Genomic DNA, 72,089 nt, shown 5'->3' with positions numbered 1-72,089 from the left:
GTCTGCTGGAGCTCTTCCTCTGGGGAGTTGTTACCGCTTAAGGGGTAGTTTCGGTTTCCGTCATGGGATGCTCTGCCCGTGGGGTCTTTTGCCTGAGTTAAGACTGCAAAGAAGAGCTTAAGGAAAAATGTGGGACCCAGGTCAGTGGGTGGGTCCAAGCAACATAGCCGTAAAAGTCAGGTCTTGGGGTCTGGCTGGTGACAATGTGACACTGAACCCTCAGACAGAAACAAATAGACAAAAGCCACTACTTCCTCACTCCCCCCACCCCAGTTATTATTTTCTCACCCTCTGAATGTCACTACTATATTTTTGCCAGTATTTCAGGGTATGTGTGTGTTTTTAGATCTTCTTAGTAATAGCTAGTCTGACCGTAAGTGGCAGAGCAGTGCAATGCAGAAAGGGTGTGGGTCTGGGTTTGGATTCCTGCTCTACCATTATTCTTTGTGCAACATTTTTAGGCTTTCTGTGAGTCATTATTTAACCTTTCTAAGCTCAGTTTCTTGCCTATAAAATGGGGATGATAAAACTTAATTTGGGGGGGGTCATTTCCAATTCTTGGAAAATGGTCAGCACAGTGTGGGCCCATGGTGAATCTTCAGTAACTGTTAACCACCACCACCACCACCACCATCATTATTACTCAAAGGAGCACATCTGTTCTCTGGTCCTGCTGGTGTGTGAAGACCGTACATAACCTTCACCTTCAAACATTAAGCAACTTGGGTTCATCGATTCATTCAATAACGATTGCGTGCTTACTCTGGGAGCAAGCTAGACCAGAGCTCTGTCCTTAAGGAACTTGCCTTTTTAGTGTGATTGGTGCATTTGCCAATTTCTCTCTGGGTGGAATGATCAGGCGATGGTACTTGCTCTTTCCCAGAGACCTGCTCCTTCAAAGTGCTCGCTGCTTGTTGCTCGATTCCTGATAGATCCGATTAATAACGGCTTGAGGTTTTCTAAGCTTCTCCTTAATAGTATGTTCTTCTCCTCCGTATGCAATGTGTTATTTATGCGGGGCACTGGAAGTGCGTGTTCATCACCAGACTTCTTTGCATATGTTTTTACAAAAGCATGAAGCTGTTCGATTTCCGTGGAATGAAACGGAAAGCCTTGTTTTCATGCTCCACTGTGTTTAGTCTCAAAATGGCATTGTAGCTTGGGCGCCTGGGTGGCTCAGTTGGTTAAGCGACTGCCTTCGGCTCAGGTCATGATCCTGCAGCCCCGGGATCGAGTCCCACATTGGGGTCCCTGCTCGGCGGGGAGTCTGCTCCTCCCTCTGACCCTCTTCCCTCTCGTGCTATCTCTCATTCTCTCTCTCTCAAATAAATAAATTAAAAAAATGGCATTGCAGCTTGGTAGGGTCTATAGAACTAATTTGCAGAATTTACCACACAAAACACATTTAGGACTTAAGTAATTTTTATTGCCATAAAAGGTGACTTCCCCAAATGACTAAATATCATCGTTCTTTCTAGCCTTGGAGTGGGCTTTGCATGAGATTTCCAGTACGTTGCTTTCATCAGTGAGGCTGATGCTTTGAAGAATTGGTCTAAGGTGGGATATTTGATATCTTGTCTTGATCAAACTCATCATACTCAAATTTCCTTCTTTTTTTTTTTTTAAGATTTTTATTTATTTATTGAGAGAAAGAGAGAGAGAATGGTAGAGAGAGAGCATGAGAGGGAAGAGGGTCAGAGGGAGAAGCAGACTCCCTGCTGAGCAGGGAGCCCGATGCGGGACTCGATCCCGGGACTCCAGGATCATGACCTGAGCCGAAGGCAGTTGCTTAACCAACTGAGCCACCCAGGCGCCCTCAAATTTCCTTCTTAAATATCCTGTTTTTCACCAGTGAAATCCATTTTTAGTTTTAAGGGTAATTTTTAAAGCCTACTTGAAGAAGAAATGACATGAATATACATTAGCTATTCAGGCGCTCGTGTCTAATGGCTATAGTAGGATCGTGCCTCGATGAGCAGTATGACATGGAAACGAGTTACTGCAGGACTGACGCGTGAATGATAAAGAGCACAGTTGCCCTGTGGTCACCAATGTATTCCCACTTGGAATTATAACACGTTTGGATATAACTCCGTGGATATTGTTGCCTGAGTTTTAAACATAGTTAAAACATAGTTTTGAAATTTTATTTTTCACAGAGTAATGTGTAGCCAAATTGTGTTTATGGAGAGACTTATAGATGTGTATCAAGCACTGGCGGTGTCCTGCTCATGTCCCTTCAGCCCATTCCAGAGATCTGTAGCTTCCGTGGACTTTCCATACCCGATGGCAACCTCTCCCCTCTAGCACCTGTATTTCTGTGTCTTAGAACTTTCTCTGGCTGTCCTCTCCAGAAGCTGTAGCCCCTATGAGCAACATACAACCAGTAAGGAACTAGAGTTGGTGAATAAATCCCCCAACTCATTCCTTGGACAATCCTCAAGGTGTGTTCACAGAGTCTCTCGAGGGGTACAGTGGGATTGATCACCAATTGCCCAAAGTGCTAACCTGCTCATTAACATACCTTCACTGGCTTTTTCCCCTTCCTATTTTACTTCTCCCATGCCCTCACCATGCTTCTCCGGATTATGTCCCTCTAAAATGACTTGCATCCAAATCATTGACATGGGACTGCTTTGAGGGGAGCCCACAGTTAGACGCTGTGCACATTAAATGAGGTAAAGTGATTCCCACCTAACTGATAAGGGTGTGCGAGGCACAAAATGAAGTGCTGTCCAACGCAAAGTAGTTCTCCCACTTACCACACCTGGGCCACCTCTTTCCTTTTGAAGAACTGTTCTCGTCCCCAGAAGAACTGCCTCCCTGGCCATTGGTTGAAACTGGGGACCTGATCCAAGCCATGAATAACACCCCACACCATTGCAATGGTGATTGTCCATGGAGAGAATGTAACCCACATTGGAAGAACCAGAAAACTTCCCAGGATTTTTCTCACTGGTGCTAAGGGAAGAGAATCTCTTTCCTCTCAGAGCTATGAAGTCCCCAAACTGACCTCGGCCATCTCTCTCACCACACAGAGAAGCCTTTCACAGTGCAAGAGTATACAGCGAATTTTCAGAGAGAGGCAGGAGACGAGCATCAGGAGCATCTTTGTGGCATTTGAATCCCTAGGACAGTTGATCCTAAACCAGGTCCACTCTGTCCCTCCTCATAGTTCAGTCTGTGGACTTCTCTACACATCACCACGTTGGCATAAGCTAGTTAGTAACTTCATCGTTGTTCTTTTTTTTCTTTTTTTCAGATTTTATTTTTGGGGCGCCTGGGAGGCTCAGTTGGTTGAGCGGGTGCCTTCAGCTCAGGTCATGGTCTTGGGGTCCTGGGATCAAGCCCCGTGTCGGGCTCCCTGCTCAGCGGGGAGTCTGTTTCTACCTCTCCTTCTCTTTCTGCCCCTCCCCTGCTCATACTCTCTCTCTCAAAATAAATAAATAAAATCTTAAAAAAAAGTTGTTAAAAAAATAAAGATTTTCTTTATCTGTCAGAGAGAGAGAGAGCACAATCAGGGAGAGTGGCAGGCAGATGGGGGACTCGATCCCCGGGATCAAGTCCCCAGGACCCTGGGATCATCACCTGAGCCGAAGGCAGACATTCAAGCGACTGTGCCACCCAGGCGTCCCAAAACTTTCTTATTTACAACCAAAGAACCTTACTACAGATGTTTAACTCTGGGGCAGAAAGTTGGATTGGGTGTGAGAATATGGAGCAGGAGAATCACTTTTTGGATACTGTGTTTTTCAGTCCTACAATTTCCATTTGATTCTTTTTTAGTTTCCAGATTTCTCCTGAATTTCTCATCTCTTCACCCAGTATATGCATCTTTTATTATAGACTCTTTAACATATTTATCAGTTATTTTAAAGTCCTTGTCTGACTTTCAAATCATTAATGGCCATTTCCATTTTGAATTTAGAGCTATGAATTTAGAACTGATTTTTAGATTAATAATAGAAAGACATTAATTCATGTTTACACATGTTTATCTGTTCTATGCTCACTAAAGTATATTCATTAAGAATTTATCTTGTTTTGGGGTGCCTGGGTGGCTCAGTCAGTTAAGCTTTCCAGCTCAGTTCATGATCTTAGGGTCATGGGATCAAGCCGGGCATCAGGCTCCGTGCTCAGCAGGGAGTCTGCTTGAAGATTCTCTCCCTCTGCCCCTTCCCCTGCTCTCTTGCTCTTTCTCTCTCTCAAAATAAATAAATAAATCTTTAAAATAAAGTAAAGTAAAATAAAATAAAATAAAGTCCTTGTCCGCAAAGTCTAACATCTGGGTTTGAGTCTATTTCTATTGACTGACTTATGTCTTAATTATGGGTCACATTTTTCCTTTTCTTCACATATCTAGTAATTTTTTATAGTGAACATTGTGAATATGTTCTAGAGACTGGACTCTGTTATCTTCTTCTGATGAACACTTTCTTGCAATAGGCAGAGAAATTATTGGTTGGATTACATCTCTTAAAACTTGCTTTTAGGTTTTGTTGGGGTAGGTCTATTTTGGTTTTAACCTTAGTGCTAGGGTGAATGGCTTAGTCAGAGATACAGTCTTTACTCTGACTGTGGCCCTCCCACGGTTTCAACTGAAAGCTTGGGCTGTTTACCAAACTGCTATAGCTCGGCAAGACTTTCAACTCCAAATTCTGTCTTCCCTGTGATGGGCAATGGCAGAAATCTCTGTCAGCCCTCAGCTGATGTGTTCCCCTTAGAATCCTTGGGGTCTCACCTGCACATGTACAGTTCAAGGATCAGCCAAGGATTTTTTTTTTAAAGATTTTATTTATTTATTTGAGAGAGAGAATGAGAGAGAGAGAGAGAGAGAGCACATGAGAGGGGGGAGGGTCAGAGGGAGAAACAGACTCCCTGCTGAGCAGGGAGCCTGATGCGGGACTCGATCCCGGGACTCTGGGATCATGACCTGAGCCGAAGGCAGTCGCTTAACCAACTGAGCCACCCAGGCGCCCAGCCAAGGGTTTGAGAATAATTTTTACACATATCTGGGGGCTTTCCACTCTGTGACTCTCTCCTTGCCAGAATTTTCTCAAGTTTCAGTCCCTGTTGTTGCAAACTCCTCAGAATCATTAGTTCCTCAATGACCCCTACCCTGTGCAAGCTAACCGAGGCTCTCTAAGTGTGGTCCTCAGACCACAGCATTAGTATCATGTGGGAACTGGTTAAAAATGCAAAATTTGGGGCCCCACCCCAGGCCTAGTGAATCAGAAACTCTGGGGCTGGAGCTCAGCCATCTGTATTCTAACAGGCTCTGCAGAGATAATAATATACACTAAAGTTTGAGAATGATTGCCTTAGGGAAAAGCTATATGAATGTGGAGTTTCCCTTCCTTCACTGTCTGGATGCTTTCCAGTGCCATCAAGTAGTTCCTGGGTTGGTTTTTTTTTTTTGGGGTGGGGGGGTGTCCAGAATTCATAATCATTATTTGTAGAAGGGATTAGCTTTAAACAAGCTACTCTGTCAGATGGGAATTTGGACATTCACTTTTCAGTATATATTCTATACTATATACTGTTTGATTTTTTTTCTCCTAAGAATCTATGTTCTTTGTAATTTAAAAAACAAATTTAAAATACTTTTAATTGAGATTTGAATGTTTATAAAACCCTAGAAGCACCTTATAGTTTTATGGAACACAGCTGGAAAAATCTCTAGTTTAAACCATATGATTGACAGTATGGGTGGGGATTAGCTTCAACCATGCCTAGGAGTATCTATCTCCATGGCAACTGTCACCATAGTATCAGGCCTTGGACAGAGGTGGTAAATGAGCTTGTACAGGGTGGGGAGGAATGCAGTGTGGTATCTTCCTGGTCCCCATTCCAGGAAATCCCAGAGATATGCCTCTCACCTTGATAGAAGAAGCCTGCAGATAGCAGCCAGATGGACATGACCTCTTTCCTGCCCATTACCAGCATTCCAACCTGTTTTCAGGAGGAGGCTCTTCACTCCCGTGGGTCATATTCATGTCAGCTTTGGTTCATCAGGCCTCACGTGTTAACCTCACCTGCTCACATTGCTCCTCCAGGAGAACAGGGACTCCGTCTGCCTCAAGAAGGAACGGACCTTAGGCTTCTTGGTATTCCCACCCTACTGGACCTATGGGATGGAGAGGAAGTTCTTCTAAAAAATCACCCCGCCCCTTTGCCTGTACACCCACGACAGACCCACTGGGGTTTTGTCCACTAGGGAGCAGGCACTGGGCAGCGCATCCTCAACTTTAATGTGTATATGAGTTCCCTGCAGATCTCGTTAAAGTGTAAATCTTGATTTAGTGGGTGTTATGGGCTGAACAGTGATCCCTCAAAACTCATATGTTGAAGTCCTCACCCCTACTACCTTAGAATGTGACTGCATTTGGAGATAGGGTCTTTAAAGAGGTAATTAAGGTTAAATCAGGTCCTTGAGGTGGGCTCTGATCCACTTAAGAGGACTGGTCTCCTTATAAGAAGAGGGGAATATAGACAGACACACAGAGAAGACAGTAGGAGAAGATGGCTATCTACAAGCCAAGTAGAGAGGCTCCAGAGGAGACCAGCCCTGCATACACCTTGACCTTGGACTTTAAGCTTCCAGAACTGTAAGAAAATAAATTTCTGTTGTTTAAGCCACCAGTCTGTGGAACCTTATCATACATAGTAGCCCCAGCTGACTAATACAGGAGGTCTGGGGAGGGAACTGGCAGTTTGCATTTCTTTTTTTTTTTTTTTTAAGATTTTATTTATTTATTCATGAGAGACAGAGGGAGAGAGAGAGAGAGAAGCAGAGGGAGAAGCAGGCTCCCAAGGAGCAGGGAGCCCGATGCGGGACTCGATCCCGGGACCCCAGGATCATGACCTGAGCCGAAGGCAGATGCTTAACCATCTGAGCCACCCAGGCGCCCACATTTCTTTTTTTTTTTTTCTAAGATTTTATTTATTTATTTGACAGAGAGAGAGACACAGTGAGAGAGGGAACACAAGCAGGGGGAGTGGGAGAGGGAGGAGCAGGCTTCCCGCTGAGCAGGGAGCCCGACGCGGGGCTCGATCCCAGGACCCTGGGATCATGACCTGAGACACCCAGGCGCCCCATAGAGAGTTTGCATTTCTAACAAGCTCCTGGATGATGCTGACACTGCCCATCCAAGACCACACTTTTGAGCTGCAAAGACCTGGAGAATCTGGTCCCTTTCTGTTTGATGGCAATGTCAGCAACTTACCAAATCACTGAGCAGGTGGGGAAGAAGAGCGCTTTTTTCCTCAAACTCTGCCTTCCTTAAGACGGCTAAAGGCAACTGTTCTCAGCCTTTTTGATTTGCATTACTTTTGAGATATTATAAACATGAGGCACCTTTCAGGGGATGAGGTTAGATTATATAAGCAAATAAGATGGACTGGATAATAACAGTAGGTAAACTGGGGACCTCACGCCCCATCTAATGTGGGCAAACTGCCACTCGGTCTCTGAGCCAGAAGATGAGCTTAGTGTGGTCATATTTTCCAAAGTTTCAAGAGAAGCTAGAAATTTGGGTTTTTACATTAAATCTCTAAATTTTTAAACTTTTAAATGTTGGCAACTCCATCAATTTATTTTTGAAATGTGAGGCAAACGAGGCCCCTGAGGTCCTGGACATGTTCTCGATCTAGATCTTGTTTTGGGAATATACATAGGTAGAAATTCATCAAGCTGTATGATTAAGATTTGTACAATTTCCTCCTTGTAATTTATGCCACAATAAAAAATCTGCATGGGAATGATGCCTATCAACCTCAAGGTCACATGTGGGAGTGGAGGCAGGGGAGGAATGGGGTTGGTTTCTATCTGTATCTCTAGCATCATGTTTCCTTAAAGAGAGAGAACTGAACCACGTATGGGAAATTATGAATAGCTGTCTCCGTGGTGTCTAGGTTTTCTACCTTATTTTGTTCTGTAGGGTTGAAATATTTCATAATTAAAGATTTTTAATATTAAAACAAAATAACGCCTGAGAATACCAATACTGTATGGGCCAAACCAAAACCTCTGGAGGTTTCTGAACTATCCTTTCGGTCTTGCTCTGGGGCTGTATTGCTGTTTAGATAAGAATGTTCACGGGCCCGACCCCGTTGTCCTGCATGTGTCAGTAAATACCTGCATCCCCCATGCCATGTGTGGGACGTGACGTCATCCCACCCGCTCAGCGTGGCATCCTCTATGGCTTTATCAGGAGGAGCGGCATTCTTGCCCAGCCTCAGATGTAGTGAAAACACAGTTTTTGCATCCAAGTGAAGACACTGTGTTGTGCTCACCGGTGAGAGCCACCAAAGAACAGGCTTCTCTGATTTTGAAAGCAAGACAGCCTAGTGGTGAATCTCACTGGGTACCAACCTGGCTCTGCCACTTACTTGCTGTGTCCTCTTAGGCAAGTTAGTCTTGGCCTCAATTTCCTCACATGCAGCATGGGAATGATAATAGTAGCTCCCTATCAGGGTGTATGTGAAGATTTAAGTTTGCTGAGCAATGGGTGCACGACTTTCAACAACCACTAGCTATTATCAAGTACTGGACGTTAGTGTGATTTTACTTCAAATATCTTTGTTACATCATGGATTAGAGCGGAGGTCACTGCATTAAGAAATTGATATGTGACCACCAAACCTCAAAGGGAAAGTATTTTCAACTCGTAGTCACATAGCAAATGTGATCAAACACTGTCACAGACGCCGTTTGCAGAAGCAGGGGCTGGGAACCCTCACTTCCTGCCTTAAAGGAACTGACCTGTTTGTAGCCTTTGTGAAAGACCCCAAACTGCTAAATCAAAACTCAAGGGAAAACAGGATGGTGGAAGCCCCAGGCTGGTTCATTTTCTGGCTGCCTGAACCCTCGGGGCTGGGGCACCCGCCCCTCCCTGTGGATGGTGGTGTTACCAGGCAGCCTGGCTTGTTGGCATGCAGGGTTGCCGTTTGGGGCTTGTTGCTCAAGGTAATTATATTCCTCCCAGGAACAGCACCCTGCTGGCAGCTTTGTGACCCAAAAAGGGCTTTCGCAGTGACTAACAAAGCTGTAAAGGATGCACCCAGATCCAAGAAAATCCATTCCCTGAAGGAATAGGATTTCAATGACTTCTCGGTTGGTGCTTCTTTGCCTTTTAAGCCACAAGCATTAAGATTGTCTGAAATTCCAGTTATCCCACGCTGCATTCTCCGGAGAAGCTGTAAACCACGGAGTAAGTCACCTAGACAATCACAGACACTATTGGTGCCTGGAATGGAGGAGAGGAGCTCATTCCCCCCCGGGGAGGGTATGCATTTCCTGCGTGGGCCTCTCCGAGCATCTCAGGATATACGTTCTTCCAGCATTTCCGCTGTCTCCAGTTCAGAAGGCCCACAGATCTGCTGGGCTGTCTTTCCCTGCCACTGGCCTAAAACTCCTGTGGCACGCACTATGGTCTGTCTGGCAGAACCTGGGAGCTGCCCCGGCCATTTCCACTCTCCTTCACCCCGAAATCGGTTACCCACCTATTTCATTAATAGTCTCTGAATCCATCCCCCCAGCCACTGTCCCAGTTGAGGCCCCCCCCACCCTTCCCGCTTCCTGCTGCACCCACGACTCTCTGGTCTACCTGCCCTTGAGCTTGCCCTCATGCAACACTCCTCCACTCAGCTGCCAAAATGTAAATCTGATACCAACTCTCAGCTTAAAATCCTCTAATGCTGCCCCTCCCCCCACCCACACACTGTTTTCAGACTACATGTTCCCAGTATTGCCAGAATTCTGAGTTGTCAAGAAAAGCCAGAAATCTGGATTTTTATGTGAATTCCCCCTTCTGTTTTGTTTAGTTTTAGAGTTATTACATTTTCACATTAAAAACATTATAAAACATTGTAGTAAGTCTCTCACCCACTCCTGGCCCCAATTCCCTAACCAAAGAGGACACCTCTGTTACCAGTTGCTTCTGAAACCTTTCGGACACACACCCAAACATACACATACACATTCACACACACACAAAACCTTTTTCTCTAGACAGAGGGTAGCCAATTTTTTTTTTATGTTGAGAGAAAATTTTAAAACTCTGAGGGTCAAACAAGACACATTTGCATCCATGGGTTATAAATCATGTAGGCATGTGCTTATGACCCACTTGACTGAAAGGTCCCTAAAGACGGGGGTGGAGCTTTGTCTTGGCATCCCCCTCTATACCTGGCATGATGCCTTGCACACAGCTGGCACTCAATAAGTGCCCATCCATTTGCACATTTATTAAGCACCACTCTGTGCCTATTGTTGGGCTTGCCACAGATCTCCAGGTGAACTGTGACATGAGCACCCTCGGAGGAAACACGACAGCGGCGAGTTAAGTCTAGGTAAGTCTCCGGCCCTGGGGAAACCACCAGAACTCAGCTGGCTGTAGGTTTACAGCCGACCCCCTCCCATTTTCCCTGGTTACGTGAGCCTGCAACAAATGGGCAGAAAGAGCAGATCACGTCCCCCTCGCAGGCTTGCCCTGGCGGGGTTTCTGCTTGTGCTGACACCAGCATTCCCAAGTCAGCGCTCATTCCCAGGAGTGGTGATTCCCTTTTTTGCCCTGCCCCAGGTCAAGGCAAGCTGGGACGGGACGGAAACCACAGGCCCGGGCAGTTTGCTGACTCCTCCTGGGGCGCAGGGCTGGGCCGGGAGGGCTGCTGGAGTGACTAAGGCCTTTTCAAGCTTCTTCTTGTTGGGAGAAGACTCACTGCTCCCATGGTTTGGGGCCCTTCTCCTAAGTTAGGTCCTATTTGCTAGGTGGCTTGCGTGATGACCACAGGACAAGGTAATATTCTCAGCTCATGATGAGGTGAGTCCCGCTGAGGAAATGTAGCCAACTCTTACCACAGTTTCTCTCCCCCATCCTTGGAGAAGGTGATTGCCGATTATTTCTGCAGTGACGCAGGACAGGTGGTTCTCATAGGCAGCATGATTCTGTGGAGGGGTCATAAGCTATTCCCCTGGCACTGTACTGTGGCGTCCTCTCTTTCTCTCCCATTCAAGAGACCATTCTGGAATGTAAGTGGGTGGGAGCATGAATTTGTTCTAAGAGTCACCTTGAATATATTCTAATTGTAGTGTTATATGAATCTTACTGCCAAAACTCATGTAAGTGAGACTTGTCATATTCCTTTATTTCAAGTTACCTTGAGCTTGGAGACCTCACCCTCTGGGCAGGCAGGACAATAATACCGTTGGTAGCAGGTGGGGCAGGCTCTCCCTCTCCCTGGGGATGCAGGAAAATCCAGGAGGTTACACAGCCCTGGAAAATGGAGACGAGTCCACTCTTCTCCTGAGGCCAAGTCTTCTGCTGATATCCCCGGGCTGTCTCTGCAGAGGAGGAGGCTAGCATGGCTTCTGTTCCAAGCTTGGGAATCTTGGTGAAAGCTGGGAATCCTAGGCCAAGTCTCTAAGCCTCGGGAAGACACCACAAAGCCTCTCCATAGAAGACCTGTCATCCTGCCCACCTGCCTCAGGCACCGTAGGGAGCACATTCCGGTCTGCAATGCCTGGAGTCCACTAATCTCCAATCCCTCCCAGGCTCCAGGCTTCCAGAAAACATAAACCAGGTTGTCTGCACAAACAACTTCTGCATTTGGCCCCTAAACCAACTTCCCCAAGGCAAGGCTGGCTTCCTGCTCAGAAAGAAGAAATAAAATACAGGAAAAACAAACCCCTGTGCTAAGAGCTCAATATATTACCCTGCCACCTAATTTATATTAGAATAAACTGATCATTCACAGATTTGTGTCCATGACAAAACTCTGCACTCATCAGGAGGCAGCCGTGCTGCAATCAGATGGTGCCGCCATTGTTTTGTTCTAAAGTAGAGCACAAAAAAATGGAAGGATATTTTGTCCTCACCCCTGCTTTATGTCCCCCATTCACTGATTGTCCTCAGAACAAAAACATAAAAGCCCTTCTCCCTGAGGAAGCAATTTCTAGGCAAGAAGATTATCAAAAGGGTTGCTGCCCAGTGCCCCCATTAATTGTACCAAATCCGGTAGATGATGAAAATACAAGCATCACCTTATTACAATAATTATGTAATGCTGATTAAAGTGGAAGTGGTATTAAAACCATTTCTTTTCCTAAAACTATCTTCTCCATTTAATTAGCACTTTCTTAAAAACCATCTTAGTTTTCAAATTAATCTAGCTGAGGACAGTGTCCGTGAGCCAGAGCTGAAGAGCCTCTGGTCTATGAGAGGTCTGCATCGATAATATGGTGACTCGTTTCAAAAAGATTGCTGCCGGGGCGCCCGGGTGGCTGAGTCGTTAAGCGTCTGCCTTCGGCTCGGGTCATGATCCCAGGGTCCTGGGATCGAGCCCCACGTCAGGCTCCCTGCTCCGCGGGAAGCCTGCTTCTCCCTCTCCCACTCCCCCTGCTTGTGTTCCCTCTCTCGCTCTTTTCTCTGTCAAATAAATAAAATCTTTTTAAAAAAAAAAAGATTGCTGCCTTCACGTATTAGTATATGTTATATTGGGGCAGGTATGGGACCCAAGCACTTGAAGTAGCAAAATGGGAACCTTGAGGTTTGAGTTCTTCGGGATGTTTATTCCAGCTGTGCACTGACTGGGAGCTCAGCAGCAGGCCTCTGGGCTAATACCTGTAGCTGACACCACTGCAGAACATAGGTCCAGGACCATTCTCAGCCTCTTCTGCAATCAATGGTTACTTTCCAGGGCAAAGCTGCATCTGTCTCGAGGTTGCCTATAATGACAAGTGCTCAACACCACTCATACGTAAAAAAATATAAATGCAAAGGAAACCCGGAAATCATTTTTACCTCTCAGATGGTTGGTGATTAAAACCACAGATAGTACAAATTATAGATGAGCCTGTAGGCAAACAGTAGACTCATAAATCATTGACAGGAGTGTAAATGGATCAGTCTTTTCAGTGAGTAATGTGTCAATGTCTATTCGAATTCTTAAATGCCCATGCCCTCTTTCCTGGTAGTTGCACTGCTAAAAATTTACCATACAAATATACTTGCAAATGTATGGCAAGAAAGGAAAAATGTACAGGGATGTTTCCTGCAGCATTGGTGGCAACAGACACAAACCGGAAACCAGTTAAATGTTTCTCAATAGCAATATGGTTAAATACATTAAGGGACAGCCACACGAGGGAGTTTTGTGTGGTCAGGGGCCCCTGTGTAGCTTTAGGTGGTGAAGCATGCTATTCTTGATTCCAGCTCAGGGTCATGAGACAGAGCCCTGCTTTGGGCTCCGAGTTCAGCAGGGAGTCTGCTTGAGGTTCTCTCTTTCCCTCTGCCCCTCCACGTGCTCACATGCTTCCTCTCTCTCTCACAAAAATAAATAAAATCTTAAAAAAAAAAAGGATGTGGTCACTGTTTTGATGACTGTAACTCTGTAATATGCAGGTGGCCCTTGAATAACAGAGTTCTGAACTATACAGTTCCACTTATACACAGTTTTTTTGATAAATACAGTACTATAAATTTATGTTCTCATCCTTATGATATTTAATAACACTTTTTTCTCTAGCTTACTTTTTGTTAAGAATACCATATATAGGGTGCCTGGGTGGCTCAGTTGGTTAAGCGACTGCCTTCGGCTCAGGTCATGATTCTGGTGTCCCGGGATCGAGTCCCGCATCGGGCTCCCTGCTCAGTGGGGAGTCTACTTCTCCCTCTGACCTTACCCCCCACCCCCCCTTGTGCTCTCTCTCTCATTCTCTCTCTCAAATAAATAAAATCTTAAAAAAAAGAATACCATATATAATATATATAACACACAACATATGTGTTAATTGACTGTTTATGTTATTGGTAGGGCTTCCAGTTAACAGTAGGCTATTAGTAGTTACATTTTGGGGGAGCCCAAACTTATACCTAAATTTTGACTGCACGGGGCATTAGCACCCCTAACCTCCGTGTTGTTCAAGGGCCGCTTGCAGGTTGAAATCAGGAAATGTGATGCCTGTGACTTTGTTCTTCTTTTTCAAGACTGCTTTGGTTGTCTGGGGTCTTTTGTGGTCCCATACAAATTTTATGATTGGTTTTTCTATTTCTGTAAAGCAGGCCATTGGAATTTTGATAAAGATTGCTTTGAATCTTTAGATTGCTTGGTATAGGTGGTATAGGCATTTTAACAGTATTAATGCTTCTAATCCCTGAACATGGAATATCTTTCCATTTCTTTGCGCCCACTTGAATTTCTTTGATCCATGTCTTATACCTTTCAGTGTACAGATCTTTTACCTTCCTGTTTAAATTTATTCCTATGTATTTTATTGTTTCTGATATTTTAAATGAGCTTGTTTTCTTAACTGCATTTTAAAACAGCTTGTTAGTATACAGAAATGTAACTGATTTTTTTTTTCGCAACTGAAAAATAAATAAAAGGATGTGGTCAATCTTGCATGCTAAAGTAGAAAGAAACCTCGAATATACAGAAATAAATTGAAAAACCAGGACACATATAAAATGCTGACATATTTTTTCTGGAAAGATAGGCAAAATATTAACAGGGTTATTTTTCTAAAAATTTGCATATAATCTAAAAAAGAAAATAGAGACTACCTGGGAAGTGGTAGACCATTTTACCCCATTCTTTGTACTTATTGATAAAAAAAAAAAAAAAAAAGGTTTTTTTTTTTTTTTTTTTAAAGAATGAAGCTAGGGGCGCCTGGGTGGCTCAGTTGGTTAGGTGTCTTGCCTTCGGCTCAGGTCATGACACCGGGTCCTGGGATGGAGCCCCGCATCGGGCTCCCTGCTCAGTGGGGAGTCTGCTTCTCCCTCTCCCTCTGCCTGCTGCTCCCCCTGCTTGTGCTGTCTCTGTCAAATAAATAAAATCTTTAAAAAAAAATGAATGAGGCTGTATGTGTATAAAAGTTGAAACATGTGTGTGAGAGATTGTGCTTTCCAAAAATGGCCAGGACAATATTCCTGGTTTTACATGCCCTTCTAGAATCTTGTTACTCCCCATCAGGAGGTGGTTTATTCACTCCTCTGGAAACTGGGTGGGGACTTCGACAGCTTTGGCAATAAGAACACCATGGGAGTGACACTGTGCGGCTTCTGGGGCTATGCTCAGAATGGCCACACGGCGTCTGTGAGGGTTGTGCTCTCTCTTGGGATGCCTGCCCTTGGAACTCAGTCACCATCCCACCAGGAATCCCAAGCCAGCCCACAGTTCAGGGGTTTGGAGTGTATCTGCAGTTGTGCAAACATCACCACTAATTCCAGAACATTTCCATCATCCCAAAAGGAAACCCTGTCCTATCAAATCCCCTCCTTCCCCCAAGCCCTGGCAACCACTATCTATTTTTTTCTCTATGGATTTGCCTATTGTAGACACTCCATATAAATGGAATCATACACAATGTGGCCTCTTGTATCTGGCATCTTTCACTCAGCATAACGTTTTCAAGGTTCATCCGTGGAGTGTGTATCAGTATTCCATTCCTTTGTGTGGCTGAACAATATTCCACCACATAGATGCACATTTGTTTATCCATTCATCCCTTCATGGACATTTGGGTTGTTTTCACTTTTTGGTTATTAGGAATGAGTGTTGTCAACACTGACATAGAATTTTTTGTGTGGACATGTTCTCAAATCTCTTAAGTTCAAGTACTTTAAAATCATCTATTAATATTGAACAGCACGTACTACATAATTAAATGATACATAATTAAAATAATTCTTATTCATTAAAACAGGTTTTCTAAGAGCAGCCAACCTGTTCCCTCATAGTAATTCAGATGTCACACGGAACACTGCATAGACTTAAAGTAACAACATAGCACTATTTCCAGATTTTTCACTAATTTACATAAACCTTTCACCAAATCAGTCTGAGTTAATGACATGCCACTTTACTATCTAAAAGAAAAGCTATTATGTGGTCTTCAAAATTCCTCTCTTTATGTTCCAAGATGAAAACCTAGCACTTTAATTTGACACACACGAAAAGACTTCGGTCTCTTCAGGAATTTGGGGTCTGATTTAGAATTCTTGTGAACACAGCTTTGTGCTGTGCTGTGACTTACCTGTTTGGGTTTATTTAACAGAAGTTCAATAAAAATAGGCTGTATTTAAAACTAAATTCTGCACTATATAAAAACTCACTTGTGTGGGAGTTCAGGCTTGCATTTAGAGTAGACTGTCATGCGAATATGAATTCTATTGCAAGGCCCTTCATCCATGGCCACCGTTTCCCTTTGGGATGGTCCCACTCTCCTCCCAGTGCCTGCTGCTGGCTTCCTGAGCAAGCCTCATCCCGGTCATTCGGAGTCTGCCCATATGCTTCACATTAATCTAGTAAGGAAACAATGAGATGCTTCTTTGGGGAACTGCTGTAGAGACCACTTGTAGAGGAGAAACCACACTATTAAGAAAGTGTGGACGCTTTCCCCGACGGAAAATTACAAGTTTGCTTGGTTTCAATCGTTGGCACCACATCTTGGGTTCCTCATCACTGAATGGACTTCTTTCCACTTGGCTCTCTCTCGGCCAGTGTCCTGGCACACTATCAGAGGGGAAAATAATTAGAAAGAAGTGTCTTTTAGGGATGAGAAGCACTGGTAGCTTACCAGATGGAGAGAATCACAGAGCTTCAAACAAACCCCAACCAGACAGTAGCACTGTCTTCCTGCTTCCATAAACTATATGTAGTGTTCATGCCTCCTGAAATGTGCACACTAAGAGCCAGGATGTTGGCTCAGTTTCCCTCTTTTTCAGGGGAAGCCTTTGGTGCCTCTTTAGCGCATGAGCAATGACCCAACTCTAGTTAGCCCCAGAGAATTTTCCAAGGGCTCCCCTCATCTCAGAGTTCTTATGTTGCTATGGGATATAAGGTCCATCTTATTTTTGGTTTGCTCATCATTCAGGTTGTGTGAGTGTGGGATGGGGAGTGAGAAACAGCTTTATTATTTTTGTAGAAATGACACTTGCTAATTGTAAAAATATCGAATAGAGATATGTAGCTAAAAAGCATCTGATAGCTCACCTTTCAGGAGTAACAAGTGGGTCACTTTGGTTTTTCTAGTAATCTCTGCTTGAGATATACATATATATATACACACACACACACACACACAAATTATTCACACAGCATTTCTCAAATGTACTTGTGAACATGGTGTTATTTGTGATCAACAAGAAGCTTACTGTGAGACAAGGACTGGAAAGGAAGCAATTCATCTGGGAGGTGCAGCAAATGCTAATGGGGAGTGGTGCAGACAGGGAGGGTAGGCAGCCAATTAAGGGTGGATGTCAAGTTAGCTGCTACTGTGGGTGGATGGAGATTACTTCCACAGAGAAACTCTGGAAAATGGTGTAGAACACGTGCCTCAGAGATCTCATTTGAAGGGCAAGGGAGCTGGGGTGTTTATATCCTAGGTCCCACTGGGTGAGACTGCTCCCAGTGGGTTTAATTCTGAGCACTTCCAGCCCGAACAGTCTTCCAAGCCATTGAAGAAAGCCCCCAGGAAAGAAAGGAAAATACTTGCAGGTAGAGGGCAGCCAGGCACATACACAGGAGCGGTATGGCTGGAAAGATATGCCAGGCACTGCTCTAGGTGCAGGGGACACGGCAGGAAACAGAACAGAGGGAGTCCTGCCCTCACAGAGCATTTCTTCTGTCGGGGAGACAGATAATAAACAAAGCGAAGAAGAACTATATGGAATGTGTTACATGGTGACAAGTACTGTGGAGAAAAGTTAAGTACTAAAGAGTCCTGGGAAGGATGGAGAAGGGGTTGGTTCTACTTAGCAAAAGAGGGATCAGGGCAGGCCTTAGCAAGAGGGTGACGCTCAAGTGAAGACCCACAGGAGGGGAGAATCTGGCTTCAGTTGAACAGATAGCTCTGGCGGACGTGTGGAGAACGAAGTGACGAGGGGTCAGGGTGCGAGTTGAGTCAGGACGCAACCACAATACTCCCAAGTGGTAGAGCAGCAGTGAGGAGAGTTTAGATTCTAGAAGTATCTAGAAGGCAGAGACAAGGTGACTGGTGGACAGGTGGAATGTGGAGTGTTTGGCCTGCACAACTGGAAAGACGGGGCTGCCATCTTCTGAATCAGGAAAATCTTCAGAAGGAACAAGTCCTCGGGCAGGGGTGACTAGGCACCTGGTTGTGGGCACGTGGGTGGGGTCTCTCAGACACCAAAGTGGAGATGTCAGCAGGAAGCTGCGCACGCGGGGGTCTGGGTAAAATGTGGCAAGTCTGTCAGCATACGTACCGTCTGAGCCATGCTACCAGTGATGTCCAAGGGGGCCACTGCACAGGAATGAGGGCAAGACTGAACCCCACGCCCTCAGGGAGATAGAAGACCAGAAAAAGGAGATGGAGGAGGAGCACCCAGAGTGTGTTGTCCCAAAAGCCAAGTGCAGAAAGGATTTCTAGAAGGGGGGAGTGATCGACTGTATGTAGGTGTATATACGTGCCACATTTATACCAATACATATGCAGAAACTGTCTCTCGATATACACTTACAAATCGTTTTAGATCAATAGTATACTATATAAACAGATCTGTAACTCTGTTTTCTTGGGAAGAGTGTTCCATAGCAATAGTATCTGTCTACTCCATCTTTTTTTTTTTTTTTAACATTCTTAGTTTATTGATTCTCTCATGAAAAATCTGCACAACCACCACAGATAAAGCCACTGCAGCATCTTTACTCCTTCTGTTGTCCAATATCCAGCTCACTTTTTGCCAGCACCAACGTTGGCTTTTGCAGTCCCCCTGACTTTCTTCATTCTGTTCTTACGTTCCTTTCGCTGTTTTCTTGATGTCTTTTTCTTCTCATACAGGCCATGTCTTGCAAGTCTGTGTTTGGGTTCATTTTTCTTTGCATAATCCAAAGAATCATAAATCATGCCAAAGCCGGTTGTCTTGCCACCACCAAAATGGGTTCTGAATCCAAACACAAATATGACATCTGGTGTGGTCTTGTACATTTTGGCTAGTTTTTCCCCAATTTCTGTCTTAGGTACCGTTACCTTTCCAGGGTGAAGAACATCAATGACCATCTGTTTCCGCTGAAGTAGTCGGTTAGTCATGAACTTCCTGGTCCAGATAGTTACTGTGTCATTCATGATGGCGGCGAAGCTTCAAGCAGCCGGGGAGAAAAAAATCTACTCCATCTTTTAATAGTTGCACAGTATTTTACTGTGTACGTGTATCATAATGAATTTTTCCTTATGGATAACTATTTTTCCCAATTATAGAACTCTAAATTACGCAGCAGTGGGAATCTTGTATCCTTTCTTTCACACCTCTCTGATCATCTCCTTGGGATAAACCCTGGAAGTGAGGTTGCTGATTCAAGACTCCTTCCTGGGCAGCCCTATAACTCACGATGTATTCAGTAAGGAACATCTGCTGCTACCAAGGAAGGTAGCTGGGGTATCATTCCAGGTAGACACCATGCCACGGGGATGCATCTGAATGCATGGAGGACACAGGGCAGCCATCTGGGTAAACGGCTGTTAGAAATAGGGCAGATGTTTGGATCAAGGCAGAAAAGTCCACGACAGGAAGCAATCTGTTGGTACTAGCTCTCAGCCTGACATATGAAACTGCAGCCAAATTCTAAGTATAAAAAGCCACTCCGTTTCCACATAGAGCAGAACAACTCGAGGCCTGCAGCCTCTCCAGCAGAGCCACTAAGAGCTTATTACGTCAAGAGCAAATGTAGCAGACGAAGGCAGATGTGTTTTTGAAATGACTGTAATTAACTCCAAATCTTTCCACATACTTTATTTTTGCTGGCTGGATTTGTCATTTAGTTGTTAGAACAAGCCTACCACATACCTCAGATTTTTTCCCTTTACCTTGCCATTCCTAGCAACAGCATGACTCCATCACCTGTCTGGGCAAATACAGAGTCTTTGTCTGGATGGTGTCAGAACGCCATGCACATTCAGTGGTGACCTTGAAAATAATGTCTACCAGCCAGGCAACTGGCTGAGAGCCTCCAAGGACTTCAGGGCATTAAAGGAGAATGTTTTTAGTCACGTACATCAAGTGTAGGGAAATGTACTGAGACACCTCTTAGTTCATAAGGAAAAGAAGGAAAGGGGCGCGTGGGTGGCTCAGTCGGTTAAGCAGCTGCCTTCAGCTCGAGTCATGATCCCAGGGTCCTGGGATGGAGCCCCAAGTCAGGATCCCTGCTCAGCAGGGAGTCTGCTTCTCTCTCTCCCTCTGCCTGCCACTCTGCCTACTGTGCTGTCAGATAAATAAAAGCTTAAAAAAAAAAAAAAAAGGAAAAGAAGGAAAATGACCAACAAAGAGCCATGCCTTGGATCCATTTATTCCCATCTCTGGGTGGGTCTGTAAACAACATTCATCCCAGGACTCAGGACCCACCTCTGGTACTTGATCCATAGAAATCATAGGTGAGTGATACTCATCCAAGGAGGAGTTCCCTACACTAGGTTCTTAACCACTGAGAGAGGCCTACAAGAACATATGCAATAGTCTGAAGTTTTCAAATGTTTTAGGTCTGTGTCATCTGGCTAGATGCTCTTCACTTCACTTTACCATGTGGCATCCTTTACCATGACAGAGCCTCAAGCCACATACACACCAATTCAGCCACCAACAGTGTTCCCTCCCTTCTGCTTTAAGAGCAACGCCTGGTCCAGGCAGGAGGTCAATAGGGAGGGTTTTCTTCTTCTATGTCATGGCTGAGATAAATTACTTTATCCCACGATACACCAGCTAGAGGGCAGCCTACAGAATTTATGCCAAATTCCATTCCTTAAAATATGGTCATTTAAGGACCATATTTCACAGTTTATTATGAGATCACTGCCGCCAGACCTATAAGCCTCTGCGTGATGTTTCAAATCTGAGCCTGGGAGCACCCACCACCTGCTCGTTGTCTTCCTTGGCTTGGCCCGCCCACGCCATCTGCAGGCCTCTCCTCAGAAGGCAGTGTAGTAGTGCTCCGTGGTGCTGACGATGTCACTCTGGTCCTCCAGGAGCTCCAGCACCTGCTGCAGCACACCTTCACTCAGGTCCGGGCTGACACTTAGGCGAGCACAGGCCAAGATGTGCTGAAAGTGGCAGCCCTTCTCTGCATCTGCTGGAAAAAGGCAGTTGGCTAAGCTTGGCACACCTGTCAGACCCTCCTCCCCCTCCGCGGCCCTGCCCCTGCATTTTCACAAGATCCGCTGGTGATTCTTAAGCTCAGTAAAGTTGGAGATGCGCTGGTTTAGATTACCAGCAGAAACAAAACAAAAGCCCTGTTCCCAGGCCCCTTATTTAGCCACATGACGTGGACCCGCTGCTCAGGAACTCAGGCCTTCAATCTCCAAGGGCTGCTAATTGATAATTGATTATCTGTAACTGAATGGATTTTTTTAATCTTTTTTCTTAGTGCAGGTACATGTATAAGTGCACCTATTCAGAGCCGAACCCATAGCTTTCCAGGTGGGAGCCCTCCTGAGGCTGAGAGCAGAGCTGGTTTACGGCAGCCTCCGGGTTCTTTCCCTTTAAGTCCTGACTGACGTGACAGCCTAGAGAAGGGATTCCGACCACAGATCTGTTCTCATTCTTCTCTGCCTAGGCTTCCAAGCAGTCCTGTCTACGATGGTTGTATTCTAGAAATCTCCTATCCTCCACCCCAAAAAACCCAAGACCATTTGGTATACAATGATAAAAGTTCACGGTTAGCAACCTCTTTCCTAGTTCAAACCAATGATATAGAGTAGTGGAATGCACGGTGACGTTCTGACCACTACGGAGGGTCATGAAATCAACATAATGGGCTGTGATTAGCAACTGTTTCCTTACCAACAGAGTAAGAAAGACGGGAATAGGACATTACAAAATGCATTGCATTATAGTGTATTATTTTGTGAAACTTTTTATATATACAAATATTCATATATGCATACATACTTAAAATATGTATATTTATATATATATAAAATACATTTTATATGTGTATGTACATATATATGTAAATATAATGTACTGGGTCATGATGTAAAATGCATTTGTAACTCGGAGTCAAAGTCAAACCTCATTACTGAAAACAAAGCCTCCCCAGATTCACTTCAAGCACCATGCAGGGCCAAGCTTGGCCCCTCTGTTGTCTCCCCAGCATCTGGCACACCGCTGTGCCACACAGTCACCGAAGGTTGTTTTCAGAGAACAAAATGCTTTAGGCTCCAGGAAGGTGATTAAAGTGGTATCGTGGTGTTGGGCAAAGCATGGTTTGGGAGGTGGTGCACCTCTGTGGCCTTGGGCAACTCACAGCATCTCTGAGCCTGAGTTTTCTCACCAATGAGGGGGAGGGACTATAAAGGGGGTGAGGGCACCTCTGGGGTTCTTTCCAGCTCTAAGGGTCAGAGAATATCCCAAACCATGCTCCAGAGCTAACAAAGACTTGCTAAATTCTGACCTCTAGTGGCCCTGTCCACTCATTATCCCTCCCAGTTGGGGTTACTGTTGAAAAACTTGCCACCTTCACTGGTTTCCAGGCTATTCCTTCAACATTCATTCAATAAAGACTTCCTGAACACCTACTATGTGTGTAGTGCAGAGCAAGGAGGAGCAAGTGACAGTTGGAGAGTGGACTCCAGAGGCCACCAGACCCAAATTCAAGTACTGGCTCCGACAGAGGCAGTGTGGCTCACGTCTCTGGGTCTGTTTCCTCATCTGTAAGATGGGGAGAAAAATCACCTACTTCACCGGTGGCTGTGGGGATCAAAGGAGGTCCGTGGCAGGTGCTCCTTACATGGGAATGACTATGATTCTGTTGTCATCTCCATAACCTAAGATGACACACATAACCTAGTCCCTGCTCTAAAGCAGCTTCAGCTCTTCCTGAGAAGGGTGATACTGGAGGGTGGAAAGGGGCTCCAACCAAACTGGGTCTGCACACAGCAGACAGGGAGCACAGCACTAGGACTCTCACCACCGCCTGGCTTTTAATCCGTCTCTGCAGGGCCTGCATGCCCAAGCTCAGGGCTCAAGAGGACTTACAGAGGACATATGTGGGGCTCCTCTAAGCAGTGATCCTGACTGCCCTGAAGGCCTCAAACTATCTCTTCAGAAAGGCCATGCTGCTGTTTGGGAAGGGTGCTCACCAAGGGCCCTTCCAGTCACATGGGGAGGACTGGTTTTAGTTCCTCTTTAAGTGTTTGGTAGAATTCACCAGTGAGGCCATCAGGTCCAGAGCTTTTCTTTGTCGGGAGATGTTTAGTTACTGACGCAATCTCCTTACTAGTTATAGCTCTACTCAAATTTCCTTTTTCTCTGTGATTCAGTCTTGGTAGGTTCTATGTTTCTAGGAACCTGCCCATTTCATCTGGTTATCCAGTTTGTTAGCATGCAATTGTTCACAGTACTCTTTCACAGTCTTTATTTCTGGAGAACTAGTAGTAATGTCATTTTCATTTCTGATTTTAGTAATTTGAGTCTTTTCCCTTTCTTCTTAGTCCCTCTAGCTAAAGGTTTGGCAATTGTGTTGATTTTTTCAAAGAACCAACTTCTGGTTTCATTTTCTCTATTATTTTCTATTCTCTATTTCATTTATCTTTACTCTAATTTCTTCTGCTAGCTTTGGGTTTAATTTGTTCTTTTTCTAGTTCCTTAAATTGTTAGAAGTTAGGTTTTGATTTGAGATCCCTCTTGTTTTTTAATGTGTTTGTAGCTAGAACGTTCCCTTTAGTGCTGCATCTCTAAGTTTTGGTATGTTGTAGTCTCATTTTCATTCATCTCTAGCTATTTTCCAATGTCCTTTGTGATTTCTTCGATTTACTAGTTAAGAGTGTTGTTTAATATCCACACATTTGTTAAATTTTCCAGTTTTGTCACTGACTTCTAACTTCATCCGATTGTGATCAGAGAAGATACTTTGTATGGTAATTTTTTAAAATCTACTGAGACTTCATTAGTGGCCTAACATATGGTCTATCCTGGAAAATGCCCCATGTACACTTGACAAGAATGTGTATTCTACTGTTGGAGAGAGTGTTTTGTGTAGGTCTGTTAGATTTAGCTTATTTCTTGTAGTGTTCAAGTTCTCTATTTCCTTACTTATCTTCTGTCTGCTTGTCCTATCCATTATTGAGAGTAGGGTACTGACGTCCCCAACTATGATTGTAGAACTATTTATTTCTCCTTTCAATTTTGTCAACTTTTGCTCCATCTATTTGGATGGTCTGTCATTAGGTACATAAATGTTTATAATCGCTGTATCTTCTTGCTGTATTGAAACTTTTAATGATATATAATGCCCTTCTTAGTCTCTTGTAAACTTTTTGGTTTTAAAGTTGGTATTGTCTGATATTAGTATAGCCACTCCTGCTCTCTGTTGGTTACTTTTATTTGCACAGGGTATCTTTTTCCACCCTTTGACTTTCAATCCACTTGTCTTTGGATCTTAAAGTGAGGCTTCTGTAGACAGCATAGAGTTGGAGCATGTTTTTTTAATCCATTCTGCCAATCTGTCTTTTGAGTGGAGAGTTAAATCCATTTAGGTTTAAACTAATTACTGTTGGGGGGGGTGGGAAGGACTTACTTTTGTTATTTTGTTATTTGTTTTCTATATGCCTTATAACTTTTTGTCCTTTGTTTCCTGCATTACTGAATTCTTTTTGTGTTTAGCTGATTTTTTTTTTTTTTAGTGAAATGTTTAAATTCCTTTCTTATTTCCTTTTGTGCATATTCTATAGCTATTTTCTTGGTGGTTACCATGGGGATTACTCAGCATCCTAATTTGGATGTATTCCAATTTAACTTCAACACAGAAAAACTCTGCTCCTTTATAGCTCTATCCCCACATCTTTCGGTTGTTGATGTCACAAAATTACATCTTTACACACTGTGTTGCCCAAGAACATAAACTAAGTATTCTTTCAAATTCATTAGTCTCTTAAATTATATAGAAAACAAAATGTGGAATTAAAAACCAAGGCTACAATAATGTAAGTAGACTAATAATTATTTTTTCACAATGTATTAGCCTCTTAAATCATACAGAAATCAAAAAGTGAAGTTATAAACCATTGCTATGAAATATTAGCTTTCAAAATTGTCCATGTATTTACCATTACTGAGATCTCTATTTCTTCCCATGGCTCTGAGTTACTGTCTAGTGTCCTTTCATTTCACCACATTGGATGCCCTTGAGCATTTCTTGAAGAAATGGTACCTGCTACTAAAAGCTAAAAATTGACTGAAATTATCCCCAATTTACTCTCCAAGCCTTCCCCTGGAAGTTGCAAGCCTTCAGTAGACTCCAGAGTTCCAACATAGTTACATTAGGCAGATGCAATTGTTGTCTTAAGTGGAGAGACAGATTGCTGGTACTTCCTACTCTACCAATGTATTTAAAGCCCATAACAACCCATCATATGGGTACTATTATTATCCCCATTTTGCATATAAAGACAATGAGGCAAACCTTCGTCAACATAGTACTGGAAGCCCTAGCCACAGCAATCAGGAAAAAAAAAGAAATAAAAGGCATCAAAATTGCTAAGGAAGAAGTAAAACTGTCACTATTTGCAAACGACGTAATACTCTATATAGAAAACCCAAAAGACTCCACCAAAAATCCATTAGAACTAATAAACAAATTCAGTGAAGTTGCAGGATACAAAATTAATATACAGAAATTGGTTGCATTTCTATACACTAAAAACGAACTAACAGAAAGAGAAATTATGAAAACAAAACAATCCCATTTATAATAGCATCAAAAAGAATTAAATACCTAAGAATAAACTTAACCAAAGAGATGAAAGATTTGTACTCTAAGAACCATAAGACACTGATGAAAGAAATTGAAGATGACACAAATAAATGGAAAAGACATTCTATGTTCATGGACTGGAAGCATTCATATTGTTAAAATGTCCATACTACCAAAAGCAAAATACAGATTCAATGCAATCCCTATCAAAATACCAACAGCATTTTTCAAAGAACTAGAACAAAAACAGAACCACAAAAGACCCCAAACAGCCAAAACAATCTTGAAAAAGAACAAAGCTGGAGGTATCATGCCCTCAGATTTCTAACTATTCTATAAGGCTGTAGTAATCAAAACAGTATGGTACTCGTACAAAAACCGACATCTATCAATGGAACAGGATAGACTGCCTAGAAATAAACCCACATGTAGATAGTCACTTAACCTATGACAAAGGAGGCAAGAATATACAATGGCAGTCTCTTCAATAAGTGGTGCTGGGAAAACTGGACAGCTACATGCAAAAGAATGAAACTGGGCTACTTCCTTATACCATACACAAAAATAAACTCAAAATGGAATAAAGACCTAAATGTAATAAGACCTGAAACCATAAAACTTCTAAAAGAAAACATAGGCAGTAAACTCTTGGACATCAGCCTTAGCAGTATTTTTTGGATCTGTCTCCTCAGGCAAGAGAAACGAAAGCAAAAATAAACAATTGGGACTAGACTGAACTAAAAAGCTTTTGCACAGAAAGGGAACCATCAACAAAACAAAAAGGCACCTGCTGAACAGGAAATATTTGTGAATGATAGATCTTTAAGGGGTTAATATTCAAAATATATAAAGAATTCATGTAACTCAACACCAAAAAAGCAAACAATCCAATTTTTTTTTTAGAGATTTTATTTATTTGACAGAGAGAGAGAGCGAGGAGAGCACAAGCAGGGGGAGCAGGAGAGGGGGAGGGAGAAGCAGGCTCCCTCAGCAGGGAGCCTGACGTGGGGCTCGATTGATCCCAGGACCCTGAGATCATGACCTGAGCCAAACTCAAGACACCCAACCACTCAGCCAACCAGGTGCCCCCAAAAAAGACCTGAATAGACATTTTTACAAAGAAGACACACAGATGGCCAACAGACACATGAAAAGATGCTCAACATCACTCATCATCAGGGAAATGCAAATCAAACCCACAATGAGGTATCACCTCACACCTGAATGGCCAGAACGGCCAGAATCAAAAAGTCAAGAAATAACAAGTGTTGGAGAGGATGTGGAGAAAAGGGAACCCTCTTGCACCGTTGGTGGGAACATAAACCGGTGCAGCCACTGTGCAGAACAGTGTGGGGGTTCCTCAAAAAATTAAAAACAGAAATACCATGTGATCCAGCTATTCTATTTCTGGGTATTTATCTGAGGAAAATGAAAATACTAGTGTAAAAGATATATGCACCCCTATATTCATTGCAGCATTATTTACAATAGCCAAGATATGGAGGCAACCTCAGTGTCCATCGATAGATGAATGAATAAGGAAGATACGGTGTGCATATATAATGGAGCATTACTCAGCTATAAAAAATAATGAGATCTTGCCATTTGCGACAACAATGGGTAGACTTAGGGGGTATTATGCTAAGTGAAATAAGTCAGACAAAGACAAATACCATATGATGTCACTTATATGTGGAATCTAAAGACCAAAACCAACAAACAAAACAGAAACAGACTCATAAATACGGATAAATACAGAGAACAAACTGGGGGTTGCCAGAGAGGAAGGACGGAAGTGAGGGGATGGATGAAATAGGTGAAGGGGATTAACAGGTACAAACTTCCAGTTATAAAATAGTCACAGCGATGTGAATAGGGACGATAGTCATGAATATTTTAATAACTACGTATGGTGACAGATGATAACCAGACATCATGGTGACCACTTTGTAATGTATATAAATGTCAAATCACTATATTGTACACCTGAAACTAATATAATATTGTAGGTCAACTATACTTAACTAAAAAAAAAAAAAGAGGGGAGCCTAGGTGGCTCAGTTGGTTGAGCATCCGACTCTTGATTTCAGCTCAGGTCATGATCTCAGGGTCGTGAGATCGAGCCCTGTGTCAGGCTCTGCATCCAGCAGGGAGTCTGCTTGAGATTCCCTCTCTCCCTCTCCCCTCCTCCCACCCACACGCTCTCTCTCTAAAATAAATAAATCTTAAAAAAAAAAAAAGAAACTGAGGCACAGACTTACCCAAGGTCACATAGCTACAAAGTGACAGAGCTGGGATTCAAACCCAGGCAAGGGGGCTCCAGAGCCCAGTTCTTCACAACTCTGCCATGCTGCCGGTCTTTGAACAAGCCCAGGATCAGTGCTTTAGGGACTGAAAACAGGTTTATAGTCCTTTCCTTATTCTAAGTTTATCCGTTTACTGAAATACTCCTAAATGACTAAAGAGTTTACGTCCTACTGATCATCCTGATAAGGAAAAACTCAATTCTGTATTTTGTACAAAAGGTCAGAAACACACTAAAGGCCCAGTAGGAATGATTGAGAGGTTGAAGATCTATCTATACGTATAATGGAACCCTGTGTGGTATTAAGAAGACTGAGGCAGTGTTGGACGTGCTGCTGCTGAATGACTTCTAGAAGCCAATGTTGGATTTAAGATACAAGGTGTGGAACACTGAGTACTGTATGCTAACCTTTACTTGTGGGGCTTTAACTACACCAATATGCTTGTACGTGTATATAACCTCTCTAGAACGACAGGCGGGAAACTAGTAACACCCACTGGCTTTGGACGTGAGAACACAGAGCCTGGGGCTCGGGACTGGGAGGGATTCTGATTTTCTGTGTGCACTTTGCACTGTCTGACTTTTACCATGTCCATACATGATTACTCAGAATACATATATATATGTCACAGGTATTTTCTAGGACGAGTGGTCACAACAGATGCCAAGACAGTCCCTACGAAGTATTTTTCCCGGCATTCTCAGTTCCTCATGCTCCAGAATTCAGCTCCTCAGAGTTTCCTAGTTCCGGGGCCTGGCTTACAGCTGTCAGAGGCCCCCACATACAGACTGAGGGGCACAGGGGGTCCACCTTGACACACACATTCACCAGGGCTGGGGCAGGTCTGGGGGTTAGGAGGGGAAGGAAAACCTGCCACTTTTGCAGACTCTCAGGCCACAGGGAGTTTGGCTCTCCTGAGAAATGCAGTGTGAGTTCCTTTCATTCGCTTCACCAGGCACTGGGATTATTTCAATCCATCCTGTTCCTAGTGCAGATCAAAGTAAGGATCTGGCCAGGTGGCCAATGAGGAAGATGGGTGCAGGGAGTCTATCTGGGGAGCAGCCTCTCATCTCTTATCTCTTCTTGGTTGAGGAACTCCACAGTTCACTGCTCTTTAAAGCTCCCTAAATTGTGGATGGACAGGTTCTCCCTCAACTCAAGGAGACTCATCCTTGTTGTTCTGAATGATGTGAACAAAAGCCAGAAAGTCTGCATTAAAATAATAGATTGCTTTCAGTTTATTTTAAGATCTGTTGTCACACCATTCTGGGATCTGACCTCATGGGTTCTTAAAGGCTAAGTAGGGCTGCATACCATAAACACCAGGGCCGGAGACCTGGCCCAGCTCCGCCTGCTGACTCAGCCTGGACCAGGGCCAGGCCCCAGGGATGGAGGGGCTGAAAGGGCTGGGGGTGGGTTTCTCTGGAGAGAAAGCAAGCAGGCTGAGGAGAACTGCAGTCATTCACAAGTCTTTCCCCTTCTCTCCCAGCCTCCCTGTTGACAAATGCCAACATTCATTATCAGCATATGTTTGACAAAAGACAGACTTTGAAAAGTCACCTTGAAGTCTGATCAGTTTACACAGGATTTAAAGATAGGAGTAGTGCTTTCTTCTCTTTCTAACTAGTGTGAAAATGGTAATGTCTGTTGTCAGACTAGCTACAGTTTGAGTTTCTAACCACTAGGGGTTGACCTAACTCCACTAAAACCAACTGCATTTTAAACATTTCTTCTGCAAATTATCAGGTTCCAAGATGACTAAATTACACTAAGCATAAACTGTAATGTCTAGAACCATTTCTCCTAACACAGAAAGGCTTGATGGCAGAAGAGAGGAAACTGCCTTGTCTGCAAAGATGAGGGGCAAGAGTAAAAGACGACAAATCAGAGAGAACATGAGAACCGGAAGGTCAAGAAAAGTCCTAGCCTGGTGGCTTACCTCACTGTACTGCAATCACCTGAGACGCTGCCCTGGCCAGCTCCTGTCCCAGCCCCTAATGCATCAGCATCCCCAGGGCTGGGACCTGAGCACTGCATGTTTAAAGAAGCTCCAGGGTCAAGTCGTACATGAAGCTAAGGTCAGAACAACTGTGAGAGTCTAACGCTCACTGTACAGAAGAAGAGACTGAGGGTCAGAGAGGGCAGGTGTCTGGACCAATCATATCTCCAAGTCACTACTGGGGAAAGCCCCGGGTCTCCTGACTCTCCATCCAGTGCTCTCTGGGAGGGAACATCCCCCTCCAGTGCACCAGGGCACCACATACATGTACATTCCACCACTTACGATTTGGTTTCTGGCAGTCTTCTTGAATGATGTGGTGGATCTTTCTGTGCAGTTCTTTGTCTTCTCTGGTTACCTAAATGGGAAAAACAGGACCAGGGGATAGAGCATTCTTAAGGAAGGAAGTGGTTGCGTCACCCAGACTCCCAGATTAGTATTTAGGATAGTTTCTAAAAATTCCACAGTAATTACCATCCCTACACCAACAAGAGAGTTTTTGATACTTGGCCTATTGTCAAACCAGCTCTGTCCCTAGGCAGCTCACTGCTTTGTAGTCGGCCTCGAGGCATACTCCCTTGGAAGGTGGTTTCCTGGACCATGATGTCAAGAAAAACTGAAATTCTGTACTTTTAAGGAGCAACTTTCTTCTCAAATACATTCATTTCTCTTACTCATCTTTATATTCAAAGGGAGCCACAAGTGATCAAAGTTTCGATCTCCAACCAGGGCTCCTTCCTCTGGGCCCTGATACCTGTCTCATGTCTCATTAGTATTCTTCTTTCTCCCAACCCCAAAGAAAAACAAATGCAATAAAAACTGTCAGGAAAAGCTAGCAAGAGAGTACATCTAGCTCATCTACAGAAACACTTTCTGTCTCAAAGGCAAACATAACTAAGCTCCTTTCTCAACCCGCTCCAGTAAGAGGGAAGCCAAGTAACCATCTGCGTTTTACCTTCATGTTCCATAGTAAATCTGAAAACAAAAAAAAGAAAAAGAGAGAGAGAGAGAGAGGAAGGAAGGAAGGAAGGAAAAGAGGAAGGGGGAAAAAAAGCATGCAAACAAACACATGTATCAGGAACTGTGTGACCAGACTTTAGGACGAATGGGGATCTTGACTCAGAAGGTTATTGTGAAGATTAACTAAGGTAAAGGGAGTGAGAGCTGCTGAAGGAGGAAAGCGCTACACAAACAGAAGTATCCACATCACTGTGACAACTACTTCCCTGAGAAAACAGAAACCTACAGCCGAGGCAGGAGGTGGAAGGGAGGAGAGAAGGGGGATGGTTCTGCAGAGGAAAAGAGCTATTACTGCTTGATCACCCATTCCGGCTCACACTGATTCACAGGAGGAAGTGCCCTAGCCCCGCCACACCTCAGCCCTGGCTGCTGCCCAGGAAAAGCCACGTTTTACAGACACAGGGGGCCAACCCAGAGTCTCAGACGGTGGTGGTGGGGGGGGATATGGGAGGGGTTGGGGAGGCATGGGAAGGGGAGCTGCCCAGCATAGGCTTCTCCAACCTTACCAGGCCTTTCCAGCAGGAGGAGGTGGTCTGCACTCATCTGTACAGAGACTAGAATACCCTTTTCAAAAGTTACTCAGGGACCCCTGGCTGGCTCAGTGGGTAGAGCATGCAACTCTTGATCTCAGGGTAGTGAGTTCAAGCCCCACATTGGGTGTAGTATTTTAAAGAAGCAAAAACAAAACTGGGGTGCCTGGCTGGCTCAGCTGGTGAAGCATGTGACTCTTGATCTCAGGGTTGTGAGTTCAAGCTCTACACTGGGTGTAGGGATTTTTTTTTTTTTAAAGATTTTATTTATTTATTTTGTCAGAAAGAGGGGGAGCACAAGCAGGGGGAGTGGCAGGCAGAGGGAGAAGCAGGCTCTCCGCTGAGTGAGGAGCCCGATGTGGGACTCGATACCAGGACGCTGGTATCATGACCCGAGCTGAAGGCAGACAGATGCTTAACCAACTACGCCACCCAGGCATCCCTTGGGTGTAGAGATTACCTAAAAATAAAATTAAAAAAAAAAACAAAAAACTTAAAAGTTTTACTCAAATAGTATTTAAAACATATATTAATTTAAAAAAACTCTCTCAAATGGGGAATCACTAGAGTAAACCAACATCAAGAAAATGTCCTATTAAGGAAAGATTCCCCTCCAGAATCATGCCTGTAAAAAGTGAGACTTCTGGGATTCCTCGGAATTTTGACCTGCCTCTAGGAGAATCACTTGTGACTGAAGCCACATCTACGCTGCTGATATCAGCGGTCACGAGTAAGCCCATTTTCACTGAAAGCACGGCTCCTCCAAGTATTAAAGGTAGGCAGCAAGAGGTGAACCTTTAACTCTGAAAGTATGAGGCAAGCAGGCCCTTGTACCCCTGGTGGGAATGTCAGTGAGTATCGCCTTCTGGGAGGTCAATCAGACTGTGTTGACCAAATGCTTAAAGATACATGCCCTTTGCGCTGGCAATTCCTCTTTTAAGAGCAAATCTTACAGAAATGTTTACGTGAATTCACAAAGGTAGTCACAGCAACACTATCTGTGAGAGCAAAACTCAGAATCCACATCGATGTCCACCAGAAAGAAGGGGTTAGAAGTGTAGGGCAAGAACCCATAATACCATGTGAGGCCAAAGAGATTGAGGGAGATTTGTAAGTACTAAAATGGAAAGATGCCCGTGATGTGCTGTTTTGGTACCCCACCCCCCAAAACTGCCAGGCCTTATTTGCAGCAGTGGTTCTCAACTGCCCTAGGGGACACTTGGCGATGTCCGGAGACATTTTTGGCTGTCACAATTCAGGGGGCTGCTACTGCTCTCTAGTAATTGACGGCCAGGGACGCTGTTAGACCTCCCACAACGCAAAGAAAAGCCACCCACAGCAAAGAACCATCTGGCCCAGTGTTAAGGTTGAGAAGTCCTGATCTGCAGGATGATCACTTTTGGGGGGAAAACAAAAAAGCCACAGAAGCATCTATATGTGTACATTTGTAAATGCACAGTAAGTGTCTAGAAGGACATACTGTTAAAAATGGCAACTGGGGTGGGGGGCGGGCGCCTGGGCGGCTCAGCGGGTTAAGTGTCTGACTGGTTTTGGCTCAGGTCGTGATCCCCCGGGCATGGGATCAAGCACCACGTTGGGCTCTGCGCCCAGTACAGAATCTGCTTCAGATTCTTTCTCCCTCTCCCTCTGCTCCTTCCCGCTTGTGCTCTCTAAAATACATAAATAACATCTTTAAAAAGAAATGGCACCTTGGGGAAAGAGAAGGGCTGACTTTCACTCCTTATTTTATGAACGTCCTTAATGAATTTTAAAAATAGTAAATAGGTATTCCTAACAAATGAATATAGTGATCGAAGCTTTGAAGGAAAAAAAATAAAGTTGCAGGTCTCTTACATAGTATAGCTTATCAAAACCATCATCTTTCTGGAAAACAAAACCTTTTTCCTGCAGCAGCTGTATTGCATTCTTAAATATACTATGAATTGCCTTGGAAGTGGTGTCATTCTTAGAATCCCCCTGTAGGAAGAAGAAAAAGAAAAAGAAGTTAAGTCCCATCTTACAGCACCTAAGAGTAACTCCCTGGACCAACTGGTTTATGAATTCACCCAACAGGCTTTTTCTCTGCTGAGTCAAAATGATCCAGGTGTGCGGCCTAGCAGGATGGTATTTAAACAGGCCTGGGAAGTCGGCCTGGGTAGGATCGCGCTTGGTAACTGTTCCATACCCTAGTTGTGATTTGGTTCGATTTTACAGTATGAAATGGAAAATCAAGAAGACAATCTTTGGAGTATGTAGTTTGTATGTCTTGAACATTTAAAATTACTTCTATTCCCATGCTGCTTTTGGTAGAATTAGTTTCCTTAACAAAAAGATAATCTTTGATTTTTTTTTTTTAATTCAGAGCCAAAACACTGTACATGTTTATTAGCTCAGTTTTTTCATTAAAATTATGGCTATATATAATCTCTTCCTAAGGACTTCAGAGAATTTTAAACATACTGAAATAAAGTTGGGGATTCTAGGATGTACAAAGTATTAAGTAGTCTCCTTATTTTAAATGGAGGCAAACAGCCATATGGAGACCTGTCTGTCCGAGGCGGGTCCACGGGGCTGAAGGCGGAGGGGTCCCCGACCGCATGGAAAGGAACCTCTGCTGCTCTCAGTTTTCTATCTCCTCAATTTCAGTACTTCTCCTCTAAGACACGGGTTTACCCAGTTACCAGTTCACCCTATTTCTTGTTCCCAAGGAAGCTGGGCCTTCAGCTATGTCCCACCATGGTTAACTAAACTGTAAGCTTACTGAGTTGGGGACTTTATTTCAACTTGGCCACCTCCTCCCTGGCACACAGTGGGTAACTAATAAGATATCTGTGTAATGAATGGGAAGTAAATATCCCATTATAGAGGAGGTATCCTTTTTATTATTCCATTGGGGATTTTCAGTCCATTTCTGAAACAAAGTAGTGAACAACTGTCCTTTAAGGTACACAACCATTTTTAATGTGACAGAAAGTTGTCAAGATACTTAAAGGATGACAACACCAAAGAAACAAGGCAAAGCTTCTAAAAAAGCATTTGAAGGCAAAGTACTACCCCTAATGAAGAATGCTGATGAAGGGGCGCCCAAGTGGCTCAGTCAGTTAAGCGTCTGCCTTAGGCTCAGGTCATGATCCCAGGGTCCTGGGATTGAGCCCTCACTGGGCTTCCTGCTCTGCGGGGAGTCTGCTTCTCCCTCTGCCCCTCCCCCACTCATTCTCTCTCTTCTTTCTCACTCTCTCTCATAAATAAAATCTTTAAAAAAAATGTTGATGAAGTCTATCTGGGACAGTACCCACAGATACTGAAAGAGAGAGCCTGCTTGTGATCTGCTGATGACATTTCCTGCACGTGATAGGGAAAGGAAAGAAACCCCCAAATGGCTTCAAGCATTGACCACTGCATCATTAAAGAAATCCTCTCTTTCTAGAAAAGGCCTTCCAAAGAGGCATTGTTTTAATCTAACGGATCCTAGTGATATTTCAAAACGCTCCCCTGGGCTGAAGAGGACAGTCTAATACTTTTTTTTTTTTTTAAAGATTTTATCTATTTATTTGAGAGAGAGAGAGAATGAGTGAGAGAGAGAGAGCACATGAGAGTGGGAAGGGTCAGAGGGAGAAGCAGACTCCCTGCTGAGTAGGGAGCCCGATGCGGGACTCGATTCCAGGACTCCAGGATCGTGATCTAAAACTCTTAATTAAATTAATAGTCAATAAGCTGGGGCACCTGGTCATTAGAACATTATGGCCTGAAAACTGACAAACATTCCAAGTTATGACAGCATCCGTTCTCTGAAGGCAGAATAAGGCCAAGAACTATGTGATGACTCCCACGGGCAGAAAATCTATGTGAGCGTGTTTAGAATAAACAACTCACCTAGCAATACTCAGTCACACAGCCTTGTGTTCTGGGGGCTTCAGGGAAAGCTGTATTTATTAGGGGAAGCACAATCAACCCAAAACAGACTCTCCCATGAAATAGTTAAAGCCACTTAATCTTCACAATTCTAAGGAAATTCATCTTTTCAGTAAATTTAATATCAGGATCCTAAGGGTCGAGTTTGTTATGGCTCTTACCAAGATAGAAATAAACCGGAGACTAAAAATGATTGTTGCATGATTACTGCCATCATTAGAAGTGACTCCTGGTTATCCCCAGACCACACAAAAAGCTCAGTTCCTCTTCCCAGATTTCTGTAAGCTCAGGGAGCAGAAGGACAGTGTGCTAGGACCATGAGATTAAAAGCACAGTTTCAGCTGTGAACAAGAAGGACCCAACAGAAACAGCTCTGCGAATATAAACAGTATGTGAAACTTCCTTTCCAAAAACATTTGCCCCGGCTGGCCGCAGAACATATCTCGCTACTGGTTCTAATGATACAGTCTCGGGGGAAGGCCTCCAATCATCTCTGCTAGCCAGCAGCTTGGCTTGGCCTGGGATTTGTGTCCTTCTTGTCTTTTTTTAAAGACAAGGCTCATCCGATTCGGGAAACTGAAACTGCACAGAGAAACAGTGACTGGCTGAACATGCTGAGCCTGAGCAGGCCTCTCCCAGCCACAGGTCAGGAACTGGGTGGATCTCTGAAATATATATATAGTCTTCATTCTCAAACAAACTCTACATTTATCCAGCTGTCAAAGAAACAATGGTTTTGCAAGGTCTGCTTATCATGTTTCTGAATTTGCTAAGAAGGGCCACTACGGAAAAAGAAAGGCGGGGGGATGACATTCAAACCCTCTCTCCCCTGGCCTCTAAACTATATAACACTATCACAATGATTTTTTGTGAAGCTTTCATCTGTATGACAACAGAAAGTGCCAAATGATCTAGGGTTTCACCATCACTGTAAAGTATCCTTAGTTTCCTAGGCTCTATTAAGCAGAATTCAACTTAATGATGCTGACCTCCCCAACCACAGTCGTGTGAGGGAATAATTCATAATTGATGGGAAAAAGTTTCCAAAGACAAAACAAAGTGCCACATTCATTTCTCTTTAAACATACCTGACTGGGCAGACAACAAGTTTCTGCTCTGAGCATTTTCAAAAAGACGTCATGCCAAAAGTTCCCCATGGTCGTTTTGAATGGAGGAGCCTTCAGAGAATCCTCAAAGTCTCTCTACTTAATTGCGGCTCCTACAGAAGAGTGGGTTCACGGGAATAATGTGGTCTTTGCTAAGCTTCAGTTTCCTTCCCAACAGGCCGACAGAGTGGTCACAAGTGCTAGGAGGCTAACTTGGTGGTGAGCCGCCTCTGAACGACTAAATGGGAGGAGGCTTAATCTTGCGGACAGCTGCAGAACCCCACCCGCGAAGGAGCCCAGGAGGGCCGAAGGCAGCGGCTAGTCCGGGCCCTCTCCACCTGGGCATCCCCTGACACGCTATCCCCGTCTCTGCGAATGACATCGCGGGTCACCGGGCACACAGCCTGCGGCCAGCAGGAGATAATTAGGTTCGTGAACGAAACTGAGACCCAGTGGCCATCGCCTAGGAGGTCAGGATGAGGAGCTGGTGTCTGTTCCACTACAATCATGAGTAACTTATGTTACCTAACAAGGTATTCACGGCAGCCCTGCTGGTAATGACAAAAGATTGGAAAACTTCTAAACAGTCCAGAAATGGAGAGACTGGTTAAATAAATTATGGTACACGTAACAAAAGATTATTAGAGTGGCAAATCCATATGTATGGCTAAAGGCTAAGACATGCAGTTCAGTGGAAAGCTAGGTACAGATCAGAGTTTAGCATGCTACCAATAGTGTAAGAAAAGGGGGGGCTAGAACTACTCCTAGTTTATAAATGCACAGACTCTCTTCGGAAGGATACTCATGAGACTAGTAATGGAGCTTGTCTCTGGGGAAAGAGGGTAGGAGGGAGGATGGGAAGGAAACTTACTTTTAACTAGATACTTTTGGGGACTATTTAAATTTTTAAAAACTATTCATTCCTTCAACCAACAAATAATCAAGAACTTAGTTTATGGCAGCCCTGTTCTAGGCCATGGTTCTAGAGAGCAAAGAACAAGATAGAGAAGACCTCTGCCCTTGTAAAATTTAAGTTCTGGCAGAGGAATAGGTAGGCAAACAAGTAGATACCAGTGATATCCTGAGGTATGAAAACAGGGTGGTAACACAATGAGGAAGCAGGTGGCTACCAGAGCAAAACCGGGAGGGCAAGAAGGTGACATTCCAGCAGAGATCATTCCCTCGCGGAATAAATGAAATAAATAAAAATAAATGGTGTCACAACAACAAAAAACCTGAGAATTGCAATGAAAGGGAAAGCCTAAAATTAAAGTTTCAAATAACTCTTAATTCCAGGCAAATAAATAAACACCAAACAACTTAAGTTCACCTGTAACATGAGAGGGGGAAAAGGGACAGCTCTTTCCCAGACGAGTAAGAAATTATTTGATTGCCCCTAGAAATTTTTACTTATAAAATAGACTGAACACAACTTGGTCTTTATTCAAATCCTAATAAGGTAACCCTATTTTGACGAAGAGAGAGCAAGTCATTAAAAACTTTGGTTCAAGAATCATCTTGCTGGGGGCGCCTGGGTGGCTCAGTCGGTTAAGCGTCTGCCTTTAGCTCAGGTCATGATCTCAGGGTCCTGGGATCGAGCCCCGCATCGGGCTCCCTGCTCAGTGGGAAGCCTGCTTCTCCCTCTCCCTCTGCCCCTCCACCTGCTTGTGCTTATTCTCTCTCTGTGTCAAATAAATAAATAAAATCTTTAAAAAAAAAAAAGAATCCTCTTGCTGAATAATCTTGGAAAAATAATTACGTCTTCTCATTTATTTCCCTCTCATTTGGCTCCTGCTGAGATTAAATACCCATCTCAGTGAATACTAAGAAGTAGTATAAACCTTAAACTACTTTTTTACCCTACCCAAAGATTAAGTTTACTGAGATTAAATGAGGAGGACAAAAGGGCAGGCGCATTCTCATTTCAAATTCTTAGTGGTCAGTGACCTTTCCAGAGGAGAAACATGGACTAGAACCAGAACCTCTATTCCCTGGGTCTACCCTCTGAGTGTTCATGCCACAGTCCTATTCACCCGTACCCTTGAGCTACAGATATGGGACAGGGGACCTGAATGCTCACATGGGCATGCAGCACTTACCTGCTCAGAGCCGGCACTGTGAATCACAGGCTGATTGGCAAGGGACAGCAGAGATTCCACAATTTCTAATTCCTGCTGGTAAAAGGTTTGCACTTTGTTCTCCACGAGGAATTCTTTGGCTCTTTCACTCAGCAAACACGTGAGATTGGCAAGGTCCAGGGCACCTGGATCGCTGCTGGGGGAAAGTTTTTAAAAGCCCTGCAGAAAACTATCACCTCTGTTTCTTTTCAGTGTGCATAAAACAGAAATTCAGCTGGAAAATGTGACACTATATTGACGTTTGTTTGATTGATTGAAGTATAGCTGACACCCAATTTTAAATTAATTTAAGGTATACAATATAGCAATTGACAAGTCCATTACTATGCTACATTCACCACAAGTATGGCTACCATCCGTCACCATTCAATACTATTATAATACCATTGACTATATTCCCTGTGCTGTATCTTTTATCCCTATGACTTATTCATTCCGTAACTGGAAGCCTGTATCTCCGACTTTCCTTCACCCATTTTGTCCATCCCCACCCTCCCCACACTCCTCCCCTTTGATGGACACTTAGGTTGTTTCCATTATCTTGGCTCCTGTAAATAATGCTGCAATAAACACGGAGGTGTTTTTTGAATTAGTGTTTTTGTTTTCTTTGGGTACATACCCACTAGTGGAATTACTGGATCATATGGTATTTCTATTTGTAATTTTTTTATTTTTTAATTTTTTAATATTTTGATTTTTTAAAAAGGATTTTTAAACCCTTCCCCATTGTCTATTTTTGCCTCCTTTGTTATAGATTGAGCACATAAACGTGGATTCATTTCTGGGCCCTCTATTCTGTTCCACTGAACTGTGTGTCTATTTTTATGTCAGTACCATACTGTTTCTGGTAATGGGTCTGTTCAATAATAACGCTTGTTTTTGACATAAACGGCAATTCGTACAGTGAGCACTGTGAGCACATTTAAAAGGATGAGGCAGGACCATAGCAGCTATAATATTCATGAAAGATCTGGGAAAAAAAGTTAAGCTGCAGAAGAGTATATAAACTGTGTTCCCATTTTTATTAAAAAGCAAATGACGGGGCACCTGGGTGGCTCAGTCATTAAGCATCTGCCCTCGGCTCAGGTCATGATCCCAGGGGTCCTGGGATCGAGCCCCGCATTGGCTCCCTGCTCAGCAGGAAGCCTGCTTCTCCCTCTCCCACTCCCCCTGCTTGTGTTCCCTCTCTCGCTGTGTCTCTGTCAAATAAGTAAATAAAATCTTTAAAAAAAAAAAAAGAAAGCAAGCAAATGACAACCCATAAAATATATGGGTGAATGTTCATGCTTGTATATGCACAGAAGAAAAATGTCTAAAAGGATACGCATCAACCTATGAATGGTGGCAACCTTGGGGTAATGGTACTGAGGCAGGAAAATTGGGAACCTGCACTTTGTTACTTTCTACAGGTCTAGAGTTTGGGTTTTTTTAACCTACATTGTTTGAATACATAATATATATATGTTAAAAAAATTAAAGTGGGGGGGTGCCTGGGTGGCTCAGTCGGTTAAGCAGCCGACTCTTGCTTTTGGCTCAGGTTGTGATTTCGTGGTCCTGTGATAGAGCCCCGCATCAGGTTCTCTGCTCAGTGCAGAGTCTGGTTCAGATTCTCTCTTCCTCTCCCTCTTTAAATCTTTAAAAAAAAAAAAATTAAAGGGTACACAGTGAAGTCTCCTTTCTATCCTCTTTGCAGTTCCCACCCGTAGGCAGAGGCTATTATTGGTTTTCTGCCCCCGCTCACAGTCCTCTGATGCAGACACTAATGAGTATGCATGTATTCTTAGTCCTCCTGTAGCTCCCGGACCCCCCCCCCACACACGAGAAAGTAAAATCATCCCGAGAAAGTAAAATCATCCCGGTTGGAAATGATGGGTAACATTTTTTACAGTTTCTTGTTATAATGTGTCATTGTGTAGTATTTTGACTGTGAGGTTTCATGGCAGCTTTCTTGCCTTGGGGCTCATTGAGCTTCTTGGATCTGTGCATTTACAGTTTTCATCAAACTTGGAAAAACTTCATCCATTATTTCTTCAAATACATTTTCTCTCTCCCTGCACTCCTCCAGGGACTCCAGTTACACATACACTTTCCTCACAAGAACCTTAGAATATCTGTACTATTATTATCTTCACCTTGCAGGTAAGAAAATGAAGCCACATGGGGAGAAAGTGGACTTGCCCAGAGCCCCTCCATGAGTGTGGACAGCTCAGGATTTGAACCCCGGCCTACCCCAGCATCTGGGCTCCCGCTGCTTGGCTTACTGCCATCAATACATCTTTAGCAGTGAGAGGCCACAGCTTACCTTTCTTGCTCTAGGGCTGGACTGCAGAAAGGCTGGTCATAAACTTTCCTGTAGATACTGGGCAGCTCAAGCATCCTCGCGATTTGAATGTTACACATGGGATCTTCCACTTTATCTAATAAGCCATGGGGAAAACATGCCATAGAAATTACAGTGAGATCAGCTCTCTCCCGTGTCCAAACTGCTGCTAGGCACCCAGTGGGTCTCCTTCCCTATGGGTGCCCAAGGATCATACATCCTAGATGCACTAAATGGTTCCCAGTCATCCTTTGAGAGGGAATGCAATGCCCTCAGCATCACAGGCCCATCTGGCAGCAGACTGGAACCAGGGAAAGCACATTCGCTTATGCACTCATCTGTTACAATGGCAAACAACAGGGGCCATCGGTGGGATTTCCAACCAAAATCAGCCAGAGTCCTGCAAAACGTATCACTCATCAACAGCTAATTGGAAATAGCTGTTTCCAATTAGCTGCTTTCCTTCAAAGTTAATGGACTCAGTGGTATTCAAGAAATCGCCATCATTTTAAAGAATATGAACACTCTGCCTTAAATAGATTGACACATAGAACTTCAAAGTACTTTAAACTCTGATGTGGCCCAAATAAATTTGCCAGATATATATAATAAATCATTTGTTTTCTTCCCCCATTTCTAGTTACTGCTCTTCAAAATCAAGCTAAAAATGCTGCTTTTCTAAACAAAGCCTGTTATGAAATATAATTTCATCCAATAGAGGGTTACATCTTTTTATCTGAACTTTTTCGCCGTTTGACTTTCAGCTAACCCAGAGTTTACTGGACACACACCCAGAATAACAACCAATTTGGCAAAGATAACTTGTGCTTACAATAAGTAGTGACACGAATCTCTCGTTCCTCTCTGTATGTGTGGACATAACCTCTGATCTGGATAATGTCCCCAATTTCTATCTTTGTCTTCCGCTCAATGGTATCTTGCAGCTTCTTAAGCTGTGAGGTTAAGTTCAGCTCCCCTAGAGTTGCAGCAGCTGTAGTTGCTATAGGGCCAGAAGAGACAAATGCATAACACAATCACTCCACCACATGTGTGAGACAGTTTTGGGGTGAGACCAACATAAGATCCCTATTCATTCTACTTCTGATTAGCGGCTCTACTGTAAGAAATCTGCACACCCTTCTGAAATTCTCTGCTGAACAGAAGGCATAAGCTGTAATTATTCAAAAGTAGGCTGAAGGGAACAGAGTCTAGGAGGCCTGGTAACCCAAGTGAAAATGTTCTGGCAGGGCTCCGACATGTTCTCCCCTGCTCCTGCATTGCCAGTGCATTCAAAGGGCTCTATGTGGTTCTGAGCTGAATTCTGGGTTTGGTGGCAACAGCTCTCAACAACCCTTTAAAGTGTCCCTGCAGGAAGACAAGTCTGGCACAGGGGAAAAGGGGACCCAGATCTCCATATGCAGTTCTGTTTATGGGGAAGGCGAATATGCCTTAGGCTGATTTCCCACCTGGGTACTCAACACCCTAATCTCTCGCCTCTCATCTTTGTTGGGAAACTAGGGTAATCGCGCGCTCTCTCTCTCTCTCTCTCTCTCTCTCACACACACACACACACACACATTCTCATACCACTTAAAACTAAAAGCTTAAGCAACTTCATGGTGAAAATAACCCAATGCACTTTCAATTCTAAATAATTTCTAACACTTAAGTTTAATTTCAAATTGTATTAGTTAAATACTAAGAAGCAGAGCCGAGAATATTTGGGTACTATAGGTGCTGTTCTGAGGACTTTATGATGTATTAGCACATCTAATCCTCACAACTACACCTATTTATTATTAGCCCCATTTTATAGAGGAGGACACTGCGTGACAGAGGTCAAGCAACTTGCACAAAGTAAAGCAACTAGCTAGCAACAAAACTGGAGTTTGAACCCAGGCGGTCTCTGACACCAGCACCTTCCTGTTTATTCTTTATTCTCTGCTGCCTGCCCCGTGAGCATACTCGTATTTTCCAGTTACAGCTAGTGTGTGTAAACAATTCGACGTTCTGATTTTCTGCCTGGCTCAAGTTCAGATACACACATGTATCCACAGAATCTATACAACTCGAGCATTTTAAGAAATCATGGAGCACTGGCATGTTAATATACCACACTGTGATGAGATAGTCTCATTAAATATCCCATTCTCCCCACTTTTTGTAATTTTTTATTTCAGCTTTAATCACCTGCACTGGATGGGGCTTAGAGGTCAGCGCTTGGGTAATGGAGTCAGACAGACCCGGCTGAAATCTCCGCGCACCTCCTACAAGGTCTGCAACTGTGGGCAGGCTGTTAACCTCACGGCGCCAGAGTTTCCTCAACTGTGAATTGGGGGTAACAAGAGAGCCCACCTCACACACAGAGTTGTTGCACATGCTCTAAGTTAACCCTTACATCATGAGATTGGCACGATGTCAGATCCACAGGAGATGGTCTATAAATGTCAGCTATTTGTAAAAATGAATAATGAAGCCCTCTAGACAAAATTATTGTGTTTTCCTTGGGGTCTTTTGTTGGGAATTACTGGACAGAAAAGTAAAAACAGGTTTACAGTTCATTACATATTGTCAGAATGTTTGCCAGAAAGAAACAATCAAACTGTTCTGTTTTGACAAGGTGTCAAGGCGCATGCTTACAGCTCCTACACCAGCTTCGGCCACGTGGATGTTTAGTACCTTAAAAAATATGTAATGATTCCATGACGTTTTATTTTTGCTTTTAAACTGCCAGACAGACTCTGTGTTTTTATATAAGATGATCTGCTCTCTGCATTTCTTTACGTGTGAGAAATCATCTTATGCATTCCATGTATCCTTCATGTCTTTTTGTAGGGAAGCTCTATCAGTTCTGCTAATTACATCCACTCCCCCCATTCCACTGCTTTTCTGTGCTTATTGGATTTCATTTTACTACATAAAAGTTTGAAAACATGTTTAGTCTATCCCACTGTCACTGATGACAGTTTTCGGGGCTTTAACAGCTAGGGACTTATCAGAGTTTAACACGTGTATCCCATTATTTGCTGCCATAAACACACAACTCCATCTTCTTCGCATTATCATGTAAGCTGGAAGATACGGATCAGAGTCACCTCTTTTAAAAATATTTTTATCTACCTGAGCCAACAACATTTGTTAAATGCTGATATATTTCAAAAATATTTTTATCTACCTGAGCCAACAACATTTGTTAAATGCTGATATATTTCCTGCTCTTGTTATATACTTAGTGTTCCTATAATGAATGAACAAATCTATTAGCCCATTGATCACATTGTCTTAATCTAATACAACTTAGATGACTGTGGCTTTGTAAAGTGCCACGGCATTACTTTTCTTTTACCCCATCTACTCTATCAGGGGAAACAGCAACCTAGGGAGCACAGAGCACCAACACCTAGGAATCTAGAACACCATCGGCATTAATGGTATTCAGCTGACCGGCTTTCTTCAGAAAATACCCAGGTGTTACTTTTTAAAAGGTTATTCCATCTGTGTTCCTGTCCCCTCAAGCCTTGTCCTTAGGCTGAATTTAAAACATGTCATAATAAATGTTTCCTACAGCACTGCTGAAATGATCAGACTGGCGGCCGGCCTGAGAATGAGGCCCAGCTTTCACTGAAGGGTGAGCCAAACTGCCGAAAGAAAGGCTCAAGCTCTGTAATTTGGTGAATCTAATGAGATGGCTGGAGCCTGACGGAATTTCATTTTAAGTAGCCTATTCCACGATGGAAAGATAAACCCCCTCTAAAGCTCTAGTATCAAGGGCCAGGCTTTCTTAACTTTTCTCATAAGCTAGTCTAAATGGTACATGCAACAGGACATTTACAGGAGTTAATAGCTTATTCTCAATTACCTTAACGGACTGCAACATGATTTTGACTCAGGCTGAATTTTGTTTAAAAAAATTAGTCTCCATTGGCCACGTTCCAGGGGAAAGCTTTTAAATTGAGGGCAATTAAATGAAAAGGAGAGAATGGGCTAGTCGGGAATAATTTAAAAATCTCACTTCATATATAGCATGACGAGAATCATTTTTGGGCTTTTTCCTTGTATTCTTACCCTCTCTTTTTATTCTCAAAGCAATTTCCAATTAAGGCTACCCACGGTGACTGTTCAATTATTCATCTACTTACAAATATTTTTAAAATCTTACTATCAGTAGACATTTTCTCTAAAAAATTACTAAATATAAGAGTTATACGATATTCCTAATGTCATTCTTTAAAAAAAAAGTTGATTTTGAAAATTAAAACAATGTCTAAAACAGGAGTCTGCAAGCTACAGCCAAATCTACCCACAACCTGTTTTTGTAAATAAAGTTTTACTTTACTGTACGTACTGTGTGTGGCTGCTTCTGTGTTACTATGGCAGAGCTGAGCAGTTGTGGTGTGGACCAGAGTGCCCACAAAGCAGAAAACATTTACTATCTGACCCTGTACAGAAAAAGTCTGCTGCTCCATAGCCTGAAACAAGGACATATATTCAAACGACACCCTCTGATTGAAGGTCTGATGACACAAAAACCATAAATCTGCAAATGATTTTAATACCCTAGACATATATGAAAATTCAATTATCTGATTGTCCTATAGGCTTATGTCTTGCCTCTGAAACAGCTGCATAAAAATCTGCTGTTAGGGGCATCTTGGTGGCTCAGTCATTAAGCATCTGCCTTCGGCTCAGGTCATGATCCCAGGGTCCTGGGATGGAGCCCTGCATCGGGCTCCCTGCTCAGCAGGAAGCCTGCTTCTCCCTCTCCCTCTCCCCCTACTTGTGTTCCTGCTCTCGCTCTGTCAAATAAATAAAATCTAAAAAAAAAAAAAAATCTGCTGTCATTCTTAATTTTTTTTTTAATCTACAAAACATCCCAAGCAAAGCAGTAGCAATGATTAAGATGTTCCCAAATTAGGAAACGGAACACTGAAGTTATAGGAAACTGATGGCCAAGTTCTAAATGTAAATACGACAGAAAATTAAGCCAAGGAGCATTCCGTTGGTCAGGATAGTCAAAGTAGAAAGCTGAGCTTCTGGCAGGTAATGGCAGAGACGAAAGACACCGTGTATCACCCAAGGAGACAGACACCAGACAGTATTTCATGTGCCACTGTGTATGCTGCCAAACAGAAAGACAAGGTCCCAATTGCTGTAGCTTCTCTAGAACCAAAAATGATCACCAGTATTGCCCAGTATTTTTTTTATTATGAACTTAACTTAAAAAAACTACCTAAGGCCTATTAAAATGTACTCAAGGAATTCCAAATGCTGTTTCAGTTACAGTCAATGTGTTCAACATACAATTTTAAAGTTTCTTTTTTGGGCACATGGGTGGCTCAGTTGGTTAAGCATCTGCCTTCAGTTCATGATCTCAGGGTCCTGGGAACAAGTCCCGCATCGGGCTCCCTGCTCAGCGGGGGGTCTGCTTCTCCCTCTCCTTCTGCCCGCCCCCACTCAGGCTCTCCCTCACTCACTCGATCACACACTAAGAAATAAAATCATTAAGAAACAAAAGTTTCTTTTCAGTTTATATTATTCAGTGGTTAACTTCAAAGGAATCCTATTTTACCTTCTCATCAATCTTAGAATTTCTGACATCTTTGAGATTTCAGAAAATGTGGATCATGGGAACACAGAAGTTAGTGGCAATCACAGAAAAGTAAAAATCTCCAAAACCTTCTTTGGTCAAGGGATACGCCTGGAGCATGGGGATTCTGACCTCACTGGCAATTAGGCTAAAACATCTTGACTTCCATTAATAACTACCACAGTAAAAAGGAAATGCTCAAACTCCCAGCAACCTAGTCACGCTCCTGCAGGCTCGGCAGGAAGTGAGCACCAGAGAAGATGAGAGAAAGAAACACAACAAGCTCTTCTATGACGTCAGTCTGCAGAGGAGCCAGATCTGCAGTTGATCCACAGATTTCACCCGTGGACAAATATGAACATTCAGCCCTACAGCTGTTCTGATGAGCCACCCTGGGTAAAAAAAGTAAAGGACTGTCAAATAAAAGTACCTGATGAAGACTCGGTATTGTTCGACTTTTTCCAGCAGATGCAATTTATAACTCCAGTGCTGTCATCCACTGCAAGAGAAGCAGAAAAGGACAGAAGAGAGATTTGGGCACTGCTAGTGTATTCGCAGGTCGTCATTGCATTCGGCTATACCCTGAAGTGACATTTCTCAACAGCCCGGTCTGGGAACTGCTCGTCTGCATGGGTCGCTGGCATTCGAGAGCCTAGCGGAAGGTAGTCAACATTTCACTTACCCTGCCTCTCCTAAATAACAGTGTCCTCAGGAAGTTAAGTACAAAAATCTCAATGAATGCTCACATACAAAATCGGCCTTGCTCTCCCACCCTGAAGCAAGAGGGTGCTGACACAGCCCGTGGTTGAGAGGACTCGTGGCACAATCTTCTCTCACCATCTGCTCTTTCCCTAGCTCAATGACTTCCCAAGACAAGGCATCCCAAATTTCCTGACCCGCACGTCTCTTTGTGAATGAGCTTCTGCCCAGTCCTTAACACTGAAGGGGACGTAAAGAAAGCCAAGTATATTGCAGAAGAGCAAAGTTTTGTTTTCATAATGGAAAAAAATTATATTTTGATCACATAAATAATTTTGGCTTATTTTATCGCTAGTGCAACACACACACACACAGAATTCCCATTGTACTTGGATTTGTAACTGCAGAGGAACTGGAGATGTTTGCTAGGAGAGGTGTTTTCTCTTTGTCTAATTTCGGAAAACAAAAAAAGAGATCAGTGGGCTTAATGACTTTTTAAAAAATCATCAGCGAGACTGTTGTAAATGCACATGTAATACAGAATGTAATACAAATTTTTTATTGCTGGTTTAAACTTATGTTGAAAGCAGAAGCCAAGAAAAATATTTCTTATACTAAAATAAATTCTAAATAGATTTTATTAAATGTAAAACAGGTAAACTTAAAAAGAAGAAAATATGGGTAAATACTTTTGAACCTTGGGCTTATAGTTGGTGGGAAGAGACTTCTTTAAGCAGACCTGAAAATCAGAACTCATTTTTAAAAGTCTGATATAGATGACCAATTAAAAATTAATACCATATAGCAATTTTCTAAATGAAAGGGCTAGTATCTTAATGTATAATGAGCTCACACAGGGGCACCTGGGTGGATAAGTCGGTTAAGCGTCTGACTCTTGATTTTAGCTCAGGTCATGATCTCAGGGTTGTGAGATCGAGCCCCATGTCTACACTCAGCACTGAGTCGCCTTGAGATTCTCTCTCTCCCTCTGCTCCTCCCCCCTTCAAATAAATAAATAAATAAATACGTAAATAAATAAATAAATAGCTCATACAAATGAATAAAGTCCAAGACCACCAGAGAAAAAATGTCAAGGAAAAAGAACACATAATTTACGGAAGATATAAAAATGGCCAAATAAACATGTGTGAGTACACTAAACTCACTAGTTACAGGAAAAAGAACTTAAATAATTTCTCAACTATTAGAATGACAAACATTAAAAATATTGATACCCTCATATGCTGTTAGTGGGAGTGTAAATTTACATCAAATTTCTAAAGAGCAAGTTTGGAAACGTGTTGAATTTTTAAATGTATATGCCCTTTGACTTAGTGATTACTTCTAGAAATTTATCCTGAAGAGAAAAAGAGAATACACACACAGATTTATACATCTTGTATAAGGCTGTTTGCTGCAACATTGTTTATAATACTGTTAGTTGGAAATAATCTAAATGCTTATAAATATGGAACTGGTTAAATAAATTACAATGGCATTCTATATGAAAATAAAAAGTTATAGTGAAGATTTATATTCATTGCTCTTAAAAGATATTCATGCCTCATTTTAAAAAAGATCTTATATCTAATTTGAGTAAAACGTTAAATAGTGTATTTTGACAAAAATAGTTTTTTGGAGTGTTGGAAAGGAACTCCACACTGAATATATACATGCTGACTGTAAGCCTCATTTCAGAAATATTAAGAGAAAGAAATATGCATAATAGTATAAGGAAATAAGACATATCTATATTTCTCCAATATTAGGAACAAGTGAAAAACATTAGAAGGGATGTTCACCCAAACACTGACATTGTTTTTATCCTATTTATAGGGTTTCATATAATTTTTATGTACTTCAGTAAAACTTTCTCCAGTTTTAAATTTTATTTTATAATGAGTATCATTTTAAAATAAATCAATAAAGACATTCTGAGTTAAAAAAAAAAAACCGTATGACACCTCTAGGCACACCACTTCTCTGCCAGTGTAAAATCTTGGTTTATCATGTGAAGTAAAAAAAACATGAGCACATGAACATTTGTTCTAGAAAATGTGAAGACAGTGATGGTAGCCTCCCAGGATTCTAGGTCTGAGCTTGAGCTGCTGTCACGTGCTCTGAGTGCTCCAGGCACGGCCACCAAACCCTCGGACTTTCTGGTCTGTAAGGCCTCCTGGCAGGTGCTGTGCCCTGGCAGCCTGAGATCTGGCTGCTGGAATGCCCCGGAAGGAGAGCATCCTTGCAGAGCCGCACAACATCCTCCCCAGTTGGGCAGCACCGCCCGGGGCGCTGGCCTTTTGTTTCAGCAATGGAATGAGTCAGTGGGAACAGGATACACCCCCCAGACCAAGACGATGGTAAGTCAGGTGGAGCAGGACCCAGGACAGCAAGGAGTGGCTGCCTGGCCAGTGGCCCAAGAGCCAAGCTGGCCCTGAGGATAGCAGGGAGGGTGCAGCTCTCCCCTGAACAGGCCTCACAAGAACTAAAGTTCTTTCTACTCTCAATTACTCCACCTTCAGATGCTTTTCGGTTTCCCTCTGCCCACAGATGTGTCCTGTTCTTCTAACATCCACCCTAAAGAGAACATTTACTGGGGAATAGTCACACCTATCTCCTTAATCTTTTTAGAATGGCCAAAGGGTTAAGTGAAGCCCCTTCACGTCACAGGTACAATAATTGGCCTGGTTTTAGGGCCAGGACGAACATCCTCAAACAGCCTCTTTCATGTGACCTAAAAAATAGAAAATCGAAGACCAGATGGGCTCTCTGCTCCTCCCCATCCGACAGACAGCCACCATCTTCCGGTACAGTGCCCCGGCATCCCTAAGACACGATGGGGAAGGTCAGAGTAAACGGATTTGGCCCTACTGGGTGCCTGGTCACCAGGGCCGCTTTTAACTCTGGCAAAGTAGGTGCTGTCGCCATCAATGACCCTTCGCTGACCTCAACAACATGGTCTACACACTCTAGTATGATTCCACCATGGCAGATCCCATGGCACAGTCAAGGCTGAGAACTGGAAATTCGTCATCAATGGAAAGCCCATCTCCATCTTCCAGAAGTGAGATCCTGCCAACATCAAACAGGGTGATGTGGTGCTGAGTCTGTAGTGGAGTCCAGGGTGGGTCTTCACCACCATGAAGAAGGCTGGGGCTCACTTGAAGGGCGGGGCCAAGAGGGTCATCATCTCTGCTTCTGCAGATGCCCCCATTGTTCGTGATGGGCGTGAACCATGAGAAGGAGGACAACTCCCTCAAGATTGTCAGCAGTGCCTCCTGCACCACCCACTGCTTGGCCCCTCTGGCCAAGGTCACCCATGACAACTCTGCCATCGTGGAGGGACTCATGACCACGGTCCATGCCATCACTGCCACCCAGAAGACCACAGACAGCCCCTCTGGGAAGCTATGGTGTGATGGCTGAAGGGCTGCCCAGGACACCATCCGCCCTGCTACTGGTGCTGCCAAGGCTGTGGGCAAGGTTATCTGTGAGCCGAACAGGAAGCTCACTGGCACGGCCTTCTGTGTCCCCACCCCCAATGTGCCAGTCATGTATCTGACCTGCCACCTGGAGAAAGCTGCCAAATATGAAGACATCAAGAAGGTTTTGAAGTGGGCATCAGAGGGTCCCCTCAAGGGCATCCTGGGGTACACTGAGGACCAAGTTGTCTCCTGCGACTTTAACAGTGGCTCCCACTCTCCCACCTTCAATGATGGGGCTGGCACTGCCCTCAATGATCACTTCGTCAAGCTCATTTCCTGGTACAACAATCAATTTGGCTACAGCAACTGGGTGGTGAGCCTTAATGGTCCACAAGGCCTCCAAGGAGTAAGAGCCCCCTTGGACCACCAGCCCCAGTGAGAGCAAGAGGAAGAGAGAGACCTCAGCTACTGGGGAGTCCTTGCCCCAATTCACCCCCCAACATACTGATAATCTCTGACCTCTACAGTTTCCATCCCTGAATCCCATGAGAAGGGGAGCTTTTGGGGAGCCCTACTTTGTCATGTACCGTCAATAAAATATACTGTCCCCAGCAAAAAAAAAAAAAAAGACAAAGTCGATTTCTGGTGCAGGGGTGGGTGGTGAGGTGATGGGAGAGAGAAAAATCAAGTTGAGTTATACAGAGACTGTACAGCACAATGGAATCAGTAAATAGATTGGGCCTAGAAACCTCCATCAGGACTCTGAAAAACAAACTGAGGGTTGCTGGAGTGGTGGGGGGTGGGAGGGAGGGGTGGCTGGGTGACAGACATTGGGGAGGGCATGTGCTGTGAATTGTGCAAGACTGTTGAATCACAGACCTGTACCTCTGAAACAAATAATGCAATATATGTTAAGAAAAAAAAAAGAAGAAGAAGATAGCAGGAGGGGAAGAATGAAGGGGAGTAAGTTGGAGGGGGAGACGAACCATGAGAGACGATGGACTCTGAAAAACAAACTGAGGGTTCTAGAGGGGAGGGGGTGGGGGGATGGGTTAGCTTGGTGATGGGTATTAAAGAGGGCACGTTCTGTGTGGAGCACTGGGTGTTATGCACAAACAATGAATCATGGAACACTACATCAAAAACTAATGATGTAATATATAGTGATTAACATAACAATAAAAAATAGGAAAAAAAAAGAAAATTAGGAGCACCTTACAAAAAAAAAAGAAACCTCCATCAGTGGAACTTTGAGCAAGTGACTGTGCCTTATTTTCCTCATCTACAAAATGGAAAAAACATCTGTCCTTTCTATTTCAAAACATTAGGGGGAGAATAACACTAAATTTCACATGTAAAAGTGCTTTGTAACCTGAAATTATTACTTCATCACTGGTATTTGGAGAGGAAGTACTTTGTTATACTACAGAAAACGTACTTGCCCACAGCTGAGTATGCTGTAGGACACTGGTGAATACTTACTGAATTGTCTGGAGAAAAACAGAACCAATACCTCTGGTAAAATAAAAAAGAGAAGAGATCCAGTATGGGGATGCCTGAGATGATCTATTTCAGAGTTTAAAAAAATATATGCTGGGGAAAAGAAGAAGGCATGAGAAACCTCACCCGTCACGTATTATTTCATAAGCATGAGACAATCATCTTCAGGAAAATGAATCCGTGTTGAAGACATGCAATGATATTGCATCTATACTATACATTATCTATCACACGCAGACCGCCAGTGAAATTTCTTCGTTCCCTAGCTCAACTGCCTTCTCTCTTTCCACAAGTAGAGCAAGAACACAAACCCAAGGGAACACAACAGAAAGCAACACTGTCAATTACAGCAAAGGTTTGGAATCCAAAGTTAAGCTTCCCACAAAATGTCTAGCTTGGCCTCTTAACTGTAGAGACTCTAAGTGCTGCACAAGGCAACAGATGAAAATGCTTACACATTAAACTCAATGACAAAAATAAAGATGACACTAATTGCTCGTGTCCAAACTATAGAAATCCTTTATTTAGTTTGTATCATCACGAGGGAAGGGAAATTTTCTGGTAATGGATATTCACCCCTGAGTACCATAAGGCTTTTTAAAAAATACTGTTCTGAATATAAATCTTATCAATTATTTTTCATACCTCCCTGTCTTCTTGAAGAGTCTTCCTTAACATTAACCTGGCCTTTTTATTTTTAAAGGTATCAATATAAACATCTGCTACCATCCATTGCTATTTATAGCTACAGGTGTCCGTCCCTTATCAACCAGAGATCCTAGATGGTCCTATTTTCATTTTTCTAACTCCCCATCAGCTGTGTCATTTGACAGTATTCATCAGCATCATTCCTACCTTTTGCCTCATTTTACACTTAGTCCATGTCGGTGGCTCCAAGGGGCTCCTAATAAAGGACAAGTGCATGGGCTCTGTGAGTCCCCAGCTGCTCTGAAAGGCGGTAGTTGCTTCAAATGCAATGTTCAGCTAAGTGAGGTCCTTCCACAAAAACTCAATGCCAGGCACAATTGTTCTTACCTCCATAACTGAAGAAAGCATCTTTTTCTCTCCTTCCAATTACAGTTCCCAAGATCTCTACCTGCTTTATTGGGTGCCCATTGTAAAAAAATACACCTGAAATAAAAAAAAAAAAAAAAATCAGTCCTTGACAAATGGCAGGCCCCAAGAAATTCAGACGTCTTTTCCTTACGGGTCCAAAGTAGAAAGTTTGGCTTTAATGAAGCTTGTCCTAATGGAAAAAAGAGAAAACCAATGTTGCCCAACTAGGTTTGGTTAATCTTCTTTCCACTTGCGAAAATGAAATGTGCCTCCTTGTGGACCTCTCACAACAGGCCTGAAGACAGTCATTAGATTATGAAAAGAAATCTATTTTGAGGGACTGCAAAAGGAAAGAGAGGAAATCACAAGAAAGGCTTCTTTGACTTCTTTACTAGCACTTTTCTAGGAAGCCAGTCATCATTTCTATGAATTAGCAGTGACTTTGTTTTTTTAAAGAGAAGATAAGATAATTAGGTTACAAAATGCTGCTCTTTGGAGCCAGCAGATTACAAATCAAAAAATTCTCTTTAAAAAAAAAATTATTTATTTGAGAGACAGGAAGAGAGAGCACATGTGTGCAAGTGAATGGGGGGGAGGGGCAGAGGGAGAGAATCTTCGAGCAGACTCCCCGCTGAGTGTGGAGCCTGATGCTGGGCTTGATCCCACGACCCATGAGATCATGACTTGAGCCAAAACCACAAGTCAAGTTGGATGCTAAACCCACGGAGCTACCCAGGTGCCCCTGCCACAAGCTTCTCATTTTTAAAACTATTTTCAAAACCCAAAGGACAGATACCAGCAGGCAGGTTCCTGCCAGGGGAGAAACCTGAGAGGATAAACCTTACAATACCCAGAGGCCTGTTTTGGACCTGGGAAGGAAAACAGAGGGACTCTGGGCTGCAGAGAGTCCCTGATTCCACCCCCAGGTCCCAGTGCTGTCCTGCCCTTGCAGAGCTTCTCATCTGTGGCCCCCCAGCACCCTGACCCTTTTGGCGTAAGCTACTTGCATGTGCATCTGTCTCCTGCAGCTCATGAGTCCACACTAAAATCTTCTCCAGCATGTTTTTTCCCCCCATGATGGCTGAATTCTTTCCTTGCAGAAAGAGGCTGTAACCGTTTAAGTGGAAATTTCCTTTTTAAATAAAGATCTGACCTGTAAACAAACATTCATCAGCACAGACATTTGGCCACCTCCTCCCTCCCCACCAAGCCAGGTCAGAGCCTCTCTTCTCCACATCCATGGGGTGGGGGTGGGGGTGGGGTGGGACAGACCTGTGGCCTGAACCCTGATGCCCTTCAAAATTCCCAGAAGACTGGCCTCCGCTGACGGCTCTCTTGTATCCCATGTGGATAAAGTGGCTGGGGACAAGTCACTCAAGGAGTCCCAGAGGATGGATAAGGAGGCTCTGAGCCTCAGCCAGGTGGAGATTCTAGGAGAGTGAGATGTGGTTGGAAGGAAAAAAATGGTGGCAAAGTTAGCCTAAAGAAGGGCCCTCTCCCTGGCAGGGCATCTTTCTAACAATGACTTGGTGGATTAGAGACCACGCGCACGGGGCAACCATGGGGGCTATGAGCTGAAATGGCAGGACCACACAAGGAAAGGAGCCGGAGTCACTGCATCATCCGCAAAGGAGGGTCACCCCCTTCCAGGAACACAGGGTGAGTGGGTTCAAACTGGCTCCACAGAAAATCCATGCAATTTTAAGAGGAGAGTTCCAACAGACTTCTCCTGAGTTCTTAGGATTGATATCCAGGTCCCTTAGTTACTACCTTTGGTGAGGCCCTTGGGGCCTTTGCCACTACCTGCCTGCACTGACCAAATGCAAAGGAAAAAGGGTGACTTCAGAGGGAGAGCCCTGCAGGACTGCTGCAGGCAAGCTCAGACATCCCGACCACAGGAAAAGTCTGAATCGCGAGAATGAGCCTCCCCTAAGGATGTGGGCACGGAGTCCTCTACCAAAGTGTACCCCAGAACCATGCCCTGACCAATGCTCGTGTGCAGAGAAGAGCTATGACATGGCACCGTTCGGGTCTGCTATAGGGCTGGGGGGGGGGCTTGGAGGGGCCTGAGCTCCAGGCTGTTCTCTGGCTGCAGCCAGCCCTTTCTGCTTCCCCAAATGCACTGACAGGTAATAACACTCTATTTGTGCACTGGGCAGAGCAAAGTTAGAGAGAACCGTTTTCTAGAACCTGACTGGCCTCCCCTACCCCATCTCACTGGACGGTCTGCCCTGGTTGCCAGGCATTTCTTGGTATTAGAGACAGAACACTCCACAGGGTTCCATGTGGTCAATTGTGGCCCCTAGGACATTAGTAGTAGGAAGCAGAACTATGGAGGTCCCTGGACCCGCTGGAGATCCCACTGCCTACCCCGAAATGTCTTCCCAGTGGGTCCTGGAGCCACTACGGGGTGCTCTGCTGGTGATGTCTGGAAACTCAAGACAGTCCCAGGACTCTTTGGGTTTCCCTGGGACATCCTGGTATGTGCTGCTATGGTGGTTTTTATAGTAAAGAGCCAACACACTTTGAGAAGGAAAACAGAGCTAGGCAAAGGTGTTCTGCCTGGGTTGCAGTGTACGAAAAAGGTGATAAGACAGGACTAGTGACACAAGCCAGTGAGGTCCTCAAGTCACCTGCGATGGAGGCCAATCCTCCAACGTTACAAACTGTGTCGGGCCACTCGACAAAAATCTGAACAGGTCTTCACTTGAGGACACAACAGACTTTCTCAAAAGAGCACAGAAAAGGGAACCCCTAAACTTTTGTGTTCTAGACTGCCAATGGCCGGCCTTCAAGGGCAGACAGAGTCATTCAAAGGTGCAAAAAATCCTTCCAATCTCAAGGAATTGATGCAGAAAACATCTCAAAAGCGTCTCTGAACAATGGAGAACAAATTCAGAAGAAAATAACACATGGGTCGGATCAAAACATTCAGAGAGGACGACTGAGTGGCTCAGTCAGTTGAGCATCTGCCTTCGGCTCAGGTCATGCCTGCTCAGCGGGGAGTCAGCTTCTCCCTCTGACCCTCTCCACTCTCATGCTCTCTCTCACATAAATAAATAAATCTTAAAAAAAAAAAACATTCAGAGAAAATCAACTGAGGAGAAAACACACTGCCTGGAGATAGTGAAGACACGTGTCCACGTGTCTTGAAACATGAACCACACGTATCAGGAGCGCAATTGGTCAGACGGCGGCCGGAGGCATGGACAAGAATCGGAGAGGACCACTTTCTCCTATCAGCACAAGATTCTCTTCTACGACAAAAGAGCTAAAAAAAAAAAAAAAAAAGTTGGATGGCGGCTTTGTTGATTGAAAGAAAACTCAGGAAGCAAAGAACAGAAAACAACCCAAATGGGGCGTCTGGGTGGCTCAGTCGTTAAGCATCTGCCTTCGGCTCAGGGTGTGATCCCGGGGTCCTGGGATCGAGCCCTGCATCAGGCTCTCAGCTCAGCTCTCAGGGAGACCTGCTTCTCCCTCTCCCACTCCCTCTGCTTGTGTTCCCTCTCTCACCGTGTCTCTCTCTGTCAAATAAATACATAAAATCTTTTAAAAGAAGAAAACAAAACCACCCAAACAACAGATTCTGGCTGATGGGGAGTTCTAGCTACAGCCTTCCCCACGCGGTCCTTCAGGTCCTGCTGCCTTTGTTCCACACGCAGCCCCCCAGTGATGAAACATACCTGGGGATTCCCCGGGCCATGAGGTCCCCAGGAAGGAGGAGGGTCAGGCGACAAGGGTTCAGGGACCCAGAGTCACACACGCAGGTTTGATTCAGCTCTCACATCAGCCCATCCCTGGACAGCCACCACCACGGTAAGACATTCGCCTGGTTCCTCTCTTTTAAAAGTACTTTTGATTTATCTCTTTTTAGTCTGTCATTATTTAATTGATGTCCAATAGTACTCAAATGCCAAAGATACTATTTTTCATATAATTCTTATGAATATACCATTTCCACTTTATCAGACCCTCTAGAATTAAATATTGTATTTTTTTAAAAGATTTTATTTATTTGAGAGAGAGAGAATGAGAGATAGAGAGCACGAGAGGGAAGAGGGTCAGAGGGAGAAGCAGGCTCCCCACCGAGCAGGGAGCCTGATGTGGGACCCGATCCCGGGGCTCCAGGATCATGACCTGAGCCGAAGGCAGTCGCTTAACCAACTGAGCCACCCAGGCGCCCAATAAATATTGTATTTTGATTTAAGCAACAGATTCACTACTTATCCCATTATTAAAGTCTGACACGGATATTTAGAATAATAAAGACTATTTCTATATGCCATAAAGAAAAAGATAAAACAAAACTGACCCCAAAACTGGGGCACCTGGGTGGTTCAGTTGGTTAAGCAGCCAAGTCCTGAGTTCGGCTCAGGTCATGATCTCATGGGTGGTGAGATCGTCAGGCTCCATGCTCAGCCGGGAGTCTACTTGAAGATTCTCTCCCTCTGCCCCTCCCCCAACAGTCACACACACTCTCTCAAAAATAAATTTTTTTTTAAAAAGACCCCAAAACCTGTAAACACCACCACCACCACCACAAACTTCATAAGATTTTTTCATAATATTTTTTATTTGTTTAACACTAAAATTGCAGGTTAATTTTGAGGAGTTGACATTTTGCAACCATTTTGCAAGGCAATTCTGATGGATGGCAAATATACAGAGTAAGGTCAAATTTCAAGGGCACAGTCTCCCACAGAATTGCTTTCTTCACTCACCGGCCCTGAATTTGGGCATTCTCAGGCCACCCACCGTTCTGACCAACTGGCTACAACTTCGGGGGGGGGTCCTACAACTCTCTCAGCTTTGACGATTTGTTAGAATGAGACACAACTCAGGAAGGTACTAGATTTACGACTATAGTTTCAAAGTGAAGGGTACAAATCAGGACTCACTAACTAAAGAGATGCACTGGACAAGGTCTGGAGGAATCCAAGCACAAAGCTTCCACAGTCACAGAACATATCACCCTCCTGACAAATCAATGTATGATTACCAACCAGGAAAATTCACCTGGGCCTTGGTGTCCAGAGTTTTTATTCGGGTTTCATTCCGCAGGCATGACTGAATCACTGACCACATGACAACTCATTCTCTAGCCCTCTCCTTTCCCAAGGGGTTGGGCTGATGTCACCTGGCTGGAAATCCCAGTTTTCTAATCACTGGGTGTTCTTTCAGGCATGGACAACCCCTATCCCCAAACCAAACCAAAAACAACCATGAAAACAACACAGAAATAAAAACCCAGGCTAGGGGAATTTTCCACCCCTAGAGCCCTATGGTATAATCTCAAGAGGATCACTCTTGTGAATTTATGGTTGGTGTCTCCTTCAAGCATGATGCTTCATTTTAAAAACTGTTAAGAGTCAGCAGTTAGTTAGGTTTTTAACAGGATGCCTGGAGGCCAGCAAAGGGGGAGTCATGGCTAGCTATTGGGGAAGGTCAGAGACCTCCTGGCAGCACTCCAAAAACAAAGCCGTAAGAAGCTGGATCAAACCAGACAGGCTCAAGACAAAGAAGGCCAAAAACCTGGGCCAAGTAAGGGAGAAAAGGCACAAAACCACACAGCTCCAAAAAATCCCTCCCCAAGAAATAAATATTCCACCCCCTAATTAACAACTGTCCGTAAAAGACAGGAACCCAAAACTTGGGGTTCAGCTCTCCCTTGAGCTCTCCTGCTCTCACATCTTGAGAGTGTGCTCTCACTTTATTTTTTTTAATTTTATTTAAATTCAATTTATATTCAGAGATAGATCCGTCAATTTATTGGTTGCATACAACACCCAGTGCTCATCACATCACATGCCTCCTTAATGCCCATCACCCAGTTACCCCCGCCCCACCATGCCTACCTTCTGGCAACCCTCAGTTTGATTCCTAAAGTTTAGAGTCTTTTACGGTTTGTCTCCCTCTCTGTCGAGAGGGTACTCTCACTTTAATAAACTTCCGATTTGCACCGCTCAACTCTTGTGTCTAGTCTCTCCTTGAATTCTTTCTTGCAATGAGACCAAGAGCCTCTGGCAACATCCCTGGGAAGGGCTGGATGGAGGCCTCAGGGTCAGAAGTCTCCCCAGTCCACCTGGCAACAAAAGCACATCTGAAACAGTACTACCAGTGACCTAGTAAAGACCATCAGGATCCGTTTTCCTTGGTTGGCTGTTAATATATCATAAAGTCCTTTACCCACAGGAAGAGTTAAGCCCCTATCATGCCCTGATATTTCCCTGAGCACCTCCATAAGACCTTTCTTTAAAATGCAAAGCTGGCATTTGGTGTGAATTGCTTTCTTCCTGAGATGAGCTATGAGAATACCAGCCTGTTCTGGAAAATGGACAACTGTGGGGGAGGACGGCTGCCTTCCAAGAAAAAAAACATAAAACCAAACACAGACCATTTCCAACAATAATTAGGAAACCAAGGTGTGGTGAAAAATCTGCACAAAAGGCTTTAGAATAAGGTCATCCAAATATATTTGTACATAGAACTGGAAACACAAAACATCCTCTCATTAAAACTGTGCATACTTACGACGTGGATGGAACTAGAGGGTGTTATGCTGAGTGAAATAAGTCAATCAGAGAAAGACATGTATCATATGACCTCACTGATATGAGGAATTCTTAATCTCAGGAAACAAACTGAGGGTTGCTGGAGTGGGCGTGGGGTGGGAGGGATGGGGTGGCTGGGTGATAGACACTGGGGAGGGTATGTGCTATGGTGAGCGCTGTGAATTGTGTAAGACTGTTGAATCACAGATCTGTACTTCTGAAACAAATAATGCAATATATGTTAAGGAAAAAAAAAAGATGACAGCAGGAGGGAAGAATGAAGGGAGGGAAATCGGAGGGGGAGACGAACCATGAGAGACCATGGACTCTGAATAACAAACTGAGGGTTCTAGAGGGGAGGGGGGTGGGGGGATGGGTTAGCCTGGTGATGGGTATTAAAGAGGGCACATTCTGTGTGGAGCACTGGGTGTTGTGCACAAACAATGAATCATGGAACACTACATCAAAAACTAATGATGTAATGTATGGTGATTAACATAACAATAAAAAATTTAAAGAAAAAAATAAAACTGTGCATACTTGAGCTTCTTGACTGACTCACAGCTTGCTATTCATTCAAAATAGCAAAGAGTTTAACCAAACTTCTCACATAGCACAAGCATGTGAAGATCCATACACAGCTATGTGAATTATTTAAATGTACCCCAAATTGTATTTGTTATGTTTTTAGGTATGAAGAACCTATCTTTAGTAACCGCCATTTAAAACAAAAAAAAGTGATTTCTTTAACTTTACATTTATAATGCTTTGTTGCTCCAATTACTATTTTTTTGAGGGCCCACCACATGCCAGGCACTGTTCTAAGCAGTGGAATTATGTAGATGAATAAGGCATATGTCTTTCCTCTCAGTGAGTTTATATTACTTGGTTCTGATTAACTGAAAACAAAATAAAACCCCACAAGAAAATCAGGCCTGGTTAATCCCCATTTCTACAAAGATGACACCTAAGCTTTGCAGGTGAGTCACATGCCCAGGCCAGGTAAGAGGCACTGTTAGGAAAGGGAACAAGGCCTAGAAACGTCTGGTCCAGTGAGCTTTCCACCAAGAGCTGTTCCAGAGAAAAATAACTGAGCATGTTAAAATATGAAAGACCTCAACGCCAGACCAAAAAAAACAAAAAACAAACAAAAAAACCATTCCTGGGTACAAAGGTTACTTTCCCAAGCTTTTATTTTAAAAATAAAAATAAGATTTAGACTTTTTTAACTTGCACAGAAATGTATTCATTCGAGAGTCCACGCTAGGTCATTTTCAGAGCCTGCAGCAAGGAAGGCTCTCCTGAAAGCCACTAAGCCCCAACTTCCTGCAGCTTTGGAGAAAGAAGAGTGAGGTGCAGGTGTAGCACTGGGCATTCTTCAGGCCCACCAGCGACATACCTGGTACCTGGCGGGACTCCTTCAAGTCCAGGATATCTCCGATGTAGAGTTTTGCAAAGGCTAGAAACACAGGATCCAAACCCCACAGGAGGGAAGGGGTCTCCTCTTCACACTGGCTGGATTCAGGCTGCATCGGGAGGCTGGGGTTTGGCTTGCAGCCAACCCTGAAAGGCTCTGCGTCACTGAGTCGAGGATCTAGATGTGAGACCAAAAAAAAAAAAAAAAAAAAAAATCAGGATGCAAGGCTTTCAAGTGGTCACATCGGCATGGCCCCGAAGCTGCTCTCCGGGCGGCTACGCGGAACTCCGGGAGGAGTAAAAGCAGGGGTCCAGGGCCTGGCAAACTCACGTCACGGGCCTAGAGCAAAAAAGGCATTCCTTGGGTGAGGGCCTGTGCGTTCCTTATGGCTCTCCCTCTGGAATCTCTTCTACCCCACGGGAGTGTTCCTCCTTCCCCCCAAGTACCAACTTCAAAACGCCTAAATGCTAACTTTTCACCTTGAGGAGCTATATCCATACAGGCGTACCCTGAAACCGCTTTGATGGGCGGGGTCCGGAGACGAATGGGCGCCCTCGTGGCCTAACACGAGGGGGTCAGAGTGGGTGGGTCTGTGCGTCGCTCGGCCCCCGCACCTTCCGGTCTGGGGATGAGCCTGAGAAAAGGAGGAAAACGGAAACGAAAAGCAGACCCGCTCGAAGCCCCTCCCGCCGCACTCCCGCCGCCAGCCCGAGGCCCCCAGGAGCGCGCAGACTCGGCCCTTCCGGTCGCTCAAAGGCCGCGGCAGCCACGGCCCCGCCCGGCGCCGGCGCGCGGAGCCCTGGGCGTCTCCGGAGCCGCAGCGGGGGCCGGCCTCCGCTCCTGGCCCGCCACCGACCCACCTCTCCCGACCTGGGCCTTCCCTCCCCGCGCCCAACGCGTCGCCACGGCTCCGCCCCGCCGCGCCCGCCGCGCCGCCCCATCCCAGCGAGGCCCCGCCCCAAGCTCGCTTGCAGGTGGCGGCGAGGCAGTCTTGCGCCGGTGTGGCCCAAGCAGTGCTTTGGTCCGTCCATCCGTCCGGCCTTCGTGGGCTTCCGCTGGAGCACAGAGCCCAAACCTCTGAGGCCTGGGATCTGACTCTGCGATTGCTGTTGCCCAAAAACCCATCCTCCAAGTCTCCCTTTCACCCTGTCCCCCGCTAGTGGTAGGATCCCCAAGAGATTGGGACTGGTTCTTGCCCGGGTGGGGGGGGGAAGGGGGTTGGTTCCTGATATATTAAATGAACAAATAAAAAAGCATAGAGCAGGTATGTGTGGCATATTTTAAATGTTTATTTACACTTGGTGAGTGATCTGCTAACACACACACATTGGGATTCTACAGTCTCACTTGGAGATAACATCAGTATCTAAATAGGAGCCCTTGCGTGAATATTGAGGACTTGGCTTTGCCTAAAGCTAGCCCTACAGGATTATGACAATAAATTTTGTCTTCTTCTTATTCCATCTACACTCTGGAATGTTGTACACTTAAGAATTTTGGAAAACTGGCATTCTGGTAAATCATGACTACTTTGGCGGTGCTTGTCCCCAGTGGTCCTAATTCAAAGTGAGGAAAGAGCCACATTCCACTACCATAAGTAAATAAATAAGCTGCATCATGACATCACTCAAAATGGCAAGAGTTCTTCCTAATTTATAGGGACTCTAAAATGGAAGGAGGAGTAGAGGTCATTCTGGCAGGCCATTCCCTGGGGGAGGCAGGTAGTGGCCAAAGAGATAATTACTAAACTATTTAGAAGAGAAGGAACTTCAGGCAGCTGGAATGGAAAATGTGTGTCATTAGAATGATGGCATTTAATTACATCCCTGACCACTGAAGAAGCTGAAAAACAGAATCCTTGGCAAAGTACAGCATTGCCCATATTCTATTGCAATGAACAGTTGTTTCTGTGGAGCTTAAGTTTCAATTAGGAGAAGATACCTTTTTTAATAGGAGGGAGGCTCTCTTCAAGGAAGCACATCCAGTAGGACACCCAGAAGGTTGGGTGCTTTTGGCTGACCTATCAGATGAGGAGAGGCAGGTTGGGTGACATTTTCCTGATTGTATACGTCTGCTCCAGGGTGGAACCCAAGAAGAAAATCACTGCTGTGTGTACTCAGAGCCCAAGACTTCAGGAGTGACTCTTGTGGTTCACTCAAGGGTAGAGTGCTAGCGATAAGAGCCCTTGGGGACTCCAAGCTTACTAACAGCCTTGGGGAGGGCCATACCCAGTGGGGTAAGCAGAGCAGACTTCCCCTGTAGTCATCTTTTACAATGAAGGGTGGATTCTTTGGAGACCAGGGATGTTTCTCTTGATCTGAGTTCAAAACTTGAACTAGCAGTTTGCAACTGAAACCCAAGGTGAGATGTGGGACTGAATTTCCAGATTGCAGAAGAATATAGAGGAGTTTGGGAGGATCTTCCTCCTGCCATCTTCATCAAGATGGACTCCCAAGTTCTCCAATTCACTGTCTAGAGATCATAAGCACTGGAGGGCCCTTCAGCTTGGGACTCCACAACACGGCAAAGCAGATATTTCAAAACCCAATAGTCAGTGCTTCATGCTGGGAACCTTTCTTAATGGAACCCGCCACAGCACTGAGAAGTGTGAGATAAAGCTTGGTTTTGCAAGCATTTTTGCCAGGCTAGACAATTTTTTTTCTAGAAAGTTAAGATTTTAGCAAATTGTTCTGGAAATGGAGGGGATCGAACGCATATCTCTCACCTCAAAGTTCAAACTATCTTGCCTTAACCATTTTGACACTTTACTGGTAGAATGGAGTTTGTCCACTTGTATATTGGGTTTGATTTTCTGTCTGAAGTTTATAATAAGCATAACTTATCAAAGTTTAAAAATTTTTTTTAAGATTTTATATATTCGTGAGAGAGAGAGAGCACAAGCAGGGGGAGCAGCAGGCAGAGGGAGAAGCAGGCTCCCTGCTGAGTAAGGAGTCCAATGTGGGACTCCATCCTAGGGTCCTGGGATCATGACCTGAGCCAAAGGCAGATGCTTAACCACCTGAGCCACCCAGGCGTCCCCCTTATCAACATTTTTATTATGTGAATAATATCTTTAGTCACTCAGCATACCTTGAACATTCTGAATGCTATGGGGGAGCACTAACAATTTTCATTTCATTGGAGCAAAAAAGAGTGATGCATGTAATATATCAAATAACAAAGCAGGAGGCTAAATTTCAAGTAAACACAGAATGTGTGGCTTAGGTCATAACTACTGTATGAGTTACAGGAGGTGAATGGGGGAGGGGGCCCATCAGGTAGGATAACATGTAACAAAGGAAGCACTCAATACATATAAGCTATTATTATTATTATTAACTATGGAGGTGGGATTTAAGCTGGTGTTTGAGACTATGGAGGAACTGTTCATTTATTCGTGAAACATACTTGTAAAGCACTTGTCAAGCACTATAGTGGACACTGGGGGTAAGAAGGAGACAGGACAGCCTGGGAAGAGCCCTCATGGAGCTTCCATTCTGTTGGGGGAAGGAGGGAAGGACAATAGACAAAATAAGTAGAGAGAGTTCTCAGTGCTTTGAAGGAAATAAAAAATGTATTATGATCGTTCATAATGGGGTACGAGATGTACTCTGCATAGATCAACTTTCATCCCTTGAGATGAAACAACATTCAGGCTGAGACCTGAAGGATGAGTAGCAGCCAGCCATGAAAAATGCTAAAGAAAGAGCATCCCAAGCAGCAGAGTCAGGGTGAATGTCTGGCGGCAGGAAGATACTCTCCTGTTGGAGGAACAAAGAAGGCGTGGGGGAGAGTGGTTTCAAGTGTAATTGGAGAGATAGGCAGATGGCACATTCCTAAGGGTCCTGTAGGCTAGGATGGGTTGGGATTGTATTCTCAGTCTCCCTATTGTACAGAGGGGATAATATTGTGATAGCGTGGGAGCAGGGTGAAGGAAGCGGGATGAACCAGGCACGTTTGTGGGTAAGCCAACATAGCGGCCTGACCAGAGAGGACAGCCACAGTGGAAACTGGTGCAGACCTCGATGTTAGCTAGATGCTGAAGGGCTTGAATTGGTTTCTACTTTCATTCCCTGTAAGCAATAGAGTGTTGTTGATTTTGGATCAGAGGAATGATTTAATAAATTTTAAAAATTGCAGGCATACCTGCCCCATCTAACATACTATGGTAGGGAACACAAAAATATATAAGAAGAGTTCTCTGCCTAATTTACTGAATCTACCCTAGAAGTTCTGTTTTAAGGATATTCACCAAATGATGGGGAAGCTACTAGAGTAGTAAAACATTGCTGAGCCTATTATCATGGGCCTCACTTGTATCACTTCTCCTCCTGCCTCCTCAGCAGCCTTGCTCAGTCCCCTGGGATGAGACCCTCCCCCCTCTCTGACCTCTCTGGCACATAACTCTTTAAGTGTCATCCAACTTTAAGGACACAGCCTCTCTGAGGACCCCAGCCCCTCAAGCTACTGCCCTGTAGCTCTCTTTCTCTCCTTTCAAAGCTAAACTTCTTGAATTCTCAAATACAGTGGCTACTTTACTTACCCTTCTCTTCTTCTTCGTCTTCTTCGTCTTCTTCTTCCTCTTCTTCCTCTTCCTCTTCTTCTTCCTCTTCTTCCTCTTCCTCTTCCTCCTCTTCTTCCTCTTCTTCTTCTTCTTCCTCCTCCTCCTCCTCTTCTTCTTCTTCTCCTTTTTCTTCTTCTTCTTCTTCTTCTTCTTCTTCTTCTTCTTCTTCTTCTTCTTCTTCTTCTTAGTAGGCTCCATGCCCAGTGTGGAGCCCAATGCAGGACTTGAACTCAAGAACCTGAGATCAAGACCTGAGCTGTGGTCAAGAGTCAGGCATTTAACTGACTGAGCCACCCAGGCACCCCTGGCTTCCCTTCTATTGCTCCATTTCTTCCTTCTCTGTTAATCCTTCCTGTGTTAATCTCTCACACTGATTTCCAAGGATCAATCCCCTGCCTACTTCCTTCTCACCCTATGTACTCCCTCTCAATCACCTCATCCAAACCTGTGGCTTCCACTGAACCAATATTCCCATGACTCTCACTTCTTCACATCTGCCCCAGAATTCTCTCTGGAGCTTCACATCTGAATTTCCAACTGAACTCCCCTGAGTACCTCAAACTAAACCTCTGCCCCCACAGTTCTGCCCCTTTCTTCTCTGTCAAGTGAATGTCACCACCACTCACCAATCATCTAAGTCAGAAAACTGGAAGGTTTCATGGACACCTCCCTCTCTCTCACCCTTAGATGAAATTAATCATGAAGATGTGTCAATTCTGCTTCCTAAATATGTTGTCTTAGTTTAGTCCCTCCTCCCTGCTCCTGTTGCCACAGTCTTGGTCTAGGCTTTCATCATGGACTAGTGCCACCACTCTCCCAACCAGTTCTGCTGCCTTGAGCCTGGCCTCCCTCCAATTCCTCGTCTCCGCTGCTGCCAGGATAATCCTTATGAAATGCAAATTGCACAGCGATATTCCTTTGTCTAAGTAAAATCATTCAATGACTTTATGTGGTCTGCAAAATAAAGTTCCAGTTTCTTAGCATTTCTTACCAGCTTCCTCATGGCCTGGCTGCTGCCTGCCTCTTCGGGCTCATCTCCCACCAACCCCTCACAGCTATCCTGCTCTCTAGGTTAGTATCTCCCCAATGCCGTTCTGAGGAGCGCTTACTAATATTCAAGATATTAGTAAAAGTCTGGTCAAACCAGTTTGAGAAAGCATGCAAACAAAATTCAACACAGTAATGGGCATTGAGAATGTCCAAGAAAGGAACAGAGTGGGTTAAGTTTGAGCACTAAACTCTATTAACTGCTCAAGGAATTCAGTTTCAGAAATGCTACTGAAGGCATTTGGAACAACTTAGAGTTCCTAGAATATGCCATGTTCTCTTTTGCTGCTCGCCCTCTGCCTGGAATACCATTCAGTTATTGATTAATTTTTAAAATATACTGCATATGCTAAAGACTGCTCTATACTGGGCATACAAAGCGCAAAGAGGCTCTGAGTGAGCCAAACAAGTAAATGTGTGATTACAACATGTCGAGATAAATGCTGTGCAACTTGGCGGGACAGGTGGGGGACCAGAGTTGGGAGGATGGGGAGACAGCAAACTTGTCCCCTCCTCTTTCACCTGGGTTATCTGTGAGGTAGGCATCCGTTTTCACTTCATGTAGTTTGAGACCTACTTGCTAAGTGCATGTATATTTATAATTGTTATATTTTTCTCAGGTATCGACTCTTCTATCATTATGAAATGTCCCTGTTTGTCTCTAGTAATATGTGTCTTTAAATCTACTTTGTTATTAATAAAACCACTCTAGTTCTCTAATGATTACTGTTTGAGTGGTGTAACTTTTCCATCCTCTCACTTTCAATCTATTTGTGTCTTTGAATCTAAGGTCTCTTAAAGACAGCGTATGGGTGGTCTGTGTTTTTATTCAGTCTGACAATCTCAGCATTTTGACTGGGGTGTCTAGACCTTTCACATTTAAGGCAATTGCTGGTTTGGTTGGACTTTCAGGTGCCATTTTTCTCTACTCGTTTTCTATATGTCAACTCTCTTTTTCATTCCTCTGCTCCTCCTTGACTGGCTTCTTTTATGTCAAATAGTTCAATATATCATTTAAATTACATTGTTAATCTTGAAAAAGATTTAGTTACTTTTTTAGGGATTGTAATCTAAAGGTTACAATATGCATTTTAATTTATCACAATCTAATTCAGATTAATACTAATTTAATTCTAGAAAAATGTAAAAACTTTGCTTTAATAAACTTCTATTCCCTTGGCACTATTATTGTCATTTTTATTACCTTTGTATATGCCAGAAGTCCAACAGTACAATGTTATAATTATTGTTTTATATAACTGTATGTCTTTTAAAGAAGTTAAGACAAGACATGAGAAAAAGATAACTATAGTCTTTTACATTAGCCCATATAATTACCATCTGTGGAGCTCTTCATGTCTCCCTGTAGTAAGGGCAGTCCAAATTGAATGAGCCCCTTTCACCATGGCAGAGGTAGCACTGGTACTCACGGCCTGCTCTGCCCTAACAGAACATTGACATTGACCAACCTGGGCCTGAGGACAGGGAGGGAAATGGGGGCATCCCCAGGCCAGAATGCTACAGACTCCTACCATTCTTACCTGAAATCCAAACGTAAGTGCTTTTCAGATTGCTGTGTGCTTTTGATCTACTTTCAGAACACTGAAATAATTGTTCTGGTCAATTTTGTCCAGTTTTATGGCTGCATTTTGGAGAGATTATTTGCTGGCCTTCTCAACTAGCTATGGCTGGAAGTCCCTGACCATAGGTCTTCTAATAAGAAGGGCCATTGGGTCAGACAAGGTGAGATGGCTCAAGAAATAAGGTTGAGGGACTGAATCATAGAACAAGGTCAGAAATTACCTAGTGTGAGAAAAGAGTCACTCACAGCCCAGCCCACCTCGTGGACTTTGAAGAAGATTCCTAAGTCAGCATGAGGCAGGGTGTGAACCAGTAGGCAACTCAATGGAACACTTTCTAGAATGAGGAGAACCAGAGAGATGGCTGAGGGTGGGACACCCTCTAGGTCCTTACATTTAGAACAAGGAACTCCTCCTTCCCGCCCAAACGGTCTGATACACCAAAGGGAATCTTGAGATTAAGATGATGACCTTTACAAAGATGAAGAGAGGAGAAGATAATGGGCTGGGGTTCTTCCTGGAGAGCAGAGAATGACTTTCTCATAAAGAAAACTTGGGTCTCAAGAGCCAGGATTGAGTGCACGAGAAAGAATTTTGTATTTTGTATTTTAAAAGTCTGTAGAAAGTAGAATGGTGATTGCCAGAGACGGGAAAGAGGGGGAATGGGGAGTTATTATTTAACGCTCCCGAGTTTCAGTTTTGCATGATGAAAAGAGTTCTGGAAATGGATGGTGGTTATGGTTGCACAAAAATATGAATGAATGTACTTAATACCACTGAACTATACACTTAAAAATGATTAAGATGCTAAATTTTATGTGCATTTTACCATCATTTTAAAAACTGAAAAAAAATGTATCTCAGGGCAGTGCTGGGCATGACTTGTGGTTAATGATATGTAAACTCCTGTGACAGTCACCTGTGCACTACATTATGCCTGGTCATTTAAGCCACAAATCTAGAAAGCGTTTTGCTAAGGGTGAAGGTTCCCTTACTTACTGGGTGACTTATGAGATAAGTGGATTATTTTCAACTGAACTCATGCTCATAATAAGGTGAGTGCAAACAACCAGTCCTTGGTTCTTTACTGCAAGTCTTGGGCACATGCTGACTCTTCTGAGAAAGTCCCAGAGTATCGCTCTGACAGATGACAGATGTCCTTATAGGACAGAGTTGGCAACATAACTACTTCCCTAATGGTCACCAGCTACCAGCGAGCACACCAGCTGGAAAATAAACTGTGTCTTATTCCTGTATTTCTCTTCTTATTATAAAGATGCTGCAAAGATGGTAAGGCACTTGGGGCTAAGGATTAAATTTTGGAGAAATGGGATTCATAATCACTAGGCTGGGATAAGAGGATTAATAAAAATATCAAAAAAGAGATGAGAACTTCTCTTTTTACTCAGGACTTTTATAAAAGCTTATAACCTTGATCAAATAAATTGTGTACAGGCACACATGTCATTTTAAAACAAATGAAAAGTAATGGTATGTTTTCCAATTTTTTAATGTGGGATACGTATTATCTATCTCATAACAAAAGTCATTTTAAAATTAGCATCCCTTGATTTTCACAAATGTAGTGTTGAGTGATTGAGAGAAGCCAGATGCAAAAGAGAGTAGATACTGTATGACTACATTTATATAAAGTACAAAACCAGGCCAAAACCTTCTGTGGTATTAGAAGTATAGATAGTGGCTACTGTTTGGGTGGAGGTGGTCACTTTCCAGATGGGAAGGGGGCTTCTGGGGATACTGGTTATGTAATGTTTCCTGATCTGTATCTATATTATACTTCAATAAAATATTTTTTCAAGTGTTCATCCCTAGTACTTGAATTAGTGGCATTTGAAGTTGAGAGGAATTAAAAAGTAAAAACTTACTAAATGTATGACCCCAGATTTTGTGCCATTATCATGTGCATAAGAAAATAGACCATTTTAAATGTTAATGTAATTCAAGATATGAGCTATAGCATTATCCTGAATTTTTCCTAATTATTGGACATGTACCTATAGGCTCAAGTAGCCAGGACATTTCATAAGCATTAGCATAAAGCTGGCCATCTGAATAGAATTTTGTTTCTCTTATCAATTTATAATTCTCCCCAGGGCTACTTTCAATCAAGGAAAAATTGAACTCCCCAATGATGTCAAAGACAACATATTGCAGAGGTTAATTAACAAGTCACCCACAGAAGATTGAACAGCCATTGTGCTGACATGTTCAAGGGCTAATCGGTTCTGATGATGTAATTTGCAGCAGTGCTTGATGTATATTAGCCGGATGGGTGACAGCTGCTGTGGACCCTGATGATTAAAGTGTGAAGCACTGGGGCAGAGGGGGTGGGTGGAAGGGGGAAGGGCAGCAGTGAGTACTTTCAAATGGAGAGAGACTTTTATGGAGCCAAGTGAATACAATCTGGTCATGCACGTTACCTTACCTGGAAAGGCTGCTCATCTCATCTTTATTTATACAGATTTTACTGGGCCTAACACAAGCTCAGCTCTGGGCTTGCTTCATTCAAGAAGACTCCAGTCAACATTGACACTCCCTTCTCTGGGCTCCTGTGTTCCTTACAGTCAGCATTATACACTTTAACACTTATTTCTTTACTAGTTATTTTGGGAATGTTCATTGTGCTCCCCACACTTGAAGATAAGCTACTTAAGATAAAATACTTTTTCCCGTATCCCCCACAGCATGGAACATAATGATAGGCACAAAAATTAAATGAAAAACAATTGGGGCAAAATGTTGATAATTGTCCAAGCAGCATGATGGTTATATGTGGGTTTGTTCTATTCATTTTACTTCTGTGTGTTTGAGAATTCCCTTGATAGCCGTGTTGGCAGATTTAGCAAATAAAAATGCAGGATGCTCAGTTAAATTTGCATTTCAGATGAACACTGAATAATTTCTTATTATTCATAATTTATATTTTATCATAATATCCTATATTATTCCACACCATTTAATTTAATCATATAACTTATATTATTCATATATACTATTTATTATAACATTATATTGATATTATATTTTTATATTATTTTATATGTTATCATGACACATATTTACATTAAGAAGTTATTCCTTATCTGAAATGCAAATTTAACCAGGTGTCCTGTATTGTACCTGGCAACCTGACTTACTAGAAACTTAAAAATGTAATTGGTGATTAATCAATGGGCTGAAAGGGAGTGGATGGTAGAAACAGTACAGTGTCTCTTAAAGTGTGATCTAGTGTCACTTGCACTGGAATCCCAATGAAGCCCATTAAAAAGGCAGCTCCCCACAGTCCCCTACCCTCACCCTAGAGATGCCAAATCAGCATTTCTGCTGGTAGGATTCTGCATTTACAATGAGAAGAACCCCAGGTGATTCTAGTACTATCACTAGCTGACATGATGTCAAGACGTCTAGGATGTTTGTAGTTTTTCTGATACGATCTTTTATTTCTTCAGAGTGGTCTTATTTGAGCAACTTCTACTCTGTTTTTCTATCAGGGACCTAACATAACAGAGGTTAATATTCCTGTTCCATGACTTGCCCCCTGAAGATTATAAGTCAAATACTATCACAAATACTCTAGCACCCTTTTATAGTTAAGCTACCCTTTGAA

General features: G+C 43.6%; 1 protein-coding gene across 9 annotated transcripts; it reads right to left on the bottom strand.

The window, feature by feature from the left end:
- Positions 1 to 20,286: 20,286 nt before the first annotated feature.
- Positions 20,287 to 62,165, bottom strand: STN1 (STN1 subunit of CST complex). Of its 9 annotated transcripts, XM_025880966.2 has the most exons (11): positions 62,131 to 62,155; positions 61,750 to 61,904; positions 61,253 to 61,447; positions 53,282 to 53,377; positions 47,053 to 47,121; positions 41,868 to 42,035; positions 41,018 to 41,132; positions 38,677 to 38,851; positions 33,414 to 33,536; positions 30,295 to 30,367; positions 20,287 to 21,081 (listed from the first exon to the last, which is right to left on the bottom strand). In XM_025880966.2, exons 2-11 carry the CDS (start codon positions 61,766 to 61,768, stop codon positions 20,921 to 20,923), a joined length of 1,194 nt encoding a protein of 397 aa, XP_025736751.1. In that variant the 5' UTR covers positions 61,769 to 61,904; positions 62,131 to 62,155; the 3' UTR covers positions 20,287 to 20,920. The 9 variants fall into 9 exon arrangements, with proteins under 9 accessions (XP_025736751.1, XP_025736750.1, XP_025736753.1 ...); XM_025880965.2 differs by having other exon boundaries at positions 61,750 to 62,165; XM_025880968.2 differs by having other exon boundaries at positions 20,287 to 21,078; positions 61,750 to 62,165.
- Between the last annotated feature and the right edge of the window lie 9,924 nt (positions 62,166 to 72,089).

This window comes from Callorhinus ursinus, unplaced genomic scaffold (genome assembly GCF_003265705.2).
Source record: "Callorhinus ursinus isolate GAN/ISIS: 27379988/994484 unplaced genomic scaffold, GSC_fseal_2.0 scaffold20, whole genome shotgun sequence".
NCBI lineage: Eukaryota > Metazoa > Chordata > Mammalia > Carnivora > Otariidae > Callorhinus > Callorhinus ursinus.
This window is presented reverse-complemented; position numbering and strand designations above follow the sequence as displayed.

Bases quoted from the DNA above. Each gene is read 5' to 3' on its own strand.
- STN1 (XM_025880965.2), bottom strand. The intron at 42,036-47,052 runs GTACTTTTATTT...CTGGCCCTATAG, and splicing joins CAATACCGAGTCTTCATCAG to CAACTACAGCTGCTGCAACT. The intron at 41,133-41,867 runs GTAAGCACAAGT...ATGGCTTATTAG, and splicing joins GATTCGTGTCACTACTTATT to ATAAAGTGGAAGATCCCATG.